The 72,089-nt window shown below is 49.3% G+C and overlaps 1 protein-coding gene across 1 annotated transcript; it reads right to left on the bottom strand.

Moving 5' to 3' along the window:
• Positions 1 to 20,632: 20,632 nt before the first annotated feature.
• Positions 20,633 to 66,230, bottom strand: LOC140716176 (uncharacterized). The gene is given in 3 exon segments (XM_073028820.1): positions 20,633 to 22,729; positions 62,374 to 63,199; positions 66,153 to 66,230. Coding segments are annotated over 3 exon segments (2,310 nt in total). The 5' UTR covers positions 66,203 to 66,230; the 3' UTR covers positions 20,633 to 21,295.
• Between the last annotated feature and the right edge of the window lie 5,859 nt (positions 66,231 to 72,089).

Raw genomic sequence — 72,089 nt, 5'->3', positions numbered from 1 at the left:
GGGGATAATGAATTGACATATGTGAGTATAAAGTTCAGCTCAGTTCATACAGGCTGAGGTAGTTGTTGGTCGATGTGTTGTAATTGTTGGAGAGAGATCGAGAGAGATCAAACAGTGACAGCCAGTCAAACCTTCCTTTATGATCTTGATCCGTCGATGTGTTGTTGTGGCCATTCAGGTATGACCCCTCTGTCCTTTAGCTAGACCGTTCTTCTATGATGGACTCGTCACCCAGGCAAGGGTGGACACACACACAAGCCCCCACCGGCCTCGCTATAAACACTGTGAGTTAAAATTGACCGATCCTTCGTTCGGTCTCCGATGCCCCACACTTTCTTGTGGGTTCCAACACTTAAACAGTGCTCACTAGTGTGTCTCTTGGTGCGTCTGAGGGGTGTCTCCCCAGACCTCACTTTTATCCCTACTCACGGGGTCTCAGGTGTCAATCAGTTTTGAATGGCTTAGCCCATCAAACCAGCCCACTCCGGCTGTCCATTGAGGAATTTTAATGAACAGAACAGTACCAAGTAAACAGCCCTCTCCGGAGCCGTAAGTCTTACAGGAGTCATAATATGGTCTCTCTCCCCCGTTGTTATCTCGCCCTTGTCTGAAGCAAATGTTCCAGTCCCAGTATGTTTTTGTTCCATCTCTTTCTCTCTCATTAGCAGCCTGGCAGCAGTAACGGTTTGTAATTCTCCCAGAGGAGGGGGACATGGGCAACCTTGCACCCTTCTGCCCATCAGAGCTGGTCATCCTTCGTAACAATGTGTTTTCAGAAAATCACACTTGGAGCAATCCTTTGCATGTTTCCTGGCGCCATTGATTTCACAGATGTCCAGCCTAATTTGTGCCACTCTCGACCTTCACAGGTAGAGACTGGGGAGAGTTGGTCACGCTGCTTTACACCAGTTGATGTTCATGGATCCTTGTGGATAGTTTTCTCCCAGTTTGGCTAAAGTAATATTTGCTGCAGTCTCCACACTGGATTTTGAAACCACATTGTCTCGTCTAATAGCTTGGGTAGTTCTTTTCCACTGCAAAACCCTCTCCTCAATGTTGCTGTTGGCCGGCGTGCAACTGAAATTCCATGTTCTTGGAGCAGTCAGGCCGTTGTTTCCAAGATATTTTGAATGTATGGGAGGACAACTCGTTTGTTTCCTTCTTGGCTGGGCTATTGTTCCTTTGCTGAATTTGTCTGAAACGCGAAGAGCTTCGCCACTCCTGAGCGGTGACAAAGATTTCTCTCTGTGTCTGAGATCATACATGCTCTTCATTTTGTCACGCAGTGTTGTGTCAAAATCTCTCTCTTTGTCTATGAGAGAGGTTGGAGAACGGAGGGAAGAGCGGGCATGCTTGTTTCAGTCTCCGGCCCGTTCATAGCTCTGATGGACTGCAGACATTCGCAAGAGCTGTGCAATGATAAGCAGGCAGTGCTCTGCTGCGGTCTTTTGCCTTCAGTAGGACACAGTTTGTACTGCTCTTTCCACTTCATCATTTGCCCATGGGTACTATAGACTGCTTGTCCAGGGTTTGAACTCATAGCCGCTAGGAAAGGCTTTGAATTCTGAGCAGCTGAATAGTGGACCTTTGTCTCTGCTATTCCATGGCAAGTGAATACAGCTTGCAGGCGCTCTATATCTGCTACTGAGGATGTAGAGGACAGCTTGGTCTGGAACTTTAGCAGCAAACCAGCAAGAGTGTGCCTCTTTCAAGCCAGTGGGGTCTGAGTTTGTGAGCTCCACACTCGCAGTGTTGCATGGCCTTGCTGCCCGTTTGGTCCTTTTTCAACTCAGCGCAAATTTCCTCCAGTTTGCTCTGTGATGCAGGAAAGCTTTCACGTACCCCAGCTAGGTAGATGTTGGTATCTTCCATGGGGTGGAGACATCTTCTGTCCGCTCACTTTTGCGTGGAACCCTCGACAGAGTGTCTGCTATTGATGGGGATATGTTCAATGTAACAACAGTATCACATAAACCTCATTCTGAAACTTCGCAGACGTGCAGGTAAGTTATCCAAGTGCGGAGGCTGACAAGTGGTCTGTTTCCAGTAGGAATTTAGTGCCCATCAGGTAGTGGCTGTAGCGTTCACAAGCCCACACGAGATCCGATGTCTCCTTTTTGATCTGGGCGTAATGCTGTTCAGTAGGAGCCAGTGCTCCTGATGCCCCCGTTTCCATACACCACTGCAGTGTTGTACGAGCACACTGGAATAAGGAACGTGGACCGGACCGTGAACCGGAATGCGGATTTCACGGACCGGACCATGACACACTCCACCCAGGCCAAAGGAAGAAGGGTCTGCTGAGACCTTGGTTGCTTTGTTTGGATCGAAAAACACCAACATTGGTAGAGAATAAGCTCTGCTTTAAGTGGTGGGAATGATTTCTCCTGCGGTGCATCCCAGCTCCAAATGTTTCTCTGAGACAGGAGGTCACGTAGTGGCTTTTTTTCTCTGTCAACTCTGGAATCGGCTTTCCCAGCTGGTTTACCATGTCAAGGAAACTGTGGATCTCTGATACATTCATAGGTTGTTCCATGTTCCGAACTCCTACCAATTTGTCGGAATCCGGTTGCACTCCCTTTGAGGACAGTTGATGGCCTAAGAACTTCATCTCCGACTTTGCAAGTTCAGATTTCTTTTTGTTCAGGGTGATTCCAGCCTGTTTCCATTTCTCCAAGGCAGCTTCCACTCTTCTGTCATGTTCCTCACCTGTTGCCTCCAAAGGTAAGTCTGCCGTCCATGTGGCAGACTACGCCTTCCAGTCCCTCCAGAATCTGGTTCTTCCTAATCTGAAAGAGTTCAGAGGCTGATGAGATGTCAAAATGGAGTCTCCCAAGGGCACAGCATTCATACGATGTGATAAAGGTTGTGACCTTCTGAGCCAGGTTCAATTCCTGCCACCTCCTTGTAAGGAGCTTGCGAATTCTCCCTGTGACCATGTGGGTTTCCTCTGGGTGCTCTGATTTCCTCCCACATACTGGTTGGTAGTTTAATTGGTCATTATAAATTGTCCCATGATTAAGCTAGGATTAAACTGGGGGATTGCTGGGCAGTGTGAGGTCTGTACTGCACTGCATCGCAATAAATAAATGACATTTCACTTCTTTTGCTGGACAGAGCTCTTTGATGCGGAATGGAGACTTGCCGCATCTCCTGCAGTTGGATATTTCTCTGTTTTGTTTGAGCTGAGCTCTACTGTCCCCTCTTTCTCTTGTCTTCCTGACTGCACCTTGTTTGTATCCTTCTTTTTGTAGAGCTTCCAGCTTTAGCTCAGCATTGTTTTCATGCCTGAGACAAACATTTTCACTCTGCCTGACCATAGTAATAGCCCACATGAGATTGCTGAGCCATCTCTCAAAGCCCCCTGAAGAAATCAAATGCCTCGGGGATGGGGCTTTATTTATTTGGTAAGTAGATGTGGGTACTGCAGGTACAATTTACCTGTTTTTAAAAAAAAGTTTGCTATTCTATTTATTTGGACTACAAAAGTTTTCCTTTCTCTCCCTGACAGTTTAACTGACTGACTTCTCTGCTGTGTTTGTGTCTCTCTGCACTTCCCCTGGCTAGTGGCGCACGGATTATTACGACGTGTCCACTTTGGGTGTAGTGTGAAGGCATTGCTGAGCAAACCGACCTTTGGTTTTGTTCATAGATATATGCAAACAAGAACAGTCTCACTGTAAATTCTTTCTTGTTGGGGATCTCACTTGGTCTGCAGCACCGATGATCAACCACTCTGACACCATGTTGTGCTCATCATGGGGGGACAGTGCAGAGCACGCCAGCATGCAGGGTACTCAACTGAACTTTACTGATAACTCTGCTGGTAGTGTATGTTAACTCCTCCCTATGAGAGTGACTAACTGAGTGGCATAGGAATAACCTACTAACTACCACAACAGGTGTTATATTTGGATGCATGCCATATACAAAATAAGGTAGATGATCTTGTAGCACGTATGATGAGTCATGGTTGAAAGAAGTTTATAGCTGGGAGCTTACCATCCAAGAATACACATTGTATTGAAAAGACAGACAAACCAGCAGATGGGGCAGGGTGGCTCTGTTGGTAAAAAAAATGTGTTATCAAATTATTAGAAAGAGGTGGCATAGGATTGGAAGGTGTAGAATCGATGTGGGGATAGAGCTAAGGAACTGTAAGCTTTAAAAGATCCTGATGATAGTTATACAGAGAACTGCAAACAGTAGCAAAGATGTGGTTTACAAAGTACAATGGGAGATAGAAAATGCATGTAAAAATGGCAATGTTACAATAGCCATGTGGAATTTCAAATATGCAGGTAAATTGGGAAAATCAGGTTGGTGCTGGATGCTAAAAGAAATAATTTGTGGAATTTGTGGGATGGCGTTTTCAAGAGCAGCTCCCAGTTGAACCAACTAGGGGATCAGCTATTCTGGATCGGGTATTGTGCAGCAAAGCAGAATTGATTAGAGAGTTTAAGGTAAAGGACCCTTTAAGGGCTAGTGAACATAATACTATAGAATTCATCCTGCAACTTGAGAGGAAGAAGCTGAAGTTAGATGTATCAGTATTACAGTGGAGTAAAGGGAATTATAGAGGCATTAGAGAGGAGCTGGCTAAAACTGATTGGAAGGGAACACTAACAGGAATGACGTCAGAGCAGCAATGGCCGGAGTTTCTGGAAGCACTTGTGAAGGCTAGGAGAGATACATCCCAAAGAGGGAGAAGTATTCTAAAGCCGGGATTATCCAACCGTGGCTGATAAGAGAAGTCAAAGTCTAAAGCCAAAAGGGGAGCATATAATAGGGCAAAAAATAGTGAATTAGTGCAGTTAGACGATTGGGAAGCTTTTAAAAACCAAAAGAAAGCAACTAAAGAAAGTCATAAAGGAGGAAAAGATGGAAGATGAAGTTAAGCTAGCTAATAATATTAAAGAGGATACCAACGTTTCTTCAGATACATAAAGAGTAAAAGAGGGATGACAGTAGATGTTGGACCACTGGAAAAAGATACTGGAGAGGTAATAATGCGGGACAAGGAAATGGTGGAAGCACTAGATGAGCATTTCCATCAATCTTCTCTGTGGAAGACACTAGCGATATGGTAGAAGTTCCAAGTGTCAGGAGGCAGAAATGAGTGAAGTTGCTGTTACTGGGGAGAAAGTTTTGCAAACTGAAAAGTCTGAAGGTAGACAAGTTACCTGGACCAGGTGGTCTAAAACCGATGGTTCTGAACGAGGCGGCTGAAGAAATTGTGGAGCCATTAATAATGACCTTTCAAAACTCAATGGATGCTGGCATGGTTCCAGCAGACAGGAAAATCGCACTCCGCTCTTTAAGAGAAGAGGGAGGCAGGTGAAAGGAGACTAGTCTGACCTCAGGTTGGGAAGACGTTAGCGTCGATTGCTAAGGATGTGGTTTCAGGGTACTTGGAGGCACATGATAAAAAAGGCCAATGTTATCATGGTTTCCTTAAGGGAAAATCTATCCTGACAAATCTATTGGAACTCTTAGAAGAAATAACAAGCAGAATAGATTAAAGATGGACGTTGTGTACTTGGATTTTCAGAAGGCCTTTGACAAGTTACCACACATGAGGCTGCTTAATAAGTTAAGAGCCCATGGTATTACAGGATAGAATGAACAGGGTGGGTGGGATCCTTCATGATGTTACTGGCCTTTTTCCCGGCATCTTTCAGTATATATGTCCCTGACAGCGAATAGGGTGTGCCACTGATGTGTTGGGTAGTTTTGTAGAGTCTTCCTGTTCACCAAAGTGCAGTTTGTATATTGTGTAATTCATCTTGTTGGATGATCCCTACTACACATCTGTTGTAAGATGTGAACACAGATGGGCATTGTCCAGCTCTCTTCCTCAGAAAATCCTGATTGTGTAGTAAGTGTTCTGGGACCATGACAGGTGGGGTGGTATGTGCACCGCCAAGATTTTGCAATTGCTGATTCCTTTGCTGCTGTGCCGATGTAAAGAGACAACAGCCTTCCACAAACAGAATATGCTGGAGGGATTCAGCAGGTCAGGCAGCAACAGTGGAGATCGACATTTCGGGGACCTTCATCAGATCCAGTCCTTTATGTGTGTTGCTCAAGATTTACAGATCTGCAGTCTTGTGCCAAATTTGTACGTGTGTACTGTTGAAAATATCAAACGTGTTTTGTTATCACTGATAGATGACGTGAAATTTGTTTTGTGGCAGCAGTACAGTGAAATGCTTAAAAATATAAATATTGTGACGTGTAATAAAATAGTAAGAGTGAAAAGTGAGCAAATTAGTGAGGTAGTATGAGTAGGTTCAAGGACTGCTCAGAAATCAGAGGAAGCTGTTTTTAAAGAGCTGAGGGGAATGTGTGACTTCAGGCTCCTACACGTCCTCTCTGATGGTAGTAACGAGAGGACGTCCTCGATGACGGGGGTCCCTAATGATGGATGCTGCCTTTCTGAGGCATCGCCTTTTAAAGGTGTGCTCATGGTGCAAAGGGTAGTGCTCATGATGGAGCCGGCTGTTTACAACCCTACGGAGCTTCTTTCGTACGGAGGTGCCAATGCTGCAGTTTGTGTCTTCCCCAGTTAATCCAATGAACCTTTCTAGTTAGCACCCCACTTCCCTCATCTTTTACCCCGTCAACACCCTGTCAACACTTTAAACAATCTTATCATGCACTTTAGATTTGCAATTGTGTATTTGTTGACATATTATTGCATATTGTACCTCAAACTGTAACTTTAGTTTTATACAATTCTTTTTAATTGCTTAATGTTGTTTTTTTACTGAACATCAACACCACAGCAAATTGCTAACAGACGTGCACTCATGGTCACTTTACTAGGTACACCTCCTCACTGATGGAAATATCTAATCATGTGGCAGTGACCCAAATGTGTAAAAGCCTGTCGATGTGGCCAACAAGTTCAGTAGTTGGTCAGACCAAATATCAGAGTGGTGAAGAAGGAAACATGGTCCTAGTGACTGACCATGGACTGATTGTTGGTGCCGGACAGGGTGGTTTGTGTATGTCAGAACCTGCTGATCTGTGATTTTCACGAACAACAGTCCCCAGAGTTTACAGAGAGAAAAAAAATCAACAAAAAACACCCAGTTGGTGGCAGTTCTGTGGGCAAAAATGCATTGTTAATGAGAGGGGTCAGAAGAGAATGGCCAGACTGGTTCAAACTGACAGGAAGGCGACAGTAACTCAAATAACCACACATTAAAACAGCGCTGTGCACAACAGCATCTTGGAATACACAAGACATCGAATCACAAAGTGGATGGACTGCAGCAGCAGCAGGTCACGAACATACAGTGGCCACTGTATTCGGTACTTCCTCTATGTAATAAGTGACCACTGAGGTAAATGTATATGGCAAATAGAGTTGATCCTTGACCCCTGACCTGTGGATTCTGACCCTCTGTAACATTCAGCTGATACCTGATGGGCACGATCTATCTGGATTCCATGGTAATAGTGGACTGTGTGGATGAAACAGTAATGCTAATTTAGAAACATTCCCGCTGCACAAGGTTCAGAACATCAGGAAATATCAAGGAGTCTATATTTTACTCACTAGTCTGCCGACTTGTACTATTAAATGGCAAGCATCTACAAAGGGAGTAAACTTGACTTCCTGTCTTCAAAAAGGTTTTGACCAGAGGATTTAGACAGGTTGTGGGTTTGTTTCTTATGATAATTGTTCTCTATCTATCTTGCCTGTCGTTAACAGGACATTCCTGAAATTTGATTTGGTGAATGATACTTACTACATTGCTACTTCAAGCACAAGTTACAAAAGATCTTTAATTTGCAGTTTGATTAGCCCTAATGTTTCGGTTTCCAGTGTTTTGAGGGACTTACCTTTAGTTGGGCAAGTACTACCCAAACCAGTTGTAAAACCACCTATTGAACTGAATGTATATATCAATGAAAAACACAAAATGCTGGCAGAACTCAGCAGGCCAGACAGCATCTATGGGAGGAGGTAATAACGACGTTTTGGGCCGAAACCCTTCATCAGGAGTGGAAACCCTTTCCTCTCTCTGAGGCTGAGCGCTCTGTCCTTAGTAAGGGCCTCACCTTTGTCCCCCTTTCTAAATCACTCCCGATGAAGGGTTTCAGCCCGAAACGTCGTCACTACCTCCTCCCATAGATGCTGTCTGGCCTGCTGAGTTCTGCCAGCATTTTGTGTTTTTTATTTATTTCCAGCATCTGCAGATTCACTCGTATATACATCAATGATACTGCTGAGGGTTTACTTCGATATGAACCTCCTGCCCTTCCACCTATCCATCATTTTACTGCAGAGTGGGATAGAGTTATTAACCAGAATGAAGCTTTATCAGACAATGGGATGAACTATCCAAGACTGTTAAAGATTACGTGGATTTAGCTAATGATGTTTTGCAGAATCCAGCCTTTTGGAGTGAAGTTTGTACACTGGGGACTGAATGTCAATGTTCATCTTTGGATTTGTATTATTTCACAAGTTATTATTGTTCTGATTACCCAATGTATTTTCCTAAATGTTTTTCAATGGCAACTAAACAATTAAAGTGATATGTGTTAATTCTGTTCCAAATGTCATCTTGAGTGTTGTGTGTTATATGTATTGCAATGCAGATAAACATTATATAATTACTATATATAATTAATTGCATAAGTATACAGACCCTTAAATCTGACACACTAAATTATCACTGGTGCAGCCAATTGGATTGAGATGTCACACAACTCGTTAAATGGATATCATCGTGTACAGTCACGGTGTTTCAATTGATTGCAGTAAAAATACACCTGTACCTGGAAGGTCCAACTGCTGGTGAGTCAGTATCCTGGCAAAAACTACACCATGAAGACAAAAGAACAATCTAAGCAACTTTGCAAAAAGGTTATGAGTCAGGAGAAGGATACAAGAAAACTTTCCAGGTCACTGAATATCCCTTGGAGTACAGAAGTTAATCACCAATAAATGGAAAGAATATGGCACAGCTGTAAATCTGCCCCAAGCAGGATGTCCTCATACGCTGAGTGCAAGAAGTCGACGAGAGAGGAAGGCTCTCCATACAACTGTTGCCCGGGTGCTTCACCAGTCACAGCTTTATGAGGGAGTAGCAGAGAAAGCAACTGTTGAAATACCTCACATGAAATCTCAGCTGGAGTTTACCAGGAGGCATGTGGAGACTCTGAAGTCAGCTAGAAGAAAGTTCTATGATCTGATGAAACCAAATTGGAGCTTTATGGCCATCAGACTAAGTGCTATGTTTGGCATAAGCCAAACACCGCACATCATCAAAAACACACCATCGCTACCGTAAAGCATGGCGGTGGCTAAAATCACGCTGTGGGGATGCTTCACTGCAGCAGGCCCTGGAAAGTTTGTGAAAGTAGAGGGTAAAATGAATGCAGCAAAATACAGGGAAATCCTGGAGGAAAACCTGATGCAGTCTGCAAGAGAACTGCGACTTGGGAGACAATGATCCCAAAAAAAGATGCAATAAATCTAAGTTGATTTGCTTTATAATAATTCTTAAAGTTTGGAAGTTGTAACCCTCCTAGATCAAATTTCCATGTCAATTTTTCCAACGATATTCTTGACATCTTACCTTTCCAAAGGAACTTCCTCACATATTTATTTAACTCTTGAAAAAACTTCTGGGATAGTTGTATTGGTAGTGTTTGGAATAAGTATTGTAATCTAGGGAATATATTCATTTTTACAGCATTTACTCTGCCTGTTATTGGTAATATCATCCATTTTATCAAGATCTTCTTGAATTTTTTTCAATAATGGTAAATAATTTAATTTATATAGGTTTTTTATGTCATTATCAACTCTTATACCTAAATATTTTATACCATTTATCGGCCATCTAAATTGACTTATTAATCGACATTGACTATAATCTCCTTTAGTAAGAGGTAGAATTTCACTTTTATCCCAATTTATTTTGTAGCCTGATATTTTCCCATATTCTTCCAATCTAGAAGATAATTTACGCAGCGAATACAATGGGTTTGTTAAATAAAGCAGAACATCGTCAGCAAATAAGTTAATCTTGTATTCCTCCTAGTTAACTCTGAAACCCTTAATATCTGGGTCCGTTCTAATTAATTCAGCTAATGGTTCTATCGCCAACACAAATAAAGCAGGTGATAATCGACAACCTTGCCTAGTTGACCTTATTAACTGAAATGGTGTTGAAATTTGACCATTTGTCACTACTTTAGCTTTGGGATTAGTATTTAAGATTTTAAGCCATTTTCTAAAGGATACTCCTAATCCATATTTTTCCAATACCTTAAATAAAAAATCCCATTCCAATCTATCAAATTTATCCCTTCAATATCACCTAATAAAAATAATATTGGGTTATGTGGAAGTTGTATTCCAATAATCTGTTCCAGTAAAATTTTTAAATTTGTCCAAACCGGTTGAATTTTAGAACAAGAACAAGTAGAATGTAAAGAAGTACCAATTTCTTGATTACATCGGAAACATTGATCAGATAAATTTGGGTTTAATTTATTTATTTTTTGTGGTGTAATATATAATTGATGTAAAAAATTATATTGCACTAATCTTAACCGGACATTTGTTGTATTTGTCATACTGTCAAGACATAGTCTTGACCAACTTGTTTCTTCAATTTTAATATTCAAGTCAGTTTCCCATTTTTGTTTTATGAATTCCTTGTTTAATTGCCTGTTTTTGAATGAAACTATACATACAAGAAATAATTTTTTTAATTTTTCATTTTTGAATTAAAGTTTCTATTTCATTAGGTTTCGGCAATAACATTTATCTCTTAAATAAGCCCTTAATTGGAAATAATAAAAAAGAGTGTTGTTTGATATTTTGTATTTATTCTTTAATTGATCAAATGACATTAATATACCTCCTTCAAAACAATCTCCTATATATCTAATCCCTTTTTGAAACCAGTTGTATAAAAGTTGATTATCCATTGTAAAAGGAATGCTTATTTTGAATTAAAGATCTCTTTGCTAATAAAGATTTCCTTATCTCATCATCAACACTTATTTTATTTCATAGATCAATCAAATGTTTTAATATAGGAGATTCTTTCTTTTCCCGTATCCATTTAGATATAAAATCTTCTGGTGTATTTTCTCCTATTTTATCTAGTTCTATTCTAATCCATGCCGGCATAAATATCAGAAAGAATTAATAAAAATTGCATTGGCAGTAGCCAAAAAGGCTATTGCAGTTACTTGGAAATCGGATTCATACTTAAGTATAGATTGTTGGAAGAATGAAATTTTCAGCTGTATTCCACTTGAAAAAATTACTTATAATTTAAGAGATAAATATGAAACATTTCTGAAAATTTGGCGCCCTTATTTACAAAAGACAGGATTAAATATATAGGTGCTCCGAAGATAAAATTATTGGTTATTTGGGGAAATAAATATATATATATATATATACTAAAGCTATTATGAACTCCGTGGAGCATGTGGGGATCTTCCAATATCCAGGCATTCTTTCTTTTTCTTTCTTTCTATAGGGATATGTTAGGGGGGAGGGGTTAAGGGGAGGGGGGAAGGGTTGATAATTTTTTTTTCTTTCTTTCTGTAATCACTTGAAAACTTAATAAAAAAATTTATTAAAAAAAAGACAATGATCCCAAGCATAAAGCCAAAGCTACACAGGAATGGCTTAAAAACAACAAAGTTAATGTCCTGGAGTGGCCAAGGCACAGTCCAGACCTCAATCCAATTGAGAATTTGTGGCTGGACTTGAAAAGGGCTGTTCACTCACAATACCCATGCAATCTGACAGAGCTTGAGCTGTTTTGTAAAGAAGAATGGGGAAAAATTGCAGTGTCCAGATGTGCAGAGCTGATAGAGACCCATCCACACAGACTCAGGGCTGTAACTGCTGCCAAAGGTGCATCTGCTAAATACTGACTTGAAGAGAGTAAATAATTATGCAACCAATTATTTTGTGTTTAATATTGTAGTAACTTATAGACCAATTTATAGAAATTTGTTTTCAATTTGACACAAGAGTCTTCTGTTGATCAGTGTCAAAAAAGCCAAATAAAATCCACTGTGATTCAATGTTGTAAACAATAAAACATAGAAACTTCCAGGGGGGCTGAATACTTTTCATAGGCTCTAATATATATATTTTATTTTGTTGTCTGCATGTACAATACCCACAATACTTTGCACAGTCTTAGGCAGGTACATATCTAGGCTGACTAACACTTGCCCAGTACTGTATTTGTCAACGTGGAAGAAAAAGTGAATTTGTAAATCTGGCGGGAGCGAAGGAAGTTAGGAATGGTGAGGATGGAGTGTTACGGGAGGAACGTGGGACAAGTGAAATGCCGGGGGCAGGGTGGCACATCTGCAGACACAACCAGTCCTGAGACACCGGGCAAGGTAATCTGACTCCAAACAATTGTTTTATTGATCATTACAGAAAGTCTCTCTGCTGCTTCCCACTCCCTCCCCTCTCCCTTCCACTTTTCCCACCCATGAATCTCCCTCCCTGCTCCCTTCCCACTCAGTCCACAGTAGAGACCCGTATCAGAATCAGGTTTATCATCACTCACACATGTCATGACATTTCTTGAGTTTTTGTGGCAGTACAGTGCAATACATAAAATTACTACAGTACTGTGCAAAAGTCTTGGGCACACTAGCTATAGATATGTGCCAAAGACCTTTGCAAGTACCGTGTGTGTGTGTGTACATATGTATATATCTATAGTGCGGTCCACAGAATGTTCTGTTGATCAGAAGTGGGCGGAGGGGTGGTGAAGGAATGAAAACGTGGAAGAAAACATTGAAGTGGAATGAGTTGATAAGAGTGGAAGGAGACAAATCAAATGTCTGCTACTGTTCTCGACTCATTCCAGCTTGATTCCTTATTTTAATTCCTTCATACTCCGCGCTGTATATCAATCAATCAATCAATACACAAACAAATAAATTAACGGCTGGTTGTTTAGAACGGAGGTGTGCACACATTTCTCTTAAATGATCACTAATTCTCTACCGTGGAGGCCTGATCACCAGGTATATTTACTTTACACAAAGCGATGGGTGGAGAGGACGTCCTGCTGCCCTGCCTGGGCCAGCGGTGGAGGCAAATACACCAAGCATTTAAGAAACACGTAGACAGGCACGTAGGAGAATGGAGGACTATATAAAAGGGAAGGGTTATTGATCTTGGAGTAGTTTTAAAGATCAGGCTGCAGGACCTGGACTGTGCTGTAGAGTTTATGCTCTATGTATGTTTGAAGTGGAGGCAGGTAAATGTTTCAAAGGTCACAGCGTCAGAGATTTTGGGGAACTGATGCCGAAGAGGAGTCGAAAGTCAGGGCAGCTCAAGTGGCCTCATCCTCCTTTCTTCTTGTCTACTTATGCCTGCGCCCCATCAGTTTAATTGTAGTTGGCCACAACCCGTCCACAACAAATAGAATTTAACGGGATAGAGATGAAAAGACAAAATGAATGGGACGATCCTGATGAAGGGTCTCGGCCTGAAAAGTCAGCTGTTTATTTCTCTCCATGCGGCCTGACCTGCTGAGTTCCTTCAGCATTTTGTGTCGGTCTCTGTAACTTTTTTTTCTCTGACATCCCCCCCCCCCCCATTTCTACTGTCACTTACAGACACTGCTGATAGTTTACATTGGAGTTTTCACGTCAGGAAGGTGTGTAGCTTGCAGGGCAAGTTTCAGCTGCTGGTGCTCCCCAAGTTTGCTGCCCTTGTCCCTGGAGCTGGCTGAGCTGCTGGGTTTGGAAGGTGCCTCAGTGTGTCCTGTCAACGGTACAAATTGCTGCTACTGTGTACCGGTGGTGGAGTGAGGGAATGGTTGTGAATGAGGTGCCTGTAAAGCAGGCTGCCGTCTCACAGAACATAGAAAACCTACAGCACAATACAGGGCCTTCAGCCCACAAAGTTGTGCCGAACAAGTCCCTACCTTAGAAATTACTAGGCTTACCCACAGCCCTCTATTTTTCTAAGCTCCATGTATCTATCCAGGAGTCTCTTAAAAGACCCTATCGTATCCACCTCCACCACAGTTGCCGGCAGCCCATTCCACACACTCACCACTCTCTGCGTAAAAAACTTACCCCTGACATCTTCTCTGCACCTACTCCCCAGCACCTTAAACCTGTGTCCTCTTGTGGGAACCAATTCAGCCCTGGGAAAAAGCCTCTGACTATCCACATGATCAATGCCTCTCATCATCTTATACACCTCTATCAGGTCACCTCTCATCATCTTATACACCTCTATCAGGTCACCTCTCATCCTCCGTCACTCCAAGGAGAAAAGGCCGAGTTCACTCAGCCTATTATCATAAGGCATGCTCCCCAATCCAGGCAACATCCTTGTAAATCTCCTCTGCACCCTTTCTAGGGCTTCCACATCCTTCCTGTAGTGAGGCAACCAGAACTGAGCACAGTACTCCAAGTGGGGTCTGACCAGGGCCCTGCATAGCTACAACATTACCTCTCGGTTCCTAAATTCAATTCCATGATTAATGAAGGCCATTCACCACATGCCTTCTTAATCACAGAGTCAACCTGCACAGCTGCTTTGAGTGTCCTATGGACTCGGACCCCAAGATCCCTCTGATCATCCACACTGTCTTACCATTAATACTATATTCTGCCATTGTATTTGACCTACCAAAATGAATCACTTCACACCTATCTGGGTTGAGTTCCATCTGCCACTTCTCAGCCCAGTTTTGCATCCTATCAATGTCCCGCTGTAAGCTCTGACAGTACTCCACACTATCCACAACACCCCCAACCTTTGTGTCATCAGCAAACTTACTAACCCATCCCTCCACTTCCTCATCCAGGTTACTTATTAAAATCATGAAGAATAGGGGGTCCCAGAACAGATCCCTGGGGCACACCACTGGTCACCGACCTCCATGCAGAATACGACCCGTCTACAACCACTCTTTGCCTTCTGTGGGCAAGCCAGTTCTGGATCCACAAAGTGTGGGACACAACTGCACAGAAAAGGCCCTTCAGCCTATGGTGTTATGCCAACGCTTTCACCTACATAAAATCAATCTGTCCCTTCGCTCCCACAAAGCTCTCCACTGTTCTATCATCCATGTGCCTCTCTAAGAGTTTCTTAAATGCCCCTAATGTATCTGCTTCTACCACCACCCCAGCCAGCGTGTTCCACACACCCACCACCTATCTCTCTTCAAAAACAATACCTACCTCTGACATCGTCCCTATACTTTCTCCAGTCTTCTTAAATCATGCCCCCCTCATATTAGCTGTTCCAGCCCTGGAAAAAAGGTCTCTGGCTGTCCTCTCTATCTATACCTCTTCTCTTCTCGTACACCTGACCCTCCTCACTCCAAAGAGAACAGCTCTCGATTACGATGAGATACACTGTCCAATCCTGGATTTGGGTGGATTTAACGGCATTTGAGACTCACTGTTGGCTGGGGACGGGCATGGATGTTGCGTCCCTGCTGTCTATCTGATACGGAGAGCAAGCTGATGCCCACGCAGCAGTCTCACCCTCTCGATGCAGCTGAGAGACGGCGGAGACCGGTACAGTTTGGCACAGTGGATGCAGCTGAGAGACGGCGGAGACCGGTACAGTTTGGCACAGTGGCATTGCAGGAGTTGCCCGTCAGCATTGAACTCAACGCAAGACCGCCTTGCAGACTCCAGCTCCACAACTTTCCCCTGGGCTTTACTCCTGAAGCCGTCCCCATGAGTGGGCGCAGTTGCAAGGCGTGGAGTATTGAGATCAGAGATTTTTTCTCTTCTAGATGAGCTGACAGGCCCATCTGCTCGAAGCAACTGGTTTTAAGGCGCCAGTAACTCAGCTTGGGCCCGTCTCCTATCAGTAGAAACGGTTCCGCTGGGTTTAGTGAAGGGCAAAATATGGACTTGGTTGTCAAAGGCTATTTGAGACGCACGCCATTGGGAGATTTAATAGGTAGTGGGAGCTCATCCCCATTACCACCCCCAACGATAACAACCTTAAGGAACCATTTAACTCACATGGAGATTAATATTAGATTTAACATCTGGAATGAAAGAGCAATCTGCAGATCTGAAGGGAGGGTGAACAAGGACCAGCCGGGGCCTCTCTGAACGGTGAAGCAGATTCAAGGGGTCCATCGCCAACTCTTGCTTCTGTTTCAGATGTGACTGTGATCCCCTCCTCTCTGACATGGGCCTGTTCTCCTAGCAATGCCCCTGACCGTGACTCTTGCCCTGTACTAGCCCCGTTCCACTGAGCGGGTGGCGACGAGCCCTTGCGCTGCCCTCAGGACCACACACCAGTCAGAGCTGGCCCTGTACCGCCGAGACCCACCCCTGTGTCCGAGCCACTTTCTTCCATCTCCACTATTAAAGAATCAGGAGCCAACATCCACTGGATTCTACCAGAGGCACGGTGGACAAGGCACCAGCGAGCTCTCGTCTCACCCTTCAGTCTGCTGAAAGTCCCACCTCTTCACCCTCAGGGTGGGGACAGTGTGTCACAGCACAGAAACTTCAGCTCCTCTAGTCCATGCTGAGCTCCACCAGCATGTACCCGAACCGTACCCCTCCACACCCGAACTGTACCCCTCCGCACCCCTCCACACCCGAACCGTACCCCTCCGCACCCGAACTGTACCCCTCCGTACCCCTCCACACCCGAACTGTACCCCTCCGCACCCCTCCACACCCGAACCGTACCCCTCCGCACCCGAACCGTACCCCTCCACACCCGAACCGTACCCCTCCACACCCGAACCGTACCCCTCCGCACCCGAACTGTACCCCTCCGTACCCCTCCACACCCGAACTGTACCCCTCCGCACCCCTCCACACCCGAACCGTACCCCTCCACACCCGAACCGTACCCCTCCACACCCGAACTGTACCCCTCCGCACCCCTCCACACCCGAACCGTACCCCTCCACACCCGAACCGTACCCCTCCACACCCGAACCGTACCCCTCCACACCCGAACTGTACCCCTCCGCACCCCTCCACACCCGAACCGTACCCCTCCGCACCCGAACCGTACCCCTCCACACCCGAACCGTACCCCTCCACACCCGAACTGTACCCCTCCGCACCCCTCCACACCCGAACCGTACCCCTCCACACCCGAACTGTACCCCTCCGCACCCCTCCACACCCGAACCGTACCCCTCCACACCCGAACCGTACCCCTCCGCACCCCTCCACACCCGAACCGTACCCCTCCACACCCGAACCGTACCCCTCCGCACCCCTCCACACCCGAACCGTACCCCTCCGCACCCCTCCACACCCGAACCGTACCCCTCCACACCCGAACCGTACCCCTCCGCACCCCTCCACACCCGAACCGTACCCCTCCGCACCCCTCCACACCCGAACCGCACCCCTCCACACCCGAACCGTACCCCTCCGCACCCGAACCGTACCCCTCCGCACCCGAACCGTACCCCTCCACACCCGAACTGTACCCCTCCGCACCCCTCCACACCCGAACCGTACCCCTCCACACCCGAACCGTACCCCTCCACACCCGAACTGTACCCCTCCGCACCCCTCCACACCCGAACCGTACCCCTCCACACCCGAACCGTACCCCTCCACACCCGAACCGTACCCCTCCGCACCCGAACCGTACCCCTCCGCACCCGAACCGTACCCCTCCACACCCCTCCACACCCGAACCGTACCCCTCCACACCCGAACCGTACCCCTCCGCACCCGAACTGTACCCCTCCAAACCCGAACTGTACCCCTCCGCACCCGAACCGTACCCCTCCGCACCCCTCCACACCCGAACTGTACCCCTCCGCACCCGAACCGTACCCCTCCGCACCCGAACTGTACCCCTCCACACCCGAACCGTACCCCTCCGCACCCCTCCACACCCGAACCGTACCCCTCCACACCCGAACCGTACCCCTCCACACCCGAACCGTACCCCTCCACACCCGAACCGTACCCCTCCGCACCCCTCCACACCCGAACCGTACCCCTCCACACCCGAACCGTACCCCTCCACACCCGAACCGTACCCCTCCGCACCCGAACCGTACCCCTCCGCACCCCTCCACACCCGAACCGTACCCCTCCACACCCGAACCGTACCCCTCCACACCCGAACTGTACCCCTCCACACCCGAACCGTACCCCTCCACACCCGAACCGCACCCCTCCACACCCGAACCGCACCCCTCCACACCAGAACCGTACCCCTCCACACCCGAACCGTACCCCTCCACACCCAAACCGTACCCCTCCGCACCCGAACCGTACCCCTCCGCACCCGAACCGTACCCCTCCGCACCCGAACCGTACCCCTCCGCACCCGAACCGTATCCCTCCGCACCCGAACCGTACCCCTCCGCACCCGAACCGTATCCCTCCGCACCCGAACCGTACCCCTCCGCACCCCTCCGCACCCGAACCGTACCCCTCCGCACCCCTCCGCACCCGAACCGTACCCCTCCGCACCCGAACTGTACCCCTCCGCACCCGAACTGTACCCCTCCGCACCCGAACTGTACCCCTCCGCACCCCTCCACACCCGAACCGTACCCCTCCACACCCGAACCGTACCCCTCCACACCCGAACCGTACCCCTCCGCACCCGAACCGTACCCCTCCACACCCGAACCGTACCCCTCCACACCCGAACTGTACCCCTCCGCACCCCTCCACACCCGAACCGTACCCCTCCACACCCGAACTGTACCCCTCCGCACCCCTCCACACCCGAACCGTACCCCTCCACACCCGAACCGTACCCCTCCGCACCCCTCCACACCCGAACCGTACCCCTCCACACCCGAACCGTACCCCTCCGCACCCCTCCACACCCGAACCGTACCCCTCCGCACCCCTCCACACCCGAACCGTACCCCTCCACACCCGAACCGTACCCCTCCGCACCCCTCCACACCCGAACCGTACCCCTCCGCACCCCTCCACACCCGAACCGCACCCCTCCACACCCGAACCGTACCCCTCCGCACCCGAACCGTACCCCTCCGCACCCGAACCGTACCCCTCCACACCCGAACTGTACCCCTCCGCACCCCTCCACACCCGAACCGTACCCCTCCACACCCGAACCGTACCCCTCCACACCCGAACTGTACCCCTCCGCACCCCTCCACACCCGAACCGTACCCCTCCACACCCGAACCGTACCCCTCCACACCCGAACCGTACCCCTCCGCACCCGAACCGTACCCCTCCGCACCCGAACCGTACCCCTCCACACCCCTCCACACCCGAACCGTACCCCTCCACACCCGAACCGTACCCCTCCGCACCCGAACTGTACCCCTCCAAACCCGAACTGTACCCCTCCGCACCCGAACCGTACCCCTCCGCACCCCTCCACACCCGAACTGTACCCCTCCGCACCCGAACCGTACCCCTCCGCACCCGAACTGTACCCCTCCACACCCGAACCGTACCCCTCCGCACCCCTCCACACCCGAACCGTACCCCTCCACACCCGAACCGTACCCCTCCACACCCGAACCGTACCCCTCCGCACCCGAACTGTACCCCTCCGCACCCCTCCACACCCGAACCGTACCCCTCCACACCCGAACCGTACCCCTCCACACCCGAACCGTACCCCTCCGCACCCGAACTGTACCCCTCCACACCCGAACCGTACCCCTCCACACCCGAACCGTACCCCTCCACACCCGAACTGTACCCCTCCACACCCGAACCGTACCCCTCCACACCCGAACCGCACCCCTCCACACCCGAACCGCACCCCTCCACACCAGAACCGTACCCCTCCACACCCGAACCGTACCCCTCCACACCCAAACCGTACCCCTCCGCACCCGAACCGTACCCCTCCGCACCCGAACCGTACCCCTCCACACCCGAACCGTATCCCTCCGCACCCGAACCGTACCCCTCCGCACCCGAACCGTATCCCTCCGCACCCGAACCGTACCCCTCCGCACCCCTCCGCACCCGAACCGTACCCCTCCGCACCCCTCCGCACCCGAACCGTACCCCTCCGCACCCGAACTGTACCCCTCCGCACCCGAACTGTACCCCTCCGCACCCGAACTGTACCCCTCCGCACCAGAACCGTACCCCTCCGCACCCGAACTGTACCCCTCCACACCCGAACTGTACCCCTCCACACCCGAACTGTACCCCTCCACACCCGAACTGTACCCCTCCGCACCAGAACCGTACCCCTCCACACCCGAACTGTACCCCTCCACACCCGAACTGTACCCCTCCGCACCCCTCCTCACCCGAACTGTACCCCTCCGCACCCGAACTGTACCCCTCCGCACCCGAACCGTACCCCTCCACACCCGAACTGTACCCCTCCGCACCCCTCCACACCCGAACTGTACCCCTCCGCACCCCTCCACACCCGAACCGTACCCCTCCACACCCGAACTGTACCCCTCCGCACCCCTCCACACCTGAACCGTACCCCTCCACACCCAAACCGTACCCCTCCACACCCGAACCGTACCCCTCCACACCGAACCGTACCCCTCCACACCCGAACTGTATCCCTCCGCACCCCTCCACACCCGAACCGTACCCCTCCGCACCCGAACCGTACCCCTCCGCACCCCTCCACACCCGAACCGTACCCCTCGACACCCTCCCATCCATGTGATATCTGAACTCCTCTTGAACGTTGGAATCAAACCCACTTCCACCGGCAGCTCGTTCCACCCTCCCTCCAAACTCTGAGTGAAGAAGCTCCCCCTCAGGATCACTGCTCACCCTTAACCCGTGGCCTCTTACCCAACCTCAGAGGAGAGAGCCGTGGCATTCACCCCACAGAATTTTGTACATGCAGCTGTGATCGACTGAACACAGAAAGGGGAGATACAGTAAAACTCCTGCATTCCAACACCCTCAGACTATCGCAGAATCATTTCCATTAGCACCACCTCACACTTCTCCTACGATTCACCTTTGTTCAGATGTTACACAGCACAACACAACGAAACCGGTGAGTAGAATGGAGCCTGGTGCCACTGGCAGCAGGTTGACTCTGGGCGGAGGCCGGAACACGAGTTTGGCCGAGGAGCCTGGCTTCCTACTTCACTCCCAGAGTGTTACAGATTCAAAGGGGCTGTGACATGGATTTCGCTAACCCAGTTACAGGATTTAGATACCATCAGAAACAAATCCCAAACTGACCAGGGCTCAGTCCTTGGTCTGATCAGGCATCAGGAACGGCAGAAAGCAACAGCCCAAAGTCACTGTGAACTCACCCGGAGTCTCGGTGACTGTAGTGTTTCAGTGTCAACGTGTCACACAGTTACACTTTCTCCTGGGTGTGAACCCGCTGGTGTCTCGCCAGGCAGAATGACCGAGCGTATCCCTTCCCACACACGGAGCAGGTGAACGGCCTCTCCCCGGTGTGAACTCGCTGGTGTGTTATCAGTTCAAACGATCGTATGAAGCCTTTCCCACATTCGGTACAGGTGAACGGTCTCTCTCCAGTGTGAACATGCTGGTGACTCGTCAGGCTGGATCAGTCAGTGCAGATTAATGGCTTCTCCCCGGAGTGCATCTGCTGGTGTCTCTGCAGATGGGACGATTGAGTGAATCCCTTCCCGCACTCGGAGCAGGTGAATGGCTTCTCCCCGGTGTGGACCCATTGGTGTGTCTGAAGATTTAACAATCGGGCAAACTTCTTCCCACAATGAGGGCAGATGTACGGCGTCTCCCCAGGGTGGACCCGCTGGTGTCTCAATAAATTGGGTAACTGAGTGAAGCCCTTCCCACACTCGGAGCAGGTGAACGGTCTCTCCCCGGTGTGGATCCGCTGGTGTCTCAGCAGGTTTGACGATGTGGTGAATCCGATCCCACAGTCGGAGCAGGTGAACGGCCTCTCCCCGGTGTGGATTCGCTGGTGCGTCACAAGTTCTGATGAATGCATGAAGCGTTTCCCGCATTCTGAGCAGGAGAAGGGTCTCTCCCCGGTGTGGATCCGCTGGTGTCTCAGCAGATTAGATACTGTGGTGAACCCGATCCCACAGTCGGAGCAGGTGAACGGCCTCTCTCCGGTGTGGATCCGCTGGTGGGTCACCAGGCACGTTAGCCATTTGAATCCCTTCCCACAGTCAGAGCAGGTGAACAGCCTCTCCCCGGTGTGAACTCGTTGGTGCCTCATCAGGGCAGATGACTGAGTGAATCCCCTCCCGCACTGAGAGCAGGTGAACGGCTTCTCCCCAGTGTGAACTCGCTGGTGTGTCATCAGTTCGAACGACTGCATGAAGCCTTTCCCACACTCGCTGCAGGTGAACGGTCTCTCTCCAGTGTGAACATGTTGGTGTCTCGTCAGGCTGGATGACTCGGTGAATCCCTTCCCACACTCGGAGCAGACGAACGGCTTCTCCCCGGTGTGAATCCGCTGGTGCGTCTGCAGGTGGGAGGACTGAGTGAATCCCTTCCCGCACTCGGAGCAGGTGAACGGCCTCACCCCGGTGTGAGTGCGCTGGTGTATCTCCAGGTTGGTTGACTGATTGAATCCTTTCCCGCACTGGGAGCAGGTGAACGGCCTCTCCCCAGTGTGCACCCGCTGGTGCTTAAGCAGGTTGGAAGAGCACGTGAATCCCTTTCCGCAATCGGAGCAGGTGAACGGCCTCTCCCCGGTGTGAACCCGCTGGTGGGTCATCAGTTCAGACGGCCAATTGAATCCCTTCCCACACTCAGAGCATGTGAACAACTTATCCCTGGGGTGAACCCGCTGGGGTATCGAGTCAGATGACATAGTGAATCCTTCCCTCTTGGGGTGCAGTGGAAAGGTCTGTCTTCAGCTGGAATGTACTGGAATATAAAACACAAAACACAGAGCATTACAGAACAAACTCGAGGAAATCTGCAGATGCAGGAAATTCAAACAACGCACACAAAATACTGGTGGAACGCAGCAGGCCAGGCAGCATCTATAAGGAGAAGCACTGTCGATGTTTTGGGCCGAGACCCTTCGTCAGGATTAACTGAAAGATAGTAAGAGATTTGAAAGTAGGAGGGGGAAGGGGAAATGCGAAATGATAGGAGAAGACCGGAGGGGGTGGGGTGAAGCTGAGAGCCGGAAAGGTGATTGGCAAAAGTGATACAGAGCTGGAGAAGGGAAAGGATCATGGGACGGGAGGCCTCGGGAGAAAGAAAGGGGGAGGGGAGCATCAGAGGGAGATGGAGAACAGGCAGAGTGACGGCCAGAGAGAGAGAAAAAAACAAACAACTAAATATTGTCAAGGATGGGGTAAGAAGGGGAGGAGGGGCATTAACGGAAGTTAGAGAAGTCAATGTTCATGCCATCAGGTTGGAGGCTACCCAGACAGAATATAAGGTGTTGTTCCTCCAACCTGAGTGTGGCTTCATCTTGACAGTAGAGGAGGCCATGGATAGACATATCAGAATGGGAATGGGATGTGGAATTAAAATGTGTGGCCACTGGGAGATCCTGCTTGCTCTGGCGGACCAAGCACAGGACTGCCCCTTTTAACCTACTCTAAGATCAACCCAACCCTCCCCTCCAACACAGTCTTCCATTCTCCTCAAGTTTCTTAAACGTCCCTAATACATTTTCCTCTGCCACTCTCTCTGTTTTTAAAAATAAACTCACCTCTAACATTCCCCCACCTTTACTTTCTGCTAGCCACCCTTGTATTAGCCGCTTCTACCTTGGGGAAAAAGTCTCTGACTAGCCACTCGAACTAAGTCTCTCCTCATCTTGTACACCTCTCATCCTCCTTCTCTCCAAAGAGAAGCGTCCTAGTTCACTCAACGTTTCCTCAAAGGACATGCTCTCTAGTGCAGGCAGATTCCTGGTAGATTGAAAGCTTCTACATTCTTCCTATAATGAGGTGACAGCAGACTGAACAGAGTATTCCCAGTGTGGTCTAGCCAGGGTTTTATAGAGCTGTAACGTTAACTCGCGGGTCTTCAACTCAATCTCCCCCACTGATGAAGGCCAACATACCAAACACCTTCTTATCCACCCCACCAACTTGGAACACGAGTGTGATGGCTTCGGGGGAGGATACAGCAGCAAGTTCTTTACAGACCAAGCAGGTAAAGTCCCTAACCTGGACCGAGATATCACTTGTCCGATCCTTGTGTGAAGTGAGGAAAATCTTTCTGACTTTCTGAAAATCGTAACCTCACGCACGACGGAAATGCATTTGGCATCTTCTTGCTGTCGATTGAAGTGTCCTTCCCCTCTGTCTGAAGGTATCTCCAAGCTTGGTGCTACTGAAGATTCCCATTCAGAGGTGTCACGCTCACTGTCACAAGGAAGTTTTGTAATCTCTCTCCAGGAAGAAGACAAACAAGTATCGCCTCTTCCATATCCAACAGGTGATGATATTCAGAAGTGGCGTTCTGTGGGGTCTGAGACTCCCAGTACATCTTCCGCTTGTATTGCCCTGTAAAACAGAGGGAACAGAAGCCATCAATAGCTAGACAGCAGCTGAGAAGAGTATTTGTAGTCACCTCGGAAGTACTCAGCAGCTCGCTTGTCTTTAGGAAAGAGGGTTAGCCCCACCTCCACAGATCTACAAGCATCAGACATGGATAACTTCACTCACCACAACTCTGAACTGATTCCACAACCTACGCACTCACTTTAATTCATGTTCTCAACAGTTATACTTTTATTTGTCCAATTTGTCTCCTTTGCACAATTCATCAGTCTTTATTTAGATGTAACATTCATAAACTGTACAGGACTTCTTTATTTTCCCCTTGTTCAGAAGAATGAGTGGGGATCTCATTGAAACCTATTGAATATTGAAAAGCCTAGATAGAGTGGCTGTTTCCTGTAGAGGTGGAGTCTAGGACTAGAGGGCACAGCCTCGGAATAAAGGGACATCCATTTAGTTCAGAGATGAAGAATTTCTGTAACAAGAGGGTGGTAAATCTGTGGAATTCACTGCCAAATACATCTCCGGAGGCCAAGTCATTTGGCATATTGAAAGCAGACGTTGATAGGGTTTTGATCAAAGATTCAAAGTACATTTATTATCGAAGTATGTGTGCAATATACAACCCTGAGGGTCGTCTTCCTATAGACAGCCACAGAATACACAAACACCACAGAACCCCCAACAAAGAAACACCCGATGCTCGATTTAAAAGAACAAATTGCTCAAACGTCAAAAAATTTCCTGCCTCAGCAAGGACCTGGACCCCCTGCAATTTGCCTATCACCACAATAGGTCAACGGCAGACGCAATCTCAATGGCTCTTCACACGGCTTTAGACCACCTGGACAACACAAACACCTACGTCAGGATGCTGTTCATCGACTATAGCTCAGCATTTAATACCATCATTCCCACAATCCTGATTGAGAAGTTGCAGAACCTGGGCCTCTGTACCTCCCTCTGCATTTGCATCCTTGACTTCCTAACTGGAAGACCACAATCTGTGCGGATTGGTGATAACATCTCCTCCTCGCTGACAACCAACACCGGTGCACCTCAGGGGTGTGTGTTTAGCCCACTGCTCCACTCTCTATATACACATGACTGTGTGGCTAGGCATAGCTCAAATACCATCTATAGATTTCCTGATGATACAACCATTGCTGACAGAATCTCAGGTGGTGATGAGAGGGCGTACAGGAGTGAGATATGCCAACTCATGGAATAATGCCGCAGCAATCTATCTATCTATCAACAACCTGGCACTCAACGTCAGTAAGACGAAAGAGCTGATTGTGGACTTCCGGAAGGGTAAGACGAAGGAACACGTACCAATCCTCATAGAGGGATCAGAAGTGGAGAGAGTGAGCAGTTACAAGTTCTTGGGTGTGATGATCTCTGAGGATCTAACCTGGTCCCAACATATCAATGTAGTTTTAAAGAAGGCAAGACAGCGACTATACTTATTTAGGAGTTTGAAGAGATTTGGTATGTCAACAAAAACACTCAAAAACTTCTATAGATGTACCATGGAGAGCATTCTGACAGGCTGCATCACTGTCTGGTATGGGGGTGGAGGCTACTGCACAGGACCGAAAGAAGCTGCAGAAGGTTGTAAATCTAGTCAGCTCCATCTTGGGCACTAGCCTACAAAGTACCCAGGACATCTTCAAGGAACTGTGTCTCAGAAAGGCAGTGTCCACTATTAAAGACCTCCAGCACCCAGGGCATGCCCTTTTCTCACTGTTACCATCAGGTAGGAGGTACAGAAGCCTGAAGGCACACACTCAGCAATTCAGGAACAGCTTCTTCCCCTCTGCCATCTGATTCCTAAATGGACATTGAATCTTTGGACTTTTTAAATATCCTCACTTTTTAAATATATATTACTGCTGTTTTTGCATGATTTTTAATCTATTCAATATACATATACTATAATTTATTTATTTGTTCTTCTATATTCTGTATTGCATTGAACTGCTGCTGCCAAGTTAACAAATTTCACGACACATGCCGGTGATAACACAGGTTCCCCCGCTATCCGAAAGCAGAGCGTTCCTATGAAACCGTTTGTAAGCCAAAATGTCATAAAGCGAAGAAGCAATTACCACTAATTTATATGGGAAAAATTTTTGAGCATTCCCAGACCCAAAAAATAACCTACCAAATCATACCAAATAACACATAAAACCTAAAATAACACTTATAGTAAAAGCAGGAATGATATGATAAATACACACCCTATATAAAGCAGAAATATTGTATGTATGGTGTAATTTCACTTATCAAAATCGGGAAGACAGCGAGCTGAAATCGATTTGGAGAAAAAAATCGGCACGTACACGCCTGCACACGTACACGCCTACACACGTACATGCATATGCACGTACACACATGCGCACACAACTGCCCGCACAAGACTTCACGTTCATTGTAGTCTTTCTTGGGGTAAACACATGTATAGAGCGGGCGTCTTTTTCTCGTAAAAGCGAAAATCCTCTTTGGTTAGCGAAAACAGGTACTACTGTAGGTCTTTCGTAACAGCGAGCTGTCGTAAAGCGAACGTTTGAAAAACGGGGGCCACCTGTAAACCTGATTCTGATTCTGAAACAAGCGAATAACACACAGAATAGAAAACATCGAACCACAGAGTCCTTGAAGCAGTCAGGGACATTCTGCTCACATCAGTTCAATTTAGCCCTGAAGGCCGCAAAGCCAGTCCGCTTCAGTGCGCCTTGATCAAAATTGTGCAAAAGACCAAGAGTAACAGAAATCAGAAGCACGTGTAACAGGACCGCAGAGTCCTCGAAAAACAATCCACAAACCACGGCGATCGACCCTCGCCCAAGATCCAAGCCTGCTGCACCGTCCTCCGAGCATGAGGGACAGGGAGACCAGTCCAATGCAGGCAGACGGCCTCGGCCTCGTCACTATCAACCTTCCTCGACATGCCAGTCAGCAAGATCAGTGAGCAATGGGTTGGCACTCCAACAGTCGGCTGCACAAAGGTTAAAGTTCAGCCAGGGTGTCAGAGGTCACGGGGAGAAGGCAGGAGAGGGATATAAATCAGCCATGATTAAATGGCAGAGCAGACTCAATCGGCTGAATAGAATACTTTGCTCCTGTGCCTTATAGTCTGCAAATGCTTGCAGGGCAATGAATCTCAAGGTAGTATGTACAACACACACGAAATGCTGGTGGAACACAGCAGGCCAGGTAGCATCTATAAGGAGAAGCACTGTCGACGTTTCGGGCCGAGACCCTTCGTCAGGACTAACTGAAGAGAAAGATACTAAGAGATTTGAAAGTAGGAGGGGGAGGGGGAAATGCGAAATGATAGGAGAAGACCGGAGGGGGTGGGATGAAGCTAAGAGCTGGAAAGGTGATTGGCGAACCTCTATTGGTAGGGTCTGAAAGAGATATAACAGTCTGGGCAGTATATTCATTTTAATAGATTCAATCCTTGAACTGAAACTAAAAAAAGGAATTAGGTTCCATCTTGTTATATCTTCCTTAATTTTTTTAATATATAGGCAGATAATTGCATTCTGATAATTTTGCCAAATATTTGAAAGACTCTGTGTGCCATGCCCAGGGATATCTAATTTCTCTTGGTGGGCTATAGTTATATGAAAGTAATTGGGTTTTATCTATGTTGATCTTGTATCCTGATAATTGACCATATTGTTCAAAGGATTGCATCAATTTAGGTAAAGAGTATTTTGGTTTCCCTAGATAGATTAAAATGTCATCCGTGTAACAGGCCAATTTATGCTCTGTCTCTTTAATAGCAATTCCCCTGATATCTTCATTTTGTCTGATGTATTGAGCTAACGGTTCCAGATATAATGCGAAAAGTAGTGATGACCATGCACAACCCTGTCTCGTGCCCCTTTCTAGGGTAAAACTATTTGATAAATATCCACTGATTTAAATCCTAGCAGTAGGGTTGTCATATAGTATCTGTATAGTTTTAATAATTGTGTCATGTAAACCAAATCTATGTAAAACTCTGTAAAGAAAATTCCAATTAACTGAATCAAATGCCTTTTCAGTGTCCACGCTTATCACTATTGCTTCAATTTTATTTCTTTTTATATGATCCATAATGTGAAGTGTCCTTCGTATATTGTCTTGTGTCTGGCGTTGTTGTATAAAACCTGTCTGATCGTTACGTATCAGTGTGGGTAGAAACTCTTCTAATCGTTTGGCCATGATAGAGGTAAATAATCTATAATCTACATTAAGAATGGATATTGGTCTAAATGACCCACGTTCCATTTTATCCTTGCCTTGTTTCAGTATCGCTGAGATTATCGCCTCCTTCCAGCTGGAAGGCATTTGAGCCTTTTTTAGAGCCAATTCAGTGTGGGGAGTAAAACAGGAATTAACTCATTTTTAAATTCTTTGTACCACTCTGCCGTATACCCATCTGATCCTGGTGACTTGCTTAATTTAAGCCTACTAATTGCAGTTTTTAGTTCAACTTCAGTTATGTCAGCAGTCATCGTTCTATTTTGTTCTGTGCTTAAAGTGGGTAACTCTAGAGAATTCAAGAAGGTGTCAATTTGGGTTATGCTTCCCCCTGGAACTTTGGAATATAGAGTTTTGTAAAACACTTCAAAAGCTTCTTGAATTTCATTTAGCTTATTTTTTAAAAATCATTTTTGTTCTTGGATTCCTAATTCTATGAATTGTATTTTCTGCTAACTTTTTTTTCAGTTTCCACGCCAGTATTTTCATAGATCCACTTTCACAATGTCTCTGTTTTCCTGATTTCTTGTGTAGCCAAACTATTAATTTCATTCCTATTTTTAAAAAATTTCCTCTCATGTATCCTGTGCCAAATTCAATTTGTGGTTTTTTTCTAGTTCCTTCAGCCTATTTTGTAATTCCTCTAATGTTTTATTCCTTATATGAAGATATCGCCATAATTTTCCCTCTTAAGACAGCCTTCAGAGTATCCCATAGAATGGGAGGTGAAACCTCTCCATTATCATTGAATTCTAAGTAAAGACTAATTTCTTTTTAAATTTGTTCCTTAAAGAAGGGATCATTGAGTAGACTTGAATTTAGTTTCCAAATAGTATTCTTTGGTTGTAGGTCAAAATCAACAGATAAATATATAAGTGCATGGTCACTTACATCTATTGTCCCAATTCCACAGGTGTTTATTTTGTCTTTGTCTTTTCCAGATGTTATGAAATAGTCTATTCTTGTATATACAGAATGGGGAACAGAATAATGAATGTAATCCCTTCTGCTGGGGAAAAGGTCCCTCCATATATCAATTAGACCAACATCCTCAAAAAGTGTAATAACTTCCTTATGTAAGAATTTTGTTTCATAGGTTTTTCTATTGGAAGAAACTAAATTTGGTTGTAATTGTAAATTTAAGTCTCCCCCACATATCAGGAGACCTTCTGTTTCCGTTACCATAATATTAGTAATTTTCTGAAAGAAACATATCACTTCCTGGGGGTGTGTATATATTCAATAGAGTAACTGAATTTCCATCTATATTCCCCCTTACCAGAATACATCTGCCCTCCTTATTTCCCATTTTGAATAATTTTTCAAAATTTAGCTTGCTTGAGATCAGAATAGCAAATCCTCTCCTGTGTCCTGATTATATGAGGAGAAAACAAATTAGTGAAGCTTTAGTGAAGAAATAGTCTTTAATTTTCCATGCTCATTATCACTTAAGTGAGTTTCCTGTAAATATACTACATGGGCTTGTTCTTTTTTCATTTTGGATAGAATTTTACTGCATTTGATTGGATTTAACAGCCCAATGACATTAAAAGAAATGAATTTTACTTTGTCCTTAGCCATGTGTATTTATCTGTCAATGTAACATTGAAATTAGCAGGATAAATCTTAATCGATCTACTCCCTGAACAAATAAGAACCAAGAAACCCAAATAATAACAACAATGGCAACAAATGTGTGATTCCAAGGCTGAGGTCTCTAGTAGATGACCCTGCGTTGAGCTAGAGGAAATGTCTAGCTGTGGGGGATAACCCCTCCTACCTGTGAGTTGAGGGCCCCCATTGCAGTACCCATAAAAGTAAGTGAACAAACCTATGCCCATTATGTAGAAAAGATTTCCCTGTGTATTCCTCCCAAATATATATTCTCATTTAGGTGGGGAAAAAGGAGTGAATGAATGAATAAAAAAGAATAATTGAGTAATATAAAATCCAAATTATAATAAGTATTTCTCGAGATATGTATAGCACCGTCTAGTTTTACTTCCGTTTAGCTTCTCAACACTTTTAAAGTTAGCCAAACCTTATGGCTCTTCTGGAGGGGGTGAGGGCTGTCTTCAGAAAATTCCCAGTCTCTTCCTGATATATTTCTCTCGTCCTCCTCCCGTCCCCTGCTTTCGCGATTCTCTCAGTATTTCCCAAGCAGAGTGGGATAACTGCTCAGCCAGGCTTTCCCTCGGTTTGATCACACTGACAGGCAACGCTCTGGCCTTCATGTCTGTAGTCGCCTCTTCCACCGTCTGATACAGTTGGATCCCATCTTCATAAAACACTCGCAGTTTAGCAGGGTACGGGGTTCAGAATCTAATCTTTCCTTGCTTTAATATTTGCTTTACTGCAGAGTATTCGTTACGTTTCTGCAGGACCGCCAGGGGGTAATCTTGATCAAAATATATTAATTTCCCGTCCAAAAACACCCTCTTCTTTCCCCAGGCCCTTCATAGAATCTCCGCCTTGGTATTGTATCGAAGGAATCTAATTATTATTGAGCGTAGCTTATCTTCTCTGTCTCCAGTAGGCCTTGGAACGAGCGCACGATGCGCCCTCTCAATTTCCAGCTCCATAGTCGAAGGAATCTCTAGCGTGTCCCGCAGCAACTTTCCTACAAACTCCGTCATAGACAGACCCACCGCTCCTTCGGGAACATTGTATATCCTGATATTTTTCTACCGTGAGCTTCCCTCCTGGTCAAGCAGTTTACTTTCTTGTTGATTTAATATTTTTATCGTCTTACTTAGTATCCATTCCACGTTTTGCACGCGATCTTCCACCTTCTCAATTCGAGTATCTGCCACCGCTATTTTTTAACTGACGTTGGTGAGCTCTGACTTGATATCAATTAGTTGCTGTTTTATAGATTTTTGGAATCTCCGTATCTCTTCCAGAATTTTGATCACATTTGCCGCTTCGCCGGAACAGGGCCCATCGTCAGCCTCACCACCATGCGTTCGGGTAGGAGAGCCGCTCGCTGCACACCCCTCTCGTCCACAGGCTCTGCAGTGATGCTTTTTTTATCTCCATTCTTTTTCCCCATTCTTGCCCCCCTTATCAATTCAGGTATTTTCGAAAGATATTATTTTTGCTGGATTAACGGGGCAAAATATGCGTTTTTCTGGAGGAGTTATTGACTTAAGCTGCCATTCTGGATGATGACATCACTGGAAGCCCCACTGTACGCCATCTTAACCACAGAGTCAACCTGCGCAGCAGCTTTGAGTGTCCTATGGACTCAGACCCCAAGATCCCTCTAACCCTCCACACTGCCAAGAGTACTAGCATTAATGCTATATTCTGCTATCATATATGATCTACCAAAATGAACCACCTCAGACTTCTCTGGGTTGAATTCCACCTGCCACTTCTCAGCCCAGTTTTGCATCCTATCACTGTCCCGCTGTAACCTCTGACAGCCCTCCACACTATCCACAACACCCCCAACCTTTGTGTCATCAGCAAACTTACTAACCCATCCCTCCACTTCCTCATCCAGGTCATTTATAAAAATCACAAAGAGCAGGGGTCCCAGAACAGATCCCTGAGGCACACCACTGGTCACCGACCTCCATGCAGAATATGACCTGTCTACAACCATTCTTTGCCTTCTGTGGGCAAGCCAGTTCTGGATCCACAAAGCAATGTCCCTTTGGATCCCATGCCTCCTTACTTTCTCAATAAGCCTTGCAGAGGGTACCTTATCGAATGCCTTGCTGAAATCCATATACACTACATTTACTGCTCTACCTTTATCAATGTGTTTAGTCACATCCTCAAAAAATTCAGTCAGGCTCGTAAGGCACGACCTGCCTTTGATAAAGCCATGCTGACTATTCCTTATCATATTATGCCTCTCCAAATGTTTATAAATCCTGCCTCTCAGGATGCTTCTCCATCAATTTGCCAACCACTGAAGTAAGACTCACTGGTCTATAATTTCCTGGGCTATCTCTACTCCCTTTCTTGAATAAGGGAACAACACCTGCAACCCTCCAATCATCCAGAGCCTCTCTCTCTCGTCACCACTGATAATGTAAAGATCATCGCTCGGCAATTTCCTCCCTCACCTCCCACAGTAGCCTGGGGTACATCTCATCCGGTCCCGGTGATTTATCCAACTTGATGCTTTCCAAAAGCTCCAGCACATCCTCTTTCTTAATATCTACATGCTCAAGCTTTTCAGACCACTGTAAGTCATCCCTACAATCGCCAAGATCCTTTTCCGTAGTGAATACTGAAGCAAAGTATTCATTAGTACCTTTGCTATCTCCTCCGGTTCCCTACACACTTTTCCACTGTCACACTTGATAGGTCCTATTCTCTCATGTCTTATTCTCTTGCTCTTCACATACTTGTAGAATGCCTTGGGGTTTTCCTTAATCCTGTCCGCCAAGGCCTTCGCATGGCCCCTTCTGGCTCTCCTAATTCCATTCTTAAGCGCCTTCTTGCTATCCTTATAATCTTCTAGATCTCTATCACTACCTAGTGTTTTTGAAGCTTTATTCCTGGAAGAATAGATGACTCAGGGATGAGGAATTTTAGTTCTCCGGATGGACTGAAGAAGTGGGGATTGCTCTGAAAACAGATGGTTGGGGGAGATCTGATAGAGGTATAAACATCACTCAGTATCTTGACAGGCTAGAGAGAAACCCTTTTGTGGGCAAAAGTACAAGATCATTGGAAAACTAAGCAAAAGCAAATGTGACATAAATATCCAAAGAACATGTTTCTGTACTCTATTTTATCCATATTTTTAATTTTCCCACACAATTCAGATAAACGTATTATCAGGGATTATTTTTTCAATAGTTTATAAATGATTCCCAATATTTGTACAAATTTTATACGAAAATAGGTAATATATGGAAATAAAGAAGATATAAAAATTTTCCAAATATATACAGCCTGCGGCTAGAAAGATCAGGATGTCGGTTAGGCCATTTGTTTAAAATCTGTCTGCATTTTCTGCAGCCACAGTTTCCAAATGGACTACAAACATGGCGTTGCAGCGAATCGCGCATGCGCGACTATTGCCGCAATGCATCTTGGGGCAGGTTGGCAGGACAAAGCCGCAGCGGCGGCGCGGGCCGCGGGAAGATGGCCGACGCCGTCCCGGTGCGGTGACCCGCGGGGTTTACTGGAATTGGACCGAGTGTCCCCCGGCCAGGGGCTGTTCCCCCCGATTCAGCCTCAGCGGTGAAACATCCCACGGCCCGACAATTTGCCCCTACCTGCTTTCCAGCGGCTTCCGCCTGGAAGATCCGCAGTGCGCGTGTTTCTGACGCGACGTCGGTCGTGCGCCTGCGCTCTGGGCCGCTTCACATTGCAACGGGTGCCCCCTGCTGGCGGAGGTTGGAAATTAAACTGGAGACCCTTTGTACAGGGTCTCGTTCCCCAAACGGGACTGCCAATCTCTACATATAAATCTCCCAACAACTTAAATGTGATGGACAATTGCATAAATTTATTGTCCCCGCACCCGACATTCAGATTCAAGATTATTTCACGTACAATTTAAGCGTCTGTGCTTAAGGAGACTGACAAGAAATGGTGGTGGTGGTGGGCGTGGAGATGTTGATTAGCCTTACTGCTTGGAGAGAGAAAATGTTTTTAGGTCTGGTGGTGCTGGTGTAGATGTTACAGAGCCTCCTCCCTGAGGGGAGTGGGGCAACAGTCCATGAGCAAGGTGGGTGTGTTCCTCTATGACGTTACTGGCCTTTTCCCGTCACTTTCCTCTATATCTGTCCTTCGTGGTAGGTAGCATGGTGTTAGGCAGTCTGGACTACCCATTGTCAGCCCTTTTGCCCAACGCAATTATATTACAATGGATGAACAAGTACAGATGGGACAAGCCATAATCACCACCTGGATATAATATTACAGAATAAACAAGCAAGCACAGTTAATAGGGATAGCTATTCCAAACACACATAACTTACAGAAATCAATAACTGAAAGGCACTGGAAATATGCTGAATTAAAAGAGGAAATTGAAAGACTATGGAGCATCAGCAGGGTATGCATTGTCCTGATATTAATATCTACAGCTGGTATCATCCCAAAGTCACTACACAACATCATTAAACAATTAGCTCTACACAAATCTCCAGAAAGCTACAAAGGGGCCTCCAACCTGATGGCATCAACATCGATTTCTCAAACTTCCAGTAGTGGCCCCACCCTCACCATTCCCCATCCCCTTTTCCCCTCTCACGTTACCTCCTTGACTGCCCTTCACCTCCCTCTGGTGCTCCTCCCCCTTATCTTTCTTCCATGGCCTTCTGTCCTCTCCTATCAGATTCCCCCTTCTCCAGCCCTGTATCTCTTTTACCAATCAACATTCCAGCTCTTTATTTCACCCCTCCCCATCCCGGTTTCACCTCTCACCTTTGCTTCTCTCCCGCCCCCCCATCTTTAAAATCTACTCCTCATCTGTTTTTCTCCAGTCCTGTCGAAGGATCTTTGCCTGAACCGTCGACTGCACCTTTTGCCATAGATGCTGCCTGGGCCTGCTGAGTTCCTCCAGCATTTTGTGTGTTGGCTTGGATTTCCAGCATCTGCAGATTTTCTCTCGTTAGTGACCAGAAGAGCCAGGGCTGATTAGGAAGGAATTGGATGGGAAATGAAGACTTTTTTAAAAAAAAATTTTAAATTAGTTTTTCAAAACATTTTACAAAATTAAAAGCCCCAAATCCCAGTGGGGAGCATTAATACAGTGCAAGATTACGCATACAATAACAATATGCTGCAAACGAAGAGAATTTAACAAAAAAGCACCTAAATTAAAGACAAGTGAGCTTAGTGTCCTCCCCAAGCCCCACAACACAAGAAAAAAACAACAACAACTCCAGACCAACCACCACACAATATAGAGAGTATAAGTCAGGACAGTCAAACTCCCAGACTGTGAATACACTTAGCAACAGAGGATAATAATGCCTACTACCAGAAAAAAAAGGGAGCTGAAAGCAAGGGACCAAAAAGAAGAGAAAAAAAAAGAAAAAAAAAAACCCTAGTCAAGAGGAAGGTTATGAAAGTACTCGATAAAAGGCCCCCAGACCTTATGGAACTTTAAATCCGAATTGAGAACTGAATAATGAATTTTTTCGAGGTCCAAGCAGGCCATAATGTCGTTAAGCCATTGCGCATGTGTAGGCGGGGCAACATCTCTCCATCTGAGGAGGATCAAGCGTCTCGCCAGGAGAGAGGCAAAGGATAGTATTCGGCATTTGGTCAGACCCAGACATAAATCTGTCTCGCCCCAAAAACCGAACAGAGCAATTAAGGGGTTAGGTTCTAGGTGCTGATTCAGAATACCCGATAATGTAGTGAAGACATCTTTCCAGAATTTCTCCAAGCTAGGACAGAACCAGTACATGTGGATGAGAGAGGCCACGCCCCTCTTGCATTTATCACAGAGCGGACTAATGCCAGGGTAGAATCGAGATAGTTTAGATTTAGACATATGGGCTCTATGAACAGGGAAACGAAGACTTAATAAGAGCAGCAGAGAAAGCAGCTTAGAAAAGATTATCTGCCAAAATTAATGGGAATCCAAATGTGTTGTGTGGATATAGAAACAACATTGTAGGCCGAAGGGCTGTAGTGTTCGATGTTTGTACATCTGATTTTATGTTTTGTTTTCACGGATATGTTGTTTTGAGGCAGTAGTGCAGTGTAATGCATAAAAAATAAGAAATAGCTGCTGTATAATAAAAATTAAATATGTAGGTCAAAAAGAGAGGGACCAGTGTTTGTGGGTTCATCAACCAATCAGACATCTGATGGCAGAAGAAGCTGTTCTGAAAAAGTTGATCGTGTGCCTTTGGGCTCCTGTCGTTCCACTCTGTTGGTTACGATCAGAAGAGGGTGCCTCCTGGGTGATGGGGGTCCTTAATGATGCCTTTTCAATCATTGGCTTTTGAAGATGTCCTGGATGCTGGGGGTGGGGTCCGATGCCCATGACGGAGCTGACCGAGTTTGGAACCTGCGCATGGAAAATGCTCCGTGAAGGCCACTGGCCTCCCCACCACGGGAAAATGCTTCTCTACCGTCCACATCTTCAAAAGTCCATGTCTCAAAATACCACATCCGTCAGCAAAGACCCCACCGTCCAGGACATCGCCTTACTACCATCGGGGAGGGGGTTTAGGAGCCTAAAGACACACTCGGTATTTTAGGAACAGGGTTTTCTGAATGGTCCATGAACACAACCTCACTATTTTACTCTCCGTTCGGGCTCTGCTACTTATTTGTTTCCACATATTTTGCTGCATAATTTTATATACTGCTTCCAAACAGCAAAATGCACGACTTTTGTCCATCTTAATAAACCCAATTCTGGGTCTATAAGTAGTAAATAATAGTGTATGGAAGATTAACGTGGGAATTTGTGCATGGTGTTCAGTGAGTATTTTGTTTGTTTTTTCTGAAGGTGTGGTCCAAAGAGGCAAATCCTTTGCACCTGACTTCACCAGGGAAGAGGGTTCTCTGAGTAATACCGGAGGTAGCCGAGGCATTGGACATGTTAGCAGTGAACACGTGGAAAACTCAAGTATCCTTAAATGAGCAGGCCCGGATGAGGAGCACCCGGAATCCCAAGCGTACTACAGGAGGGGAAAAAGCAGTAGCATTGTTCAGGTATTTAATCTGCCCAAACCGCTGAGTTCCCCTGGCATTTTCTGTGTCAGAATCAGAATCAGGTTTATTATCACCGGCATGTGACGTGAAATTTGTTAACTCAGCAGCTGCAGTTTAAAGCAATACATAATCTAGCAGAGAGAGAAAAAAATGATAATAAATAAACAAGTAAATCAATTACATATATTGGATAGATTTTTAAAAATGTGCAAAAACAGAAATACTGTATATTAAAAAAAAGTGAGGTGATGTCCAGAGCTTCACTCTCCACTTAGGAATCGGATGGCAGAGGGGAAGAAGCTGTTCCTGAATTGCTGAGTGTGTGCCTTCAGGCTTCTGTATCTCCTACCTGATGGTAACAGTGAGAAAAGGGCATGCCCTGGGTGCTGGAGGTCCTTAATAATGGACGCTGCCTTTCTGAGACACCGCTCCCCGAGGATGTCCTGGGTACTTTGTAGGCTACTGCCCAAGGTGGAGCTGACTAGATTTACAACCTTCTGCAGCTTCTTTCGGTCCTGTGCAGTAGCCCCTCACCCCCATACCAGACAGTGATGCAGTCTGTCAGAATGCTCTCCACATTGCTATAGAGGTTTTGAGTGTATTTGTTGACATGCCAAATCTCTGCAAGTTCCTAATAAAGTATAGCTGCTGTCTTGCCTTCTTTATAACTACATCGTTATGTTGGGACCAGGTTAGATCCTCAGAGATCTTGACACCCAGGAACTTGAAGCTGCTCGCTCTCTCCACTTCTGATCCCTCTATGAGGATTGGAATGTGTTCCTTTGTCTTACCCTTCCTGAAGTCCACAATCAGCTCTTTCATCTTACGTGTACCTTTGGACTTTCAGCATTTGTAGAATCTTGTGTTTGAAACTTAACATAATGTCGTTCAGAACAATAAAGGGCACTAATGTAGTTTTTAATCAAAGTTTTGGATTTGTGACACATATTACAATTATTTTACAATATATCCACAATCAAATGAAAAAGCTGAGAACACCAATAGAAAATGTTTAGAACACCAATAGAAAATGTTTAGAACTTTCCCCAAAATGCAAGCTTTCTGGGAAACCTGAACTTTGTTCTGCTGAGTTGGTCACAGGGAGCAAGTTCTGCAAAGAGACTCGTTGATCAGAGGTGGAAGGTGTAGTTGACTCGTTGTCCCACCCTTGTCCAGGAGCAGCACAGGCCCCTCCCCTCACCGGTGCCAGAAGCCCCTCTACCACTGGGGGCAGTTGGTAAAATTCCATCTTCCCCAGACGTACAGGTGCAATTCTACTCTGACATCACAGAGAGCATCCTCGCATCAGCCATTACTGCCTGGCTTGATGTGGCATCCTCTCAGAGTTTACAAAAACTACAGCAAACTGTCAAAACGTCATTGGCTGCAATGTAGGAATTGTATGTGCCTAGGAGAAAGAACTGGGCAGGGAAAATCATCGCAGACACGATTCATAATGCCTTTTCTAAAAACTCCCTTCTGGAAAGCACTATTAAACAACAATTTAACACCATTTTGACAGTTTCTCCCCCCAGGCTGTTAATCTGATCAACCATTCTAGTTAGCCCCACCTATTTACTATCTCACCACAGCAAACACTTAATACACACACACACACACACACACACACACACACACACACACACACACACACACACACACACACACACACACACACACACACACACACACACACACACACACACACACACACACACACACACACACACACACACACACACACACACACACACCTGGAAGAACAAATAAGCAGTCTACGTTCAGGCCAAGACCCTTCATCAGGACTGAAAGGTTGAGACCCCAAACATCTACTGTTTACTCTTTTCCGTAGATGCTGCCTGACCTGCTGAGTTCCTCCTGCATTTTGTGTGTTGCTTCGGTTTCTAGTATCTGCAGATTTTCTCGTGTTCCTGAAACACTCTAAACCACTTTTTTTTATAATGCTGTTTGTATTCCTTCATTTTGGTGGGTCAAATATGATGGCAGAATATAGTATTAATGGTAAGACTCTTGGCAATGTGGAGGATCAGAGGGATCTTGGGGTCCGAGTCCATAGGACACTCAAAGCAGCTGCACAGGTTGACTCTGTGGTTAAGGCGGCAAATGGTGTATTGGCTTTCATCAATCGTGGGATTGAATTTAGGAGCCGAGAGGTAATGTTGCAGCTATATAGGACCCTGGTCAGACCCCACTTGGAGTACTGTGCTCAGTTCTGGTCACCTCACTACAGGAAGGATGTGGAAGCCATAGAAAGGGTGCAGAGGAGATTTACAAGGATGTTGCCTGGATTGGGGAGCATGCCTTATGATAATAGGCTGAGTGAACTCGGCCTTTTCTCCTTGGAGCGATGGAGGATGAGAGGTGACCTGATAGAGGTGTATAAGATGATGAGAGGCATTGATCATGTGGATGGTCAGAGGCTTTTTCCCAGGGCTGAAATGGTTAGCACAAGAGGACACAGGTTTAAGGTGCTGGGGAGTAGGTACAGAGGAGATGTCAGGGGTAAGATTTTTACACAGAGAGTGGTGAGTGTGTGGAATGTGCTGCCGGCGACGGTGGTGGAGGTGGATACGATAGGGTCTTTTAAGAGACTTTTGGATAGGTACGTGGAGCTTAGAAAAATAGAGGGCTGTGGGTAAGCCTAGTAATTTCTACGGTAGGGACGTGTTCGGCACAACTTTGTGGGCCGAAGGGCCTGTATTGTGCTGTAGGTTTTCTATGTTTCTATGTATTGTAAATAAATGCCGTTATTTATGTTTCCATGCCCATTTTATTCAACATCCATCCTTTATCCTTTAACTTCACTTTATACAATCCTTTATATTTTTTATGTAGCTGTTGAAAGTTGCATGCCGTACCCTGACCAACACCACAGCGAACTGCTAACAGACGTGCGCTCAGCGGTACACCCGTACCTGGTCACGTGACTGCTGGCTGTAAAAGTACACGATGCGGTCGGTGAGTGCCGGTGTCAGTGGCTGACTCGGCTGCAAGTAAGAGCATAGTTGGATCAAGCAGAGCGGCCACTGTCAGAGTGGGAAGGCTTTGGCTTCACAGGCACGGGCACACTAAGAGGAGGGAAGCCTTGTAGTTTCATACACTACCGAGTCAGGATGGAACGCTCCTCCTGTCAGGTGTAGATATTGGAATCCCTGACGGTTTCCCCGATGAATACATCTGTGGGAAGTGCACCTGACTGACTGGGTCAGGGAGTTGCAGCTGGAGTAGGATGTGCTCGGGATCATCCGGGAGGCTGAAGACATTATAAACGACACCTTTGAAGAGGCGGTCACACCCAGAGCACGGGCATCGGACTGGAGATGGGTGACCACCAGGAGAGGTAAGGGGGTTAAGAAGTCAATGCAGTGGCCATTCCCCTCAGAAACAATTATACCTCTTCATATACTGCTGTGGGGGATGACTAGCGGCCAGGCTGGGTGGCACCGTGGCCTGCTCTGAGGCTCAACAGGGAAAGGGAAAGTCAGGCGATGTGGTAGTTACAGAGGAGTCAATAGTTAGGGGGGCAGGAAGGAGATTCAATGGTCGGAACAGAGACACCAGGAATGTGTGTTCCCTTCTGGGTGCTCGGGTCCATGATGTATTGGAGGATACTCTCAAAGGGAGAGGGAGAACAGCCAGAGGTTTTGGTGCATATCAGTGGCAGAAAAGGGGAAGAGGTCCTACGCAGTGGGTATATGGAGTTAAGAAAGAGGTCGAAAAGGTCCAGATTACTCCCTGTGCCATGGGCTTGTGCAAGTAGGAATGGGGTGATAGCCCGGATGAATGAGTGGCTGAGGAGATGGTGCAGGGGGCAAGGTCTCACTTTCTTGGATCATTGGAACATTTTCTGGGGAAGGGGGTGACCTGTAGAAGAAGGACAGGTGACACGTGAGCTGAAGGAGAATCAATATCCTGGCCAGGAGGTTTGCTAATGCTACCTGGGGGAGTTTTGCAGAGGACTGAGAACTGGAGCCCCAGATCAGTAAGGGAGGATTGGACCGGAAGGTAGGTATCAGGGAAAGTTGAAATATCAGGTATGATGGGTCAGATAGTTTGAAGTGTGTGTGTTTTAATGCTAGGAGTATTATCGGTAAAGGTGATGAACAGAGCATGGATCAGTACATGGAAATATGATGTTGTGGCCATCACTAAAAACTGGTTGAGAGAGGGGAAGGAATGGGTGATTGATGTATCAGATTTTTGAAGTTTTAGAAAAGATAGAGGAGGAGTTGGGCTACTAATCAGGGACAATATCACAGCTGCACTCAGGGGAGACGTCAGACGCTGAGTCCATTTGGGTGGAGCTCAGGAGTAGGAAGATTGTAATCACACAGATGGGATTGTACAACTGACTCCGTAACAGCAACCAAGACATCAAGGAACAGATTAAGGAAATGTGTAAAAATAACAGGGTTGTTGTCAATGGGGGGAATTCAACCTCCCTAATATAAACTGCGGCCTTCTCCGTGCAAGGGGTTTAGATGGGGCAGAGTTTGTCCAGGAAGGTTCCTTAAATCAATATGTGGATGGTCCAATGAGAGGGGGGGGGGCCATACTGGACTTGGCGTTGGGTAATGAGCCTGGGCAAGCTGACCAACCTGTCAGTGGGTGAGCAGTTAGGGAACAGTGACCACAACTCCTCATCTTTCAGGGTTTCTATGGACAAAGATAGGCATGGTCCTTGCGGGAGAGTTTTCAATCGGGGTAGGACCGACTAAAAGGGCATTAGGCAAGAAGAGTTAATTGGCAAGCCCACATTAGACATGTGGAGGGTGTTTAAAGATCAATTGCACTGAGTACAAGGAATGTATGTTCCTGTTAGAAGGAAGGACAGGGATGGAAAGAGAGAACTTTGGATGTCCAGAGAGGTGATGAATTTAGACAAGGAGAAGTATGTAAAGCTTCAGAATTTCAGATCAAATGAAGCGCATGAGGATTATAAAGGAGCCAGAAAAGAACTAGAGAAGGGAATTAGGAAAGTCAGGAGGGGCCTTGAAAAGTCCTCGGCAAATAGGATTAAGGTGAATCCCAAGGCATTCTATACATACATCAAAAGTAAGAGGATAACTCGGGAGAGGGTGGGACCAATCAAGGAAAAAGGGGGAACATGTGCTAGGATGTGAGTGAGGTATTTAATGAGAACTTTGCTTCAGTATTTACCAAGGAAAAGGATATGGAGGACCAGGAGATCAGTGTTGAGTGTACAAACATATTAAGGCATTTTGGGGTCACGGAGGAGGAAGTTTTGGGCCTCCTAATGAGTTTTAAGGTGGATAAATCTCCAGGACCTGACGGATTTACGCAAGTTATTGAAGGAGGAAAGAGATGGGATTGGTGGACCCTTGACCCACCATGTTCTTCATGTTATCTGTAGCCACAGGCGAGATCCTGGACGACTGCTGACTGGCTAATGTTGTATCTCTACTTAAAACGGGAACAAGGAAAAATCCAGAACTACAGAATGGTGATCCTAGCAAAATTCCTGGAGAAAATTCTTCGGGGAGAAGATATATAAGCACTTCCAAACCCGTGGCCTAATTAGGGAGAGCCAGCATGGCTTTGTACGTGGGAGGTCGTGCCTTACCAGCTTAATTGAGGTATTTTTTTGACAAGGTGATGAGAGATCAATGAGTGGATATGGTCTACTTGGATTTTAGTAAGGCGTTTGACAAAATCCCTCATGGGAGGCTAATTCAGAAGATTAAGATGTATGGGGTCCACAGCAAATTGGCTGTTTGGATTCAGAACTGGCTTGCATATAGAAAACAGAGGATAGTGGTTGAAGGGACTAATTCAAACTGGAGGTCTGTAATTAGTGGTGTTCCTCAGGGATCTGCGCTGGGACCTCTGCTGTTTGTGATGTACATAAATGACCTGGGTGAAAATGTAGACAGGTGGGTTAGTAAGTTTGTGGATGATACCAAGATTGGAGGAGATGTGGAGAGTGTAGAAGACTGAGAAAGAATACAGTGTGATACAGGTCAGTTGCAGATATAGGCAGAGAAATGGCAGATGGAGTTTAACCCAGATTAATGTGAAGAGTTGTACCTTGGTAGGGAAAATGCGAGGAGACAGTATAATGTTTGGGCAAGGTCCTTAACAGAGTTTCTGACCAGAGAGATTTTGGGATCCAGGTTCATGACTGATTGCAAGTGGCTACACAGGTTGACAGGGTGGTAAACAAGCCTCACGGAATGCTTGCTTTTATCAGTCAAGGCAAATACGGGGTATGTATTCAGTACACAACCCTAAAATCCGTCCTCTCCACAGACAGCCGAGAAACGAAGAAAACTACGAACATCAACCCTCCCCCATTACCATGTGAAAAAAAAATCATTAAAATGGAAACCAAAAAAAAGTTAAAAGCACAGAATCTGAAACAGCAATGAGGGAAGAGGACCATTCAACCGCAGTGACCTTCCTTCGGGAGCGAGAGACCGTCACACACAGACACCTTCCTCTGTGCCTTCCCCACTCACCGGCAGACGGTCACTGGCTCGCAGCCCCTCTCCAGGCTTCTTGTCCTCGAGGCCACACATTTCACTCAAAACATCCGCGGAGACAGCAGAAAGCCAGGTAACTCCATCGGCCCAAGAAACACACCACCAAAATGTGGATCCCAGGCTCTGGCAGTAGCAGAACCACATTTGAAAGGAAGATGTAAACGTAGTTGTTTTCTGAACCATCTGGAGTTAACTACCCAGTATAATCCCTCCAGGCACCAGCAACGTCAGGCACAGGGCACACCAGCCAGCGCATCTTGTCCTTCAGTCTGTAGAATCAGGGGAAAGGTCTTCACCCAGAGTAGGGTTCATGTACAACTTTACTTCCATTCTGGCATAATCTCCTCTACTGACATGACAAGGCCACTGTCAGGTTGGCAGAGCAACACCTCATTCTGTCCGCGTAGCCTCCAACCTGATAACATGAACACCAATTTCCGGTAATTTCCCCCCCTCCATTGCCCACTTGGGCCACCCTCTTATCTTCTTGTCACCCATCATCTCCCCCAGCGTCCCTCCTCCTTCCCTTTCTCCCATGGTCCAGACTCTTCTATCAAATTCCTCCTTCTTGAGCCTCTTACTTTTCCCACCTCATTTCACCACCCAGCTGCTCCCTTCATCCCCACCCACCTCATTTCACCTCCCAGCCGCTCCCTTCATCCCCACCCACCTCATTTCACCTCCCAGCTGCTCCCTTCATCCCCACCCACCTCACTTCATCTCACCTCCCAGCCACTCCCTTCATCCCCACCCACCTCATTTCACATCCCAGCCGCTCACTTCATCCCCACCCACCTCATTTCACCACCCAGCTGCTCCCTTCATCCCCACCCACCTCATTTCACCTCGCAGCCACTCCCTTCATCCCCACCCACCTCATCTCACCTCCCAGCCACTCCCTTCATCCCCACCCACCTCATTTCATCTCTCACCTCCCAGCCGCTCCCTTCATCCCCACTCACCTAATTTCATCTCTCACCTCCCAGCCGCTCCCTTCATCCCCACCCACCTCATTTCATCTCTCACCTCCCAGCCACTCCCTTCATCCCCACCCACCTCATTTCATATCTCATCTCCCACTCACTCCCTTCATCCCCACCCACCTCATTTCACCTCACCTCCCAGCCACTCCCTTCATCCCCACCCACCTCACTTCATCTCTCATCTCCCAGTCACTCCCTTCATCCCCACCCACCTCATTTCACCTCGCAGCCACTCCCTTCATCCCCACCCACCTCATTTCACCTCCCAGCCACTCCCTTCATCCCCACCCACCTCATTTCATCTCACCTCCCAGCGGCTCCCTTCATCCCCACCCACCTCATTTCATCTCCCAGCCACTCCCTTCATCCCCACCCACCTGATTTCATCTCTCACCTCCCAGCCGCTCCCTTCATCCCCACCCACCTCATTTCACCTCCCAGCCACTCCCTTCATCTCCACCCACCTCATTTCACCACCCAGCCGCTCCCATCATCCCCACCCACCTCATTTCATCTCACCTCCCAGCGGCTCCCTTCATCCCCACCCACCTCATTTCATCTCCCAGCCACTCCCTTCATCCCCACCCACCTGATTTCATCTCTCACCTCCCAGCCGCTCCCTTCATCCCCACCCACATCATTTCATTTCACCTCCCAGCTGCTCCCATCATCCCCACCCACCTCATTTCACCTCACCTCCCAGCCGCTCCCTTCATCCCCACCCACCTCATTTCATCTCTCATCTCCCAGCCGCTCCCTTCATCCCCACTCACCTCATTTCATCTCTCACCTCCCAGCCGCTCCCTTCATCCCCACCCACCTCATTTCACCTCCCAGCCACTCCCTTCATCCCCACCCACCTCATTTCATCTCTCACCTCCCAGCCGCTCCCTTCATCCCCACCCACCTCATTTCATCACCCAGCCACTCCCTTCATCCCCACCCACCTCATTTCACCTCCCAGCCACTCCCTTCATCCCCACCCACCTCATTTCACCTCCCAGCCACTCCCTTCATCCCCACCCACCTCATTTCATCTTACACCTCACAGCCACTCCCTTCATCCCCACCCACCTCATTTCATCTCTCCCCTCCCAGCCACCCCCTTCATCCCCACCCACCTCATTTCACCTCCCAGCCACCCCCTTCATCCTCACCCACCTCATTTCATCTCTCACCTCCCAGTCACTCCCTTCATCCCCACCCACCTCATTTTATCCCTCACCTCCCAGCCACCCCCTTCATCCACACCCACCTCATTTCACCTCCCAGCCACTCCCTTCATCCCCACCCACCTCATTTCATCTCTCACCTCCCAGCCACTCCCTTCATCCCCATCCACCTCACTTCACCTCCCAGCCACTCCCTTCATCCCCACCCACCTCATTTCATCTCTCAGCCACTCCCTTCATCCCCACCCACCTCATTTCATCTCCCAGCCACTCACTTCATCCCCACCCACCTCACTTCACCTCCCAGCCACTCCCTTCATCCCCACCCACCTCATTTCACCTCCCAGACGCTCCCTTCATCCCCACCCACCTCATCTCACCTCCCAGCCACTCCCTTCATCCCCATCCACCTCACTTCACCTCCCAGCCACTCCCTTCATCCCCACCCACCTCATTTCATCTCTCAGCCACTCCCTTCATCCCCACCCACCTCATTTCATCTCCCAGCCACTCCCTTCATCCCCACCCACCTCACTTCACCTCCCAGCCACTCCCTTCATCCCCACCCACCTCATCTCACCTCCCAGCCGCTCCCTTCATCCCCACCCACCTCATCTCACCTCCCAGCCACTCCCTTCATCCCCACCCACCTCATTTCATCTCTCATCTCCCAGCCACTCCCTTCATCTCCACCCACCTCATTTCATCTCTCATCTCCCAGCCACTCCCTTCAACCCCACCCACCTCACTTCATCTCCCAGCCGCTCCCTTCATCCCCACCCACCTCATTTCAGCTCCCAGCCACTCCCTTCATCCACACCCACCTCATTTCATCTCTCACCTCCCAGCCATTCCCTTCATCCCCACGCACCTCACTTCATCTCATCTCCCAGCCACTCCCTTCATCCCCACGCACCTCACTTCATCTCATCTCCTAGCCACTCCCTTCATCCCCACCCACCTCATTTCACCTCCCAGCCACTCCCTTCATCCCCACCCACCTCATTTCATCTCTCTCCTCCCAGCCACTCCCTTCATCCCCACCCACCTCACTTCATCTCCCAGCCACTCCCTTCATCCCCACGCACCTCACTTCATCTCATCTCCTAGCCACTCCCTTCATCCCCACCCACCTCATTTCATCTCTCTCCTCCCAGCCACTCCCTTCATCCCCACGCACCTCACTTCATCTCATCTCCTAGCCACTCCCTTCATCCCCACCCACCTCATTTCACCTCCCAGCCACTCCCTTCATCCCCACCCACCTCATTTCATCTCTCTCCTCCCAGCCACTCCCTTCATCCTCACCCACCTCATTTCATCTCCCAGCCGCTCCCTTCATCCCCACCCACCTCATTTCACCTCCCAGCCACTCCCTTCATCCCCACCCACCTCATTTCACCTCCCAGCCGCTCCCTTCATCCCCACGCACCTCACTTCATCTCTCACCTCCCAGCCACTCCCTTCATCCCCACCCACCTCATTTCATCTCCCAGCCACTCCCTTCATCCCCACCCACCTCACTTCACCTCCCAGCCGCTCCCTTCATCCCCACGCACCTCATTTCATCTCTCACCTCCCAGCCACTCCCTTCATCCCCACCCACCTCATTTCATCTCCCAGCCACTCCCTTCATCCCCACCCACCTCACTTCACCTCCCAGACGCTCCCTTCATCCCCACCCACCTCATTTCTCCTCCCAGCCACTCCCTTCATCCCCACCCACCTCATTTCACCTCCCAGCCACTCCCTTCATCCCCACCCACCTCACTTCACCTCCCAGACGCTCCCTTCATCCCCACCCACCTCATTTCACCTCCCAGCCACTCCCTTCATCCCCACCCACCTCACTTCACCTCCCAGACGCTCCCTTCATCCCCACCCACCTCATTTCTCCTCCCAGCCACTCCCTTCATCCCCACCCACCTCATTTCACCTCCCAGCCACTCCCTTCATCCCCACCCACCTCATTTCATCTCTCACCTCCCAGCCACTCCCTTCATCCCCACCCACCTCATTTCATCTCCCAGCCACTCCCTTCATCCCCACCCACCTCACTTCACCTCCCAGCCACTCCCTTCATCCTCACCCACTTCATCTCACCTCCCAGCCACTCCCTTCATCCCCACCCACCTCATTTCACCTCCCAGCCACTCCCTTCATCCCCACCCACCTCATTTCATCTCCCAGCCGCTCCCTTCATCCTCACCCACCTCACTTCACCTCCCAGCCACTCCCTTCATCCCCACCCACCTCATTTCATCTCCCAGCCGCTCCCTTCATCCCCACCCACCTCATTTCACCACCCAGCTGCTCCCTTCATCCCCACCCACTTCATTTCACCTCCCAGCCGCTCCCTTCATCCCCACCCACTTCATCTCACCACCCAGCTGCTCCCTTCATCCCCACCCACTTCATTTCACCTCCCAGCCGCTCCCTTCATCCCCACCCACCTCATTTCACATCCCAGCCGCTCACTTCATCCCCACCCACCTCATTTCACCACCCAGCTGCTCCCTTCATCCCCACCCACTTCATCTCACCTCCCAGCTGCTCCCTTCATCCCCACCCACCTCATTTCACCTCCCAGCTGCTCCCTTCATCCCCACCCACCTCATTTCATCTCTCACCTCCCAGCCACTCCCTTCATCCCCACCCACCTCATTTCACATCCCAGCCGCTCACTTCATCCCCACCCACCTCATTTCACCTCACCTCCCAGCCACTCCCTTCATCCCCACCCACCTCACTTCATCTCTCATCTCCCAGTCACTCCCTTCATCCCCACCCACCTCATTTCACCTCGCAGCCACTCCCTTCATCCCGACCCACCTCTTTTCATCTCTCACCTCCCAGCCGCTCCCTTCATCCCCACCCACCTCATTTCACCTCCCAGCCACTCCCTTCATCTCCACCCACCTCATTTCACCACCCAGCCGCTCCCATCATCCCCACCCACCTCATTTCATCTCTCATCTCCCAGCCGCTCCCTTCATCCCCACTCACCTCATTTCATCTCTCACCTCCCAGCCGCTCCCTTCATCCCCACCCACCTCATTTCACCTCCCAGCCACTCCCTTCATCCCCACCCACCTCATTTCATCTCTCAGCCACTCCCTTCATCCCCACCCACCTCATTTCATCTCCCAGCCACTCACTTCATCCCCACCCACCTCACTTCACCTCCCAGCCACTCCCTTCATCCCCACCCACCTCATTTCACCTCCCAGACGCTCCCTTCATCCCCACCCACCTCATCTCACCTCCCAGCCGCTCCCTTCATCCCCACCCACCTCATCTCACCTCCCAGCCACTCCCTTCATCCCCATCCACCTCACTTCACCTCCCAGCCACTCCCTTCATCCCCACCCACCTCATTTCATCTCTCAGCCACTCCCTTCATCCCCACCCACCTCATTTCATCTCCCAGCCACTCCCTTCATCCCCACCCACCTCACTTCACCTCCCAGCCACTCCCTTCATCCCCACCCACCTCATTTCACCTCCCAGACGCTCCCTTCATCCCCACCCACCTCATCTCACCTCCCAGCCGCTCCCTTCATCCCCACCCACCTCATCTCACCTCCCAGCCACTCCCTTCATCCCCACCCACCTCATTTCATCTCTCATCTCCCAGCCACTCCCTTCATCCCCACCCACCTCATTTCATCTCTCATCTCCCAGCCACTCCCTTCAACCCCACCCACCTCACTTCATCTCCCAGCCGCTCCCTTCATCCCCACCCACCTCATTTCAGCTCCCAGCCACTCCCTTCATCCACACCCACCTCATTTCATCTCTCACCTCCCAGCCACTCCCTTCATCCCCACGCACCTCACTTCATCTCATCTCCCAGCCACTCCCTTCATCCCCACGCACCTCACTTCATCTCATCTCCTAGCCACTCCCTTCATCCCCACCCACCTCATTTCACCTCCCAGCCGCTCCCTTCATCCCCACCCACATCATTTCACCTCCCAGCTGCTCCCTTCATCCCCACCCACCTCATTTCATCTCCCAGCTGCTCCCTTCATCCCCACCACCTCATTTCACCTCCCAGCCACTCCCTTCATCCCCACCCACCTCATTTCATCTCCCAGCCACTCCCTTCATCCCCATCCACCTCATTTCACCTCCCAGCTGCTCCCTTCATCCCCATCCACCTCATTTCACCTCCCAGCCACTCCCTTCATCCCCATCCACCTCATTTCATCTCCCAGCCGCTCCCTTCATCCCCACCCACCTCATTTCACCTCCCAGCCGCTCCCTTCATCCCCACCCACATCATTTCACCTCCCAGCTGCTCCCTTCATCCCCACCCACCTCATTTCATCTCCCAGCTGCTCCCTTCATCCCCACCACCTCATTTCACCTCCCAGCCACTCCCTTCATCCCCACCCACCTCATTTCATCTCCCAGCCACTCCCTTCATCCCCATCCACCTCATTTCACCTCCCAGCTGCTCCCTTCATCCCCATCCACCTCATTTCACCTCCCAGCCACTCCCTTCATCCCCATCCACCTCATTTCACCTCCCAGCCACTCCCTTCATCCCCACCACCTCATTTCACCTCCCAGCCACTCCCTTCATCCCCACCCACCTCATTTCATCTCCCAGCCACTCCCTTCATCCCCATCCACCTCATTTCACCTCCCAGCTGCTCCCTTCATCCCCACCCACCTCATTTCATCTCCCAGCTGCTCCCTTCATCCTCACCCACCTCATTTCACCTCCCAGCTGCTCCCTTCATCCCCACCACCTCATTTCATCTCCCAGCCGCTCCCTTCATCCTCACCCACCTCATTTCACCTCCCAGCCGCCCCCTTCATCCTCACCAACCTCATTTCATCTCTCTCCTCCCAGCCACTCCCTTCATCCCCACCCACCTCATTTCACCTCCCAGCCGCTCCCTTCATCCTCACCCACCTCATTTCACCTCCCAGCCGCTCCCTTCATCCTCACCCACCTCATTTCATCTCTCACCTCCCAGCCACTCCCTTCATCCTCACCCACCTCATTTCATCTCTCACCTCCCAGACACTCCCTTCATCCCCACACACCTCATTTCATCTCTCACCTCCCAGACACTCCCTTCATCCCCACACACCTCATTTCACCTCCCAGCCGCCCCCTTCATCCTCACCCACCTCATTTCATCTCTCACCTCCCAGCCACTCCCTTCATCCCCACCCACCTAATTTCACCTCCCAGCCACTCCCTTCATCCCCACCCACCTCATTTCACCTCCCAGCCGCCCCCTTCATCCCCACCCACTTCATTTCACCTCCCAGCCACCCCCTTCATCCCCACCCACCTAATTTCATCTCTCACCTCCCAGCCACTCCCTTCATCCCCACCCACCTCATTTCATATCTCATCTCCCACTCACTCCCTTCATCCCCACCCACCTCATTTCACCTCACCTCCCAGCCACTCCCTTCATCCCCACCCACCTCACTTCATCTCTCATCTCCCAGTCACTCCCTTCATCCCCACCCACCTCATTTCACCTCGCAGCCACTCCCTTCATCCCGACCCACCTCATTTCATCTCTCACCTCCCAGCCGCTCCCTTCATCCCCACCCACCTCATTTCACCTCCCAGCCACTCCCTTCATCTCCACCCACCTCATTTCACCACCCAGCCGCTCCCATCATCCCCACCCACCTCATTTCATCTCTCATCTCCCAGCCGCTCCCTTCATCCCCACTCACCTCATTTCATCTCTCACCTCCCAGCCGCTCCCTTCATCCCCACCCACCTCATTTCACCTCCCAGCCACTCCCTTCATCCCCACCCACCTCATTTCATCTCTCAGCCACTCCCTTCATCCCCACCCACCTCATTTCATCTCCCAGCCACTCACTTCATCCCCACCCACCTCACTTCACCTCCCAGCCACTCCCTTCATCCCCACCCACCTCATTTCACCTCCCAGACGCTCCCTTCATCCCCACCCACCTCATCTCACCTCCCAGCCGCTCCCTTCATCCCCACCCACCTCATCTCACCTCCCAGCCACTCCCTTCATCCCCATCCACCTCACTTCACCTCCCAGCCACTCCCTTCATCCCCACCCACCTCATTTCATCTCTCAGCCACTCCCTTCATCCCCACCCACCTCATTTCATCTCCCAGCCACTCCCTTCATCCCCACCCACCTCACTTCACCTCCCAGCCACTCCCTTCATCCCCACCCACCTCATTTCACCTCCCAGACGCTCCCTTCATCCCCACCCACCTCATCTCACCTCCCAGCCGCTCCCTTCATCCCCACCCACCTCATCTCACCTCCCAGCCACTCCCTTCATCCCCACCCACCTCATTTCATCTCTCATCTCCCAGCCACTCCCTTCATCCCCACCCACCTCATTTCATCTCTCATCTCCCAGCCACTCCCTTCAACCCCACCCACCTCACTTCATCTCCCAGCCGCTCCCTTCATCCCCACCCACCTCATTTCAGCTCCCAGCCACTCCCTTCATCCACACCCACCTCATTTCATCTCTCACCTCCCAGCCACTCCCTTCATCCCCACCCACCTCATTTCATCTCCCAGCCGCTCCCTTCATCCCCACCCACCTCATTTCATCTCTCACCTCCCAGCCACTCCCTTCATCCCCACGCACCTCACTTCATCTCATCTCCCAGCCACTCCCTTCATCCCCACGCACCTCACTTCATCTCATCTCCTAGCCACTCCCTTCATCCCCACCCACCTCATTTCACCTCCCAGCCACTCCCTTCATCCCCACCCACCTCATTTCATCTCCCAGCCGCTCCCTTCATCCTCACCCACCTCATTTCATCTCTCACCTCCCAGCCACTCCCTTCATCCCCACCCACCTCATTTCACCTCCCAGCCACTCCCTTCATCCCCACCCACCTCATTTCACCTCCCAGTCACTCCCTTCATCCCCACCCACCTCATTTCACCTCCCAGCTGCTCCCTTCATCCCCACCCACCTCATTTCACCTCCCAGCCGCCCCCTTCATCCTCACCAACCTCATTTCATCTCTCTCCTCCCAGCCACTCCCTTCATCCCCACCCACTTCATTTCACCTCCCAGCCACCCCCTTCATCCCCACCCACCTCATTTCACCTCCCAGCTGCTCCCTTCATCCTCACCCACCTCATTTCACCTCCCAGCCACCCCCTTCATCCCCACCCACATCATTTCATCTCTCACCTCCCAGCCACCCCCTTCATCCCCACCCACCTCATTTCATCCCTCACCTCCCAGTCACTCCCTTCATCCCCACCCACCTCATTTTATCCCTCACCTCCCAGCCACCCCCTTCATCCACACCCACCTCATTTCACCTCCCAGCCACTCCCTTCATCCCCACCCACCTCATTTCATCTCTCACCTCCCAGCCACTCCCTTCATCCCCACCCACCTCATTTCATCTCTCAGCCACTCCCTTCATCCCCACCCACCTCATTTCATCTCCCAGCCACTCACTTCATCCCCACCCACCTCACTTCACCTCCCAGCCACTCCCTTCATCCCCACCCACCTCATTTCACCTCCCAGACGCTCCCTTCATCCCCACCCACCTCATCTCACCTCCCAGCCGCTCCCTTCATCCCCACCCACCTCATCTCACCTCCCAGCCACTCCCTTCATCCCCATCCACCTCACTTCGCCTCCCAGCCACTCCCTTCATCCCCACCCACCTCATTTCATCTCTCAGCCACTCCCTTCATCCCCACCCACCTCATTTCATCTCCCAGCCACTCCCTTCATCCCCACCCACCTCATTTCATCTCCCAGACGCTCCCTTCATCCCCACCCACCTCATTTCACCTCCCAGCCACTCCCTTCATCCCCACCCACCTCATTTCACCTCCCAGACGCTCCCTTCATCCCCACCCACCTCATCTCACCTCCCAGCCGCTCCCTTCATCCCCACCCACCTCATCTCACCTCCCAGCCACTCCCTTCATCCCCACCCACCTCATTTCATCTCTCATCTCCCAGCCACTCCCTTCATCCCCACCCACCTCATTTCATCTCTCATCTCCCAGCCACTCCCTTCAACCCCACCCACCTCACTTCATCTCCCAGCCGCTCCCTTCATCCCCACCCACCTCATTTCAGCTCCCAGCCGCTCCCTTCATCCCCACCCACCTCATTTCAGCTCCCAGCCACTCCCTTCATCCCCACCCACCTCATTTCATCTCTCAGCCACTCCCTTCATCCCCACCCACCTCACTTCATCTCCCAGCCGCTCCCTTCATCCCCACCCACCTCATTTCAGCTCCCAGCCACTCCCTTCATCCCCACCCACCTCATTTCATCTCTCACCTCCCAGCCACTCCCTTCATCCCCACGCACCTCACTTCATCTCATCTCCCAGCCACTCCCTTCATCCCCACCCACCTCATTTCATCTCTCACCTCCCAGCCACTCCCTTCATCCCCAAGCACCTAACTTCATCTCATCTCCCAGCTGCTCCCTTCATCCCCACGCACCTCACTTCATCTCATCTCCTAGCCACTCCCTTCATCCCCACCCACCTCATTTCACCTCCCAGCCGCTCCCTTCATCCCCACCCACATCATTTCACCTCCCAGCCGCTCCCTTCATCCCCACCCACCTCATTTCATCTCCCAGCCGCTCCCTTCATCCCCACCCACCTCATTTCATCTCCCAGCCGCTCCCTTCATCCTCACCCACCTCATTTCATCTCCCAGCCACTCCCTTCATCCTCACCCACCTCATTTCATCTCTCACCTCCCAGCCACTCCCTTCATCCCCACCCACTTCATCTCACCTCCCAGCCACTCCCTTCATCCCCACCCACCTCATTTCACCTCCCAGCCACTCCCTTCATCCCCACCCACATCATTTCACCTCCCAGCCGCTCCCTTCATCCCCACCCACCTCATTTCATCTCCCAGCCGCTCCCTTCATCCCCACCCACCTCATTTCATCTCCCAGCCGCTCCCTTCATCCTCACCCACCTCATTTCACCTCCCAGCCACTCCCTTCATCCTCACCCACCTCATTTCATCTCTCACCTCCCAGCCACTCCCTTCATCCCCACCCACCTCATTTCACCTCCCAGCTGCTCCCTTCATCCCCACCCACCTCATTTCATCTCCCAGCCACTCCCTTCATCCCCACCCACCTCATTTCATCTCCCAGCCACTCCCTTCATCCCCACCCACCTCATTTCACCTCCCAGCTGCTCCCTTCATCCCCACCCACCTCATTTCATCTCCCAGCCGCTCCCTTCATCCTCACCAACCTCATTTCATCTCTCTCCTCCCAGCCACTCCCTTCATCCCCACCCACCTCATTTCACCTCCCAGCTGCTCCCTTCATCCCCACCCACCTCATTGCACCTCCCAGCCGCTCCCTTCATCCCCACCCACCTCATTTCACCTCCCAGCCACTCCCTTCATCCCCACCCACCTCATTTCACCTCCCAGCCACTCCCTTCATCCCCACCCACCTCATTGCACCTCCCAGCCGCTCCCTTCATCCCCACCCACCTCATTTCACCTCCCAGCCACTCCCTTCATCCTCACCAACCTCATTTCACCTCCCAGCCACTCCCTTCATCCCCACCCACCTCACTTCACCTCCCAGCTGCTCCCTTCATCCCCACCCACCTCATTTCATCTCTCATCTCCCAGCCACTCCCTTCATCCCCACCCACCTCATTTCATCTCTCATCTCCCAGCCGCTCCCTTCATCCCCACCCACCTCATTTCATCTCTCACCTCCCAGCCACTCCCTTCATCCCCACCCACCTCATTTCACCTCCCAGCCACTCCCTTCATCCCCACCCACCTCATTTCACCTCCCAGCCACTCCCTTCATCCCCACCCACCTCATTTCATCTCCCAGCCACTCCCTTCATCCCCACCCACCTCATTTCATCTCCCAGCCACTCCCTTCATCCCCACCCACCTCACTTCACCTCCCAGCCGCTCCCTTCATCCCCACCCACTTCATTTCACCTCCCAGCTGCTCCCTTCATCCCCACCCACCTCATTTCATCTCTCACCTCCCAGCCACTCCCTTCATCCCCACCCACCTCATTTCATCTCTCATCTCCCAGCCGCTCCCTTCATCCCCACCCACCTCATTTCATCTCTCACCTCCCAGACACTCCCTTCATCCCCACCCACCTCATTTCATCTCTCATCTCCCAGCCACTCCCTTCATCCCCACCCACCTCATTTCACCTCCCAGCCACTCCCTTCATCCCCACCCACCTCATTTCATCTCTCACCTCCCAGACACTCCCTTCATCCCCACCCACCTCATTTCACCTCCCAGCTGCTCCCTTCATCCTCACCCACCTCATTTCATCTCTCACCTCCCAGACACTCCCTTCATCCCCACCCACCTCATTTCATCTCTCATCTCCCAGCCGCTCCCTTCATCCCCACCCACCTCATTTCATCTCTCACCTCCCAGACACTCCCTTCATCCCCACCCACCTCATTTCATCTCTCACCTCCCAGACACTCCCTTCATCCCCACCCACCTCATTTCATCTCTCATCTCCCAGCCACTCCCTTCATCCCCACCCACCTCATTTCATCTCTCACCTCCCAGACACTCCCTTCATCCCCACCCACCTCATTTCATCTCTCATCTCCCAGCCGCTCCCTTCATCCCCACCCACCTCATTTCATCTCATCTCCCAGCCACTCCCTTCATCCCCACCCACCTCATTTCATCTCATCTCCCAGCCACTCCCTTCATCCCCACCCACCTCATTTCACCTCCCAGCTGCTCCCTTCATCCTCACCCACCTCATTTCATCTCTCATCTCCCAGCCGCTCCCTTCATCCCCACCCACTTCATTTCACCTCCCAGCCACCCCCTTCATCCCCACTCACCTCATTTCACCTCCCAGCCACCCCCTTCATCCCCACCCACCTCATTTCATCCCTCACCTCCCAGCCACTCCCTTTATCCCCACCCACCTCATTTCATCTCTCACCTCCCAGTCACTCCCTTCATCCCCACCCACCTCATTTTATCCCTCACCTCCCAGCCACCCCCTTCATCCACACCCACCTCATTTCACCTCCCAGCCACTCCCTTCATCCACACCCACCTCATTTCATCTCTCACCTCCCAGCCACTCCCTTCATCCCCATCCACCGCACTTCACCTCCCAGCCACTCCCTTCATCCACACCCACCTCATTTCATCTCTCACCTCCCAGCCACTCCCTTCATCCCCATCCACCGCACTTCACCTCTCAGCCACTCCCTTCATCCCCACCCACCTCATTTCATCTCCCAGCCACTCACTTCATCCCCACCCACCTCACTTCACCTCCCAGCCACTCCCTTCATCCCCACCCACCTCATTTCACCTCCCAGACGCTCCCTTCATCCCCACCCACCTCATCTCACCTCCCAGCCGCTCCCTTCATCCCCACCCACCTCATCTCACCTCCCAGCCACTCCCTTCATCCCCATCCACCTCACTTCGCCTCCCAGCCACTCCCTTCATCCCCACCCACCTCATTTCATCTCTCAGCCACTCCCTTCATCCCCACCCACCTCATTTCATCTCCCAGCCACTCCCTTCATCCCCACCCACCTCACTTCACCTCCCAGCCACTCCCTTCATCCCCACCCACCTCATTTCACCTCCCAGACGCTCCCTTCATCCCCACCCACCTCATCTCACCTCCCAGCCGCTCCCTTCATCCCCACCCACCTCATCTCACCTCCCAGCCACTCCCTTCATCCCCACCCACCTCATTTCATCTCTCATCTCCCAGCCACTCCCTTCATCCCCACCCACCTCATTTCATCTCTCATCTCCCAGCCACTCCCTTCAACCCCACCCACCTCACTTCATCTCCCAGCCGCTCCCTTCATCCCCACCCACCTCATTTCAGCTCCCAGCCACTCCCTTCATCCCCACCCACCTCATTTCATCTCCCAGCCGCTCCCTTCATCCCCACCCACCTCATTTCAGCTCCCAGCCACTCCCTTCATCCCCACCCACCTCACTTCATCTCCCAGCCACTCCCTTCATCCCCACCCACCTCATTTCAGCTCCCAGCCGCTCCCTTCATCCCCACCCACCTCATTTCAGCTCCCAGCCACTCCCTTCATCCCCACCCACCTCACTTCATCTCCCAGCCGCTCCCTTCATCCCCACCCACCTCATTTCAGCTCCCAGCCACTCCCTTCATCCACACCCACCTCATTTCATCTCTCACCTCCCAGCCACTCCCTTCATCCCCACGCACCTCACTTCATCTCATCTCCCAGCCACTCCCTTCATCCCCACGCACCTCACTTCATCTAATCTCCTAGCCACTCCCTTCATCCCCACCCACATCATTTCACCTCCCAGCCGCTCCCTTCATCCCCACCCACCTCATTTCATCTCCCAGCCGCTCCCTTCATCCTCACCCACCTCATTTCATCTCTCTCCTCCCAGCCACTCCCTTCATCCCCACCCACCTCATTTCACCTCCCAGCTGCTCCCTTCATCCCCACCCACCTCATTTCACCTCCCAGCCGCCCCCTTCATCCTCACCCACCTCATTTCATCTCTCTCCTCCCAGCCACTCCCTTCATCCCCACCCACCTCATTTCACCTCCCAGCCGCTCCCTTCATCCTCACCCACCTCATTTCACCTCCCAGCCGCCCCCTTCATCCTCACCAACCTCATTTCATCTCTCTCCTCCCAGCCACTCCCTTCATCCCCACCCACCTCATTGCACCTCCCAGCCGCTCCCTTCATCCTCACCCACCTCATTTCACCTCCCAGCCGCTCCCTTCATCCCCACCCACCTCATTTCATCTCCCAGCCGCTCCCTTCATCCCCACCCACCTCATTTCATCTCTCACCTCCCAGCTGCTCCCTTCATCCCCACCCACCTCATTTCACCTCCCAGCTGCTCCCTTCATCCCCACCCACCTCATTTCACCTCCCAGTCACTCCCTTCATCCCCACCCACCTCATTTCATCTCCCAGCCGCTCCCTTCATCCCCACCCACCTCATTTCATCTCTCACCTCCCAGCCACTCCCTTCATCCCCACCCACCTTACTTTATCTCCCAGCCGCTCCCTTCATCCCCACCCACCTCATTTCACCTCCCAGCCACTCCCTTCATCCCCACCCACCTCATTTCACCTCCCAGACACTCCCTTCATCCCCACCCACCTCATTTCACCTCCCAGCCGCTCCCTTCATCCCCACCCACCTCATTTCACCTCCCAGCCACTCCCTTCATCCCCACCCACCTCATTTCATCTCCCAGCCGCTCCCTTCATCCCCACCCACCTCATTTCATCTCTCACCTCCCAGCCACTCCCTTCATCCCCACCCACCTCATTTCATCTCCCAGCCGCTCCCTTCATCCCCACCCACCTCATTTCATCTCTCACCTCCCAGCCACTCCCTTCATCCTCACCCACCTCATTTCATCTCTCACCTCCCAGACACTCCCTTCATCCCCACCCACCTCATTTCATCTCTCACCTCCCAGCCACTCCCTTCATCCCCACCCACCTCATTTCATCACCCAGCCACTCCCTTCATCCCCACCCACCTCATTTCACCTCCCAGCCACTCCCTTCATCCCCACCCACCTCATTTCACCTCCCAGCCACTCCCTTCATCCCCACCCACCTCATTTCACCTCCCAGCCGCTCCCTTCATCCCCACGCACCTCACTTCATCTCTCAGCCGTTCCCTTCATCCCCACCCACCTCATTTCACCTCCCAGCCGCTCCCTTCATCCCCACCCACCTCATTTCACCTCCCAGCCACTCCCTTCATCCCCACCCACCTCATTTCACCTCCCAGACACTCCCTTCATCCCCACCCACCTCATTTCACCTCCCAGCCGCTCCCTTCATCCCCACCCACCTCATTTCACCTCCCAGCCGCTCCCTTCATCCCCACCCACCTCATTTCATCTCCCAGCCGCTCCCTTCATCCCCACCCACCTCATTTCATCTCTCACCTCCCAGCCACTCCCTTCATCCCCACCCACCTCATTTCATCTCCCAGCCGCTCCCTTCATCCCCACCCACCTCATTTCATCTCTCACCTCCCAGCCACTCCCTTCATCCTCACCCACCTCATTTCATCTCTCACCTCCCAGACACTCCCTTCATCCCCACCCACCTCATTTCATCTCTCACCTCCCAGCCACTCCCTTCATCCCCACCCACCTCATTTCATCACCCAGCCACTCCCTTCATCCCCACCCACCTCATTTCACCTCCCAGCCACTCCCTTCATCCCCACCCACCTCATTTCACCTCCCAGCCACTCCCTTCATCCCCACCCACCTCATTTCACCTCCCAGCCGCTCCCTTCATCCCCACGCACCTCACTTCATCTCTCAGCCGTTCCCTTCATCCCCACCCACCTCATTTCACCTCCCAGCCGCTCCCTTCATCCCCACCCACCTCACTTCATCTCTCACCTCCCAGCCACTCCCTTCATCCCCACACACCTCATTTCATCTCTCACCTCCCAGCTGCTCCCTTCATCCCCACCCACCTCACTTCATCTCTCACCTCCCAGCCACTCCCTTCATCCCCACCCACCTCATTTCACCTCCCAGCCACTCCCTTCATCCCCACCCACCTCATTTCATCTCTCACCTCCCAGCCACTCCCTTCATCCCCACCCACCTCACTTCATCTCTCACCTCCCAGCCACTCCCTTCATCCCCACCCACCTCATTTCACCTCCCAGCCACTCCCTTCATCCCCACCCACCTCACTTCATCTCTCACCTCCCAGCCACTCCCTTCATCCCCACCCACCTCATTTCACCTCCCTGCCACTCCCTTCATCCCCACCCACCTCACTTCATCTCTCACCTCCCAGCCACTCCCTTCATCCCCACCTACCTCATTTCATCTCTCACCTCCCAGCTGCTCCCTTCATCCCCACCCACCTCACTTCATCTCTCACCTCCCAGCCACTCCCTTCATCCCCACCCACCTCACTTCACCTCCCAGCCGCTCCCTTCATTCCCACCCACCTCATTTCATCTCTCATCTCCCTGCCGCTCCCTTCATCCCCACCCTCCTCACTTCACCTCCCAGCCACTCCCTTCATTCCCACGCACCTCACTTCACCTCCCAGCCGCTCCCTTCATTCCCACCCACCTCATTTCATCTCTCATCTCCCAGCCGCTCCCTTCATCCTCACCCACCTCATCTCACCTCCCAGTCGCTCCCTTCATCTCCACCCACCTCATTTCACCTCCCACCTTGTAATTGTTCCCAACTCCCTCTCCCTTCCTTTCCAGTCCTAATGAAGCACGATGGCCCAAAATATTAACTGCTTATTCCTCTCCTCTCCACAGATGCTGCCTGACCTGCTGAGATCTTCCAGTGATTTGTGTGTTGCCACGGGTTGGGGGGGCAGGTGATGAAATGGAGATCTGAATGACAATAAGAGGGAAAAGAAATACGAGGGGTGATTGATAAGTTTGCGGCCTAAGGTAGAAGGCGTCAATTGTAGAAAACCTAGCATTTATTTTTCAACATAGTCCCCTCCTGCATTTACACACTTAGTCCAGCGGTCGTGGAGCATACGGATCCCGTCTTTGTAGAAGTCGTCATCTTGGACCTCCAGAAGTGGTCCCCAGCAGGGGTGATTGTTAAATTTGTGGCCTAAGGTAGTAGGAGATGATTTATACAGCTCTCATTACATGCATGTGCAGTTCAACTCTTTGAGTGATGATGCAGGAAGTTTGAAGTGAATAACTCACCTTTTCTCCCTTAGGTTATGAACTTATCAATCACCCCTGCTGTGGACCACTGCTGGAGGTCCAAGATGCCGACTTCTACGAAGAAGGGATCCGTATGCTCCACGACCGCTGGACTAAGTGCGTAAATGTAGGAAAAATAAATGTGCTAGGTTTTCTAAAATTGACTCCTTCTACCTTAGGCCACAAACTTATCAATCACCCCTCGTACAAGAACATTCCAGCAGGGTATTAGGGGTGGAAGCAGCCATGCAGCAGAAACACTGGCAGGGACCAGATGGGCCAAATGGCCTTACTTTCCACTGTAGTTCCAACAAAATGTTAATACTAACTTACAGTAAATGATAATTAATGCATTGTATTCTAGAGAGACTGAAGGTCTGAAACGTAGGGTTTTAAATGGAACAGCTTTATTCATCACAGAACCAGACGATTAAACTCCATCGCAGTTATAGGGGTGACCAGCATCAGCAGAGTCAAACCCCAGCCGTGCCCAATACCCGGGGTTCAGTCCCAGCTCTGAAGAGCAATGACATAGGCATTTCTCAACTCTCTGGCATTTGAGTGGCTGTGCTAGTTAGAATGTTAATACTTAGTTAAATGATAGTTAATAAATCCTTCCCCCGGGTGTGAACTCGCTGGTGCATGGCGAGGGTAGATGACCGAGTGAACGACTTCCCACACTCAGAGCAGATAAAGAGCAGCCTCTCCCCGGTGTGAATCTGCTGATGTCTCAACAGGCTGGATGAGCGAGTGAATCCCTTCCCGCACTCGGAGCAGGTGAACTGCCTCTCCCCGGTGTGGATATTCTGATGTATCAGGAGGTCAGACGATCGATTGAATCCCTTCCCACACTCGGAGCAGGTGAAGGGCCTCTCCCCGGTGTGAATTCGCTCGTGCGTCAGCAGGTGGGACGACTGAGTGAACCCCTTCCCGCACTCGGAGCAGGTGAACGGCCTCTCACCGGTGTGAACCAGCTGGTGGGTCATCAGGTTGGAGGATCGAGTGAACCCCTTCCCGCACTCAGAGCAAGTGAACGGTTTCTCCCCCGTGTGGACTTGCTGATGCCTCTTCAGATGAGCTGACTGGGAGAACTGCCTCCCACACTTAGAGCAGGTGAACGGCCTCTCCCCGCTGTGAACTCGCTGGTGCTTGCGAAGGTAAGAGAATATGGCAAATCCCTTCCCGCACTCGGAGCAAATGAACGGCCTCTCCCCGGTGTGGACGCTTTGGTGAATCACCAGGCTGGATGAGTGGGTGAATCCCTTCCCGCATTCTGAGCAGGTGAACGGCCGCTCCCTGTTGTGGACCCTCTGGTGTCTCAGCAGGTTGGATGACTGGGTGAATCCCTTCCCGCACTCCGAGCAGCAGAATACCCTCTCCCCAGATTCTCGCTGGGGTCTCATCAGGTCAGGTGAGTGAAAAACCGATCCCACGAGGAGCAATGGAACAGCTTGTTGCCTGTGAGGATGATGGACACAAGGTGCTTTGAGCAGGAGGCTAAATCAATGAATTCTTCCCATATCATGATGCACCAGCTTCCCACTAGGAGAGGTGACTATTTCGTTTCCAAACATTATACAACTATCATAGATATAAAGTACAGATATTTCAGTCCCGATAAACTGTCCCGGCCCAAAATGTCAACTGTTTATTCCTCTCCACAGATGCTGCCTGACCTGCTGAGTTCTTCCAGCATTTTGCATGCGTTACTCTGAATTTCTGGCAAATACAGAATCCCTTGAATTTCTATCTTACTGATACGTCAGGGAATATTTGCTCACATCTACAGAAGCTGAAAGAAAGCTTCGTGCAGATTGAGAATGCAGATTTATTTTCTGTGTGCTGTAACTGGTGTCTACGTTCCCTGTCTGGCTAAGCATCAGAAACTAGCAACTCCTACTCCATATTCAAATGACTTGTGACATTCAGATGCTGGTGAGCCAATTGATGCTGCGGATCTGCTGCGGTACTGAGTTTAAGGTTCCCAGAGGCAATCCTCTACTCACAATCCCCTTCAAAGGGAGCATTATAAAAGTAATCAATATAAGCAAGTCAGCAATTCTGAACTGATCATTTCAGGCAGAATGGTGAACTGCCCCTCACCAAACGTTGGACTTGAAGTTCCACTGCAGAGACACAAACACAAAATTAGAACATAGAACATTACAGCAGAAGCTCTTCAGCCCACCATCGCTCTCACCCTCCCCTCCCACCTAGCCCTCCTATCATCCGCGTGCCTATCAAAGTTTCTTATTGCATCTGCTTCTGCCATCACCTTGGCAGTGCGTTCTATGCACCCACCACTTGACGTAAAGGAATTACCTCTGACACCCCCCCCCCCCCACTTTCCCAAAATCACCGTAAGATGATGCCCCTTGTATTAGCCATTTCTGCCCTATAGGGATGTCTCTGGTTGGACTCATCATATTGTACATCCTTCACTCCAAAGAAAATACCCCCTTTCCTCACTCAACCTTTCCTCGTACGACATGCTCTCTAATCCAGGCAGCAGCCTGGTAAATCTACGCTGCACCCTCTCTAAAGCTTCTACATCCTTCCTATAATGAGTACGCCAGAACTGAACACAATACTCCAAGCATGGTCTAACCAGGCTTCTACAGAACAGTATCTCCTTCAGACACACCACTTAAATGCCACTGTAGTACCAAGTGATTTCTGCATTGTTGGAGGTGGTGCCTTTCACAAGAACCTTGAGTCTGAGAGACTCAGTTGGACATCTCACCCCTCCCCAAAAGCATATTTTGAGAAGAGCTGTTAAGTTATCCTCAAGGTTCAAGAATTATGCAAAGGAGAGCTGGGGGTATTCTGTAAATTACAAAGGGTATAAAGTAAATGGCAGGATACTTGGTAGTGTGGAGGAGCAGAGAGATCTGAGGGTACATGTCCACAGATCCCTGAAAGTTGCCTCACAGGTAGATAGGGTAGTTAAGAAAGCTTATGGAGTGTTAGCTTTCATAAGTCGAGGGATAGAGTTTAAGAGTCGTGGGGTAATGATGCAGCTCTATAAAACTCTGGTTAGGCCATACTTGGAGTAGTGTGTCCAGTTCTGGTTGCCTCACTATAGAAAGGATGTGGAAGCATTGGAAAGGGTACAGAGGAGATTTACCAGGATGCTGCCTGATTTAGGGAGTATGTATTATGATCAGAGATTAAGGGAGCTAGGGCTTTACTCTCTGGAGAGGAAGAGGATGAGAGGAGACATGATAGAGGTATACAAGATACTAAGAGGAATAGATAGAGTGGACAGCCAGCACGTCTTCCCCAGGGCATCACTGCTCAGTACAAGGGGACATGGTTTTAAGGTAAAGGGCGGAAAGTTCAAGGGGGATATTAGAGGAAGGTTTTTTACTCAGAGTGGTTGATGCATGGAATGCACTGCCTGAGTCAGTGGTGGAGGCAGATACACTAGTGAAATTTAAGAGACTACTAGACAGGTATATGGAGGAATTTAAGGTGGGGGGTTATATGGGAGGCAGGGTTTAAGGGTCAGCACAACATTGTGGGCTGAAGGGCCTGTACTGTGCTGTATTGTTCTATGTTTTATGCAAATGGAGAAAGTTTATTTATAGAGAGGACATTTATTTTTATTTATTTAGAGACAGGCCGTCTCTGTGGGGCAGCACGTCTTTGGCAGGAAAACAGAGCACCTGGAGGAAACCCATGCAAACATTTTAGCATGGTGGTTAGAACAACCAGCTGTAGTCCAGAACTCAATTCACTCTCTCTCTCTGCATTGTCCCTGTGCAGCACGTAGGTTTTCCTCTGGATGCTCTTGTTTCCTCCCACAGTCCAAAGACGTATTGGTTAGAAGGTTAATTAGTCAATATAAATTCTCCTGTCATAAGGGTAGCGTTAATTGGGGGTTGCTGGGCGGTTCCGCGCTGAATATCGAATAAATCAATCAATAAATAGAATTAATCAAGCTATTCGTGGAATCACTGTCAATATTACTCCTTAACTTTTGGTGTCAATCTCAACTGTGGCCTTTATCTGGGATTTGGATGTTGACGGGATTCGGAGAGCAAACCGGACTGCAATCTGCCTGTCTGAATTTCTAGACTCGGTTTGCAACGGAAACAATGTCAGCCACATGACCCATAATCCCCTGCGCCCCAGCAACCCGCCCGGACGAACCGAATCAGGCAAAATGCGCATGCGCAGCCCGAACAACCACCGCCCTCCTCCCCCCCCCGGGGATATTCCGCCCCAGACTGACGAGACGAATAATGAAAACCCCAGCGCCGCGGCGGGGATGGAGGCGGAGAGCCGGTATGGTCCCCGTGTGGTCGCTCTCCGCGTCAGTCTCACCACCTTGTTCCGCGGACTGGGCTCCAGGTTCGGGTTCGGCCTCGGCGCTGATTAAACCCGGGACCAGATGCTCTGCCCCTACCTGCCGCCGGCCTCCCGGAAGCGTTTGTGTGGTGGGACGGTACTGCGCATGTTTGTGATGTCACATCCGGCCTCTGGTCTCCAGCCGGAACCGACTCCGCAAACCGCGGGTTCGCTGGGTCGGTGGCGGCGGCGGAGCTCTCTGCTCTGGGGAAATAATCCATTATTAATGTTAATAAGCATCAGGTTTCGGGTTGTAAATTAATTTTAAGTGCTTTAGAAATTGTAGAAAAACTGACTTTCAAAACTGTTCCAGTATAGAACAAGACCAAAACGTGCGTCAGTGTAGCTGTCTCAGTTTTACATCTATCACAATAACTACCAACATTAGGAAAGATTTTAAACAATCTCCTTCGTCAAATAGTAACTATGTACAATTTTAAATTGAATCAATGAATGGCTAGCACAAGTCGAGGAAGAGCTAACCAACTTAAAGATCCGCGTCCAGTCCTCCGTTATAAAAGTCAAATTAAGTTCCTTTTCCCAATCTTGTTTAATCTTCAAGAAAGGGCGCTTATCCCATTGTAATAATAAATTATAGATTCTTCCAATGGTTCGTACTCGTAATAGTATCTAACAGGTCAGCCTCTAATATGCAAGGAAAATTACTTAAATATTTTTGTAAGAAATGTCTTAACTTGAAGGTATTGTAAGAAGTGTGAATAAGAAAGAGTATTTATCAACTAATTGTTCAAAAGGCATCAGTCTATCTTCTTTAAATAGATCCAAAAAAGAATTACTACCTTTATTTTTCCAAAATAAAAACATTGGATCACTCAAAGAAGGCTTAAAAAATAGTTTCGATAAATTAAACTACAAAGTTTAAATTTTTTAAGATTAAAAAAATTACGGAACTCGAGCCAAATTTGCAAAGAATACTTAATCACAGGGTATAAATTTAAATGAGCAACTTTAGCTAATTGTATAGGTAGAGCAGCTCCCAATAACGAGGTTAAATAAAACTCTTTCACAGTTTTAAATTCCAAATCTACCCAAATTGGCCGCTCGGGGTACTTGATAACATAGACTGTAGTCAGCTTGGTTTCCTCAAGGGAAAGTGTGATGGAATGATTTGAGGAAATAACAAACAGGATAGACAAAGGAGAATCAGTGGATGGTGTGTACTTGGATTTTCAGAAGGCCTTTGACAAGGTGCCACAGGTCAGGCTGTAAGGATGGAATGCTCAGGCTTTACAAGGCACTGGCCAGAGTGCACTTGGAATATTGTGAGCAGTTTTGGGACCTCTATCTAAGAAAGGATGTGCTGGCATTGGAGAGGGTCCAGAGGAGGTTCATGAGAATGATTCTGGGAATTAAAGGGTTAATGTATGAGGTGCGTTTGATGGCTCTGGGCTGGAGTTTAGAAGAATGGGGGACTTTCATTGAAACTTATCGAATAATGACAGGCCTAGACAGCGTGGACATGGAGAGGGTCTGGGGCCAGAAAGCACAGGCTCAGAACAGAGGGACGTCCCTTTTGAACAGAGATGAAGAGCAATTTCTTTAGTCAGAGTGTGGTGCATCTGGAATTCAAGTGCCACTGTTCCCTTCCGGGAAGGGTGTTCCTGAGAAACGTGGCAGGAGCAATGTATGTTTGAGCATCCTAATGTCCCTGAAATTACTAATGTCCCTGAAAGTACTGAAAACGCACTGCGCTGGACAACAGGTAGTCAGAACTGCCCAATGTATCACCAGCCGGCAAGGACATGTAGACTGAAAGGTGTCAGAGAAGGACCAGTAACAATCTGAATGTTCCCACCCGAGGACTGTTTGTCCCACTCCCTTCAGGGAGAAGACTATGTCACATCCGTGGCAGGACCCGCAGACTCAAAACCAGTTACATGCCCCAAGCAGCAAGGCCGATCGATTGTCAAACCCCATGTTAGATCCCTTGGTGTGACATTTCATTCCACCTTTAAGTTTGACAAGCAAATTAATGCAGTAGTAAAAGCCAGTTTTTTTTCCCCACCTCGTACAAAATCAAGCAGTTCCTCTCTTTCAAAGATCTCAAGAAAGTCATCCTTATATCCTCCCGCTTGGACTGCTCCGACTCCCTGCGTCCTGGGATTAGTCAGCCGTCCCTGTCCCATCTGCAACTGGTCCAGAACGCCACAGCCAGGCTCCTGACAGGTGTCCGGAAGCCTTTGTTTGTTTGTAAAGCCTTAAGTGGGCTGGCCCCTTCTATGTTGCAGACCTTCTAACCCCCTATTCTACTCCCAGGTCCCTCAGGACGGCTGACTTGGGGCTTCTGGCTGTCCCGCGATCTAGATTTCAGTTCAGGGGTGACCGCGCCTTTGCTGTTGCAGCCCCGAGACTCTGGAACAGCATTCCCCTCCCTGTCAGATCTGCCCCCTCCATCGACTCTTTTAAATCCAGGCTCAAAACACCTTTAGATAGATAGATAGATAGATAGATACTTTATTCATCCCCATGGGGAAATTCAACTTTTTTCTAATGTCCCATACACTTGTTGTAGCAAAACTAATTACATACAATACTTAACTCAGTAAAAAATATGATATGCATCTAAATCACTATCTCAAAAAGCATTAATAATAGCTTTTAAAAAGTTCTTAAGTCCTGGCGGTAGAATTGTAAAGCCTAATGGCATTGGGGAGTATTGACCTCTTCATCCTGTCTGAGGAGCATTGCATTGATAGTAACCTGTCGCTGAAACTGCTTCTCTGTCTCTGGATGGTGCTATGTAGAGGATGTTCAGAGTTTTCCATAATTGACCGTAGCCTACTCAGCGCCCTTCGCTCAGCTACCGATGTTAAACTCTCCAGTACTTTGCTCGTGAACGCTAGTGTCCCGGTACCGAAGAAACCACAACCAAAGGAGTTGAATGACTTCAGACCTGTTGCCTTGACGTCGCACGTGATGAAGACCATGGAGCGGCTGATAATACAGAATCTGAGGCCACAAACCAGGCACGCCCAGGATCCTCTTCAGTTTGCATATAAGGAGAAGGTGGGGGTGGAGGATGCTATCACGTATTTGCTGCACAAATCACTCTCTCACCTAGAGGGGGTCAGTTGTGCTGTGAGGATTACATTCCTTGACTTCTCTAGTGCCTTTAACACCATCCAGCCCAAGATCTTAAGGCACAATCTATTTATTATTCACTAGCGTTTGAAGCCTCCCGATGTGGCTGAATTTTGGCGTGTGCCCAGGCCCTTGTGTTGTTTTTCCTGTGCCTACGAGCTGTTTGCCTTGTTGGTTATGTCTGTGTTTCTTGTATTTGTGATTTTAGCTATCTGCTCTGATCTGTACAGCACTTTGGTCAACACGGGTTGTTTTTAAATGTGTTGTATAAATAAACTTGACCCCACCCACTAACCAATCACCACAGCTTCATTGTTTCCTGTCAGAGTCGCCTAGTGTCCCTTTTGAGACATGCAATCAATCTATGTACATGAGCTACTGTATGTATCTATTTATTATGGATTTTTTAATTGCATTCATTATCTTATTGTGTTTTATCTTGTGCGGCATCGGATCCGGGCTGACAATGATCTCGTTCTCCCTTTCCACTGGAAATAACATTGAACGATTTTGAATCCGGACGCGCTGAAGCTGTTGGCAGATTCATGGGGTGGAGTAATTTTGAAAATACTGATCAGGGCAACATCGAAGAAACACTCCAAGGTCACATGTAGCATACGTCTGGAACAAAACAAGTCGGTCTTCATCTCTCCAACAATGCAGCGGGCAGATAGGTAGTCGAAATCTCGATCTAAGTTGCTTCACCAAGCGCAGCCAGCAGGGAGTTGAATGTAGTGCAGCGGGCTTGGCACATTTAATGGAAGCCCACACACAGGCCCTGCATGGGACGGATATCAGATCGCAAACCTCTAATTAATTGCCAAACACCCGTAACTAAGGTATGGGAATAGGTGCAAGGTTGGTGTGATCTCCGAACAAATTGCTAACTCAACTATATGGTCAGTGGGTTCTCAAGTTTCTGTTTTAGAGCATAGATCATTGAAGATCACAGCTTGTACAGGATTTCAGCCCATCACAGTGTTCCAGCTGATCTAAAGGTCAATCTAACCCTTCGCTCCTGCACGACCCTCCATTTTTCTATCATCCAAGTGTCCTAAATGTATCTGCCTCCTCCACCACTCCTGGTAGGGTTCCTCACCCCTCTTGTTTTTAAAAAAAAATTTTTTAATTAGTTTTTCAAAACATTTTACAAAATTAATAACCCCAAATCCCAGTGAGGAGCATTAATACAGAGCAAGGTTAAGCATACAATAACAATATGCTACAAAGGAAGAGAATTTAACAAAAAAACACCTAAATTAAAGACAAGTGAGCTTAGTGTCCTCCCCAAACCCCACAACACAAGAAAAAAAACAACTCCAGACCAACCACCACACAATATAGAGAGTATAAGTCCGGACAGTCAAACTCCCAGACTGTGAATACACTTAGCAACAGAGGATAATAATGCCTACTACCAGAAAAAAAAAGGGAGCTGAAAGCAAGGGACTGAAAAGAAAAAAAAAAACCCTAGTCAAGAGGAAGGTTATGAAAGTACTCGATAAAAGGCCCCCAGATCTTATGGAACTTTAAATCCGAATTGAGAACTGAATAATGATTTTTTTCGAGGTCCAAGCAGGCCATAATGTCGTTAAGCCATTGCGCATGAGTGGGCGGGGCAACATCTCTCCATCTAAGGAGGATCAAGCGTCTCGCCAGGAGAGAGGCAAAGGATAGTATTCGGCATTTGGTCGGACCCAGACATAAATCTGTCTCGCCCCAAAAACCGAACAGAGCAATTAAGGGGTTAGGTTCTAGGTGCTGATTCAGAATACCCGATAGTGTAGTGAAGACATCTTTCCAGAATTTCTCCAAGCTAGGACAGAGCCAGTACATATGGATGAGAGAGGCCACGCCCCTCTTGCATTTATCACAGAGCGGACTAATGCCAGGGTAGAATCGAGATAGTTTAGATTTAGACATATGGGCTCTATGAACAATCTTAAACTGTAAGAGACAATGGCGAGCACAAAGAGAGGTTGAGTTAACCGATTTGAGAACTGAGTCCCAGCTCTCCTCGGATAAGGAGATATTTAAATACTGCTCCCAGGCCATTCCTCACCCCTCTCTGCGTAAAGAACCTATCACTGGCATCCCTGCTCTACGTTCCTCCAATCACCTTACAAGTTTAATTGTCATTCAACCATACGCATGAATACAGCCAGATGAAACATTGCTCCTTATTCAAAGTAAAATGTATTATCAGGGTAATACACGTCACCACATACAACCCTGAGATTCCTTTCCGAGTTTGTCCAGGCCAAGGTGCAGACACAGCTCCGACAGTCACTCACAGCAAACAGCACACAGAGTTACGTTAGCAGGAAACACCAACACGCGTTTTTGACACAAAATAATCCAGCCCAAGCCCATGAGTGCCGTGGCCTGTAGTTTGATGGTGCATCATTGTTGTCCGGGTTCCATATTTCTGCAAGAACAGCGCGCAGACGCAGCCGCAGACAGACGCACTCCAGCTTCTACCAAGCAAACGATGGCGAGAGGAGGCATCTCCCAACTCAACACGGACTCCAACTCACTCCTGGCTCAGCGATTACCCTGGCCAAGTGAGGTTCCTGTCCCTCCCCACCACCACACTTTATTGCTCATCACTCCCTCCCTGTGAGCGCCCGTGGCTCTGACCCAGTCACGTCCGCAGTTCTCCTCCATGCAGACTGTGAATCGTCCCTCACTACCCAGATCCCTCACTACCCAGATCCCTCACTACCCAGATCCCACACTACCCAGATCCCTCACTACCCAGTTCCCTCACTACCCAGTTCCCTCACTACTCAGATCCCTCACTACCCAGTTCCCTCACTACCCAGATCCCTCACTACGCAGTTCCCTCACTACCCAGATCCCTCACTACCCAGATCCCTCACTACCCAGTTCC

This window comes from Hemitrygon akajei, chromosome 25 (genome assembly GCF_048418815.1).
Source record: "Hemitrygon akajei chromosome 25, sHemAka1.3, whole genome shotgun sequence".
In the NCBI taxonomy this organism is placed as follows: domain Eukaryota; kingdom Metazoa; phylum Chordata; class Chondrichthyes; order Myliobatiformes; family Dasyatidae; genus Hemitrygon; species Hemitrygon akajei.
Note: the sequence above shows the minus strand (reverse complement) of the source record. Positions and strands in the feature narration are given on the sequence as shown.